General features: G+C 41.5%; 1 protein-coding gene across 1 annotated transcript; it reads left to right on the top strand.

The window, feature by feature from the left end:
- The first annotated feature begins 25,427 nt into the window (after nucleotides 1-25,427).
- pudp (pseudouridine 5'-phosphatase) lies at nucleotides 25,428-61,719 on the top strand. Its single transcript, XM_003454716.5, is given in 5 exon segments — nucleotides 25,428-25,487; nucleotides 25,489-25,513; nucleotides 26,105-26,323; nucleotides 30,128-30,357; nucleotides 60,383-61,719. Coding segments are annotated over 5 exon segments (696 nt in total). The 5' UTR covers nucleotides 25,428-25,442; the 3' UTR covers nucleotides 60,560-61,719.
- Nucleotides 61,720-72,089: the final 10,370 nt, after the last annotated feature.

The following is a 72,089-nucleotide window of genomic DNA, read 5'->3' as shown; positions in this document are numbered from 1 at the left end:
GTGTTGTTGCTTTTCTCTGTTGTATAAGCAACGGGCGACTGTCAGAAACGCTCTGCGCGGGTAGTCGGCTCAACACACATCCAGGCATCCGTGTGAAAGAAAGGTGTCGCTGCAGCTAGGCTCTCAGGATAGTCGGGCTTTTATTCATATTTGCATTCTGGTGCGTTAAAACTAGCAGCCTCTGTGTCCCGCTTGGATCATCATTCCGAAAATTCTGATATTTAAATAAAATGGTGAATTGGCTAGTAATGAGGAAAGAATATGTGTTTTTTTTGTTTGTTTTTTTAGAAGTATCACAGTTTATTTCTAAAGGAATACATGTTATTTGTGACACTCTGTTTGAAACTATTAGCCTCTGTGTGTTTCAAAGCGCTAAAGAAAAGTAAAATGCTCCTAAACTAGTTAAATTAAAAGTAAAATGCTCGTGCTGATGAACGAAGTGTTATGCTCTCAAGGGCCGATGTAAAGTAGTGAGGAAAAATACAGGGTGTCTGATTAGGGTGTTTTTATATAGGTGGGTCTTGTTTCAGTTGACCTCTGAGATGATAAGATAAAAATGCTGCAGGTATATTACTACTCCCGTGTTTTTGTGGTGATGTGTATTTTATACACATGTAAAATTTGTCAAACAAAACATGACAAATGTGGAACAAGTGAAGCACTTATTACTCTTCTAATGCTTTGTAATAAGTCGATAGTGTAAAAATCAAAAAAACAACAATAGATTCAGAAAACCTGAAATAAAAAAAAATCTAATTTAGAATATACTTTTACTGTTTAAAACACTTTTATGTGAATGATCTGAGAGGAGAATTCAAAGCATCAGTATTGCTGCCTAAAAGGAGGGCAACAACAGAAAACAGACAAGTGATGTTGTGGAAGGATGAAGTGAAGCAAAACTTGTCAAGGCTCAGCTTCAAAGAATCCTCAGTAAACAACAAGCCTTTGTGCATACCGTATGTCTCTAAATGGATCTTTGCATCCAGACTTGAGGCTGTTAGAAATTAGGTCCTCTCGGGTTACATTTGCTGGCAACCACAGAGAATCACAATCATTCTGTTCACTGCAGGAGATGATTTCACACAAGCACTGAGTGTAACTCTGAGTGTGATCCAAATCAGAGCAAGCAAAAAAGATCTGCTGCTGATAAAAAAGGATTAAGAAACAACAAGCTAATTGAATACAGGTAGATCACTGGTAGTCTTCTAAGGATCGACTGCAGAAACAAAGATGTGGAGTTTGGTGTCTCTAGCTCTCACAGGATATTTCACAACATACTTAGTATTCCCAAGGCAGAAGTTAATCAATGTTTCAATTAAAGTGCCCAAAATGAAAGGCTGGAATGGAAGCAATACACTGCAAGAACTAATTGTGAAAAGAAATACACACCACATCTCATTGCAGAGTAAGAAAATGTGGGGACTGTGATAAACACTTGTATACACATTTTTGCAGAGTCTGATTGAAGTTTACATAATTATATAATTTGTTCTCACAGATTCTGTTTTGGACACATCTGACCCAAAACACCAGCCTGACTGTCCTGATCCCAGCTCATCTGCTTTTCATGGCATTTCTAGCACAAGAGGAAAAACCAAATCCTCAGATTCTTTTATATAATGATTGTATGTTGCAGGTATGGTGAGGCTCTGTCAGTGGTGACAGCAGAAGATTTGTGTATCTAAAGGTTATACCAACACAGGATTCTTGCAGTTGATTAAAAATTAGTCCTTCTGGACTGACCAATATAAAAGGTTCATCATTTTTACATTTAAATTGTAAATGTAAAAATCAAATTGTAATGTAAAATGAGATTCCAGCAGTCTCTTCAAGAAAATCCATATAGACAACTCAGCGGAGAATGTTGATTAAAATCTTTGTACCCTCCCGATGGTCACACTTCCTGGCCCTTTTACCCCAATCACTCAGACTGGCCAGGTGACCAGCTCTAAGAAGAGTCCTGGTAGTTCCAAACTTCATTTATGGATGCGGGGGAAAGAGTAAACAAAACCTTCCTATAGCTGCCAGCACTGACTAATTTTTAAGATCTCTGTATTACATAAAACAAGCCAATCTATTATATACGAATAGCCATTAAAGAAGTATGGTATATAATCACTCCACCCTGGGAAAACAACACATCAAAGAAATTATTAATCCCAAAAATATACATACTGAGAGTGTGCATAGCTTCTGACCACAAATATTATCTCCACAAGGACAAATATTGACCATTAGTAGCTCAAGGAGTTTGATTCGTTATTAGGTAATTTATCTAACCCTCAAAAATGTTACATGCATACCTGAAGCTCATACATTGTGATAAGGTTACCTGGATGTCAGTCTGGAGTGCACAACCAGATATAGGCCTGCTTTAGCCCAAGCATTATTACATAGCAAAGCATCTCTTCAGCATGCATGAATGCACACTAAAAATAACTTACATCTAATCCATGCATTAATATTTACAGGTAAAACACATTCCTCCACCTTGCATTCATCTGACGTCTCACGTCTCATGTCTTAAAACCGAGAAAACGTCCATTGACTTCTGTTACTTGATGAGTACTATACTGCAGAATACTAATGCACAGGCACTCTGGTGTGTGCTTATTTCACGTGTCTTCCAGCAATTAAAACCAAAATAAAGTCATGTTGGTAATGTTAAAACTTCCTTTTGTTCAGGTGTTTATTCAGGCTTCAGTTCAAAGAAAAAAAGAGTTTTGTTGTTTAGGGCTTTTTTCCCCCAAAATTAAGCTGAGGGGAAAAAAATGAAATAAATGCATAAGTAAAAGTTTTTCATGAATTTAAATCTGTCCAAATCTGTAAACTCACCAAGCTCCAAATATTAAACTCCTTCACATGAACCCCTCTTCCTGTAATCAACCTCGTTACTGAAAATGGAAATGCCTCTAAATGAGCGCCATAATTACTGTTATCATCAGTGAGGGGAAGCCACTTCATAAATACTTCTGTCTCAAGTGCTTACACCCTCCCACTGTGCAGTTCATCACAGTAAAAGGGGGAGGGGAGGGGGGGTAAACATATTTATAACGATGACCATCATTATCATCACCATTCTCATCACAACTGTCATTTCATTCTTTATACCATACATATTCCCATGTATGTCTATTGTTTTGGGCTTTCTTACTCAATTATCCTCAGTTCCCAGTTCTACCCTGATTAGAACAAAAACAACACCTCACTTCACCCTTCCATCAAACTGTTCAAAAGGAGTCTCGAAAAAGTTCAGAATGAAGGCTTCTGTCTTTGAAGCAAATTCCTTTAGGGGAATAAGGAAGACGGAGGAGGTGGGAAATGTGGGCATCATACAGATCCTGTTGCTACAGCCTGCTTTACCGCTGAAGGAAGTTAAAGCAGGCTGTAGGTTCTTTCTGTCATATTGTAGTCAACAGTAGCTTTATCTGCATTGGAAGAATATCTATGTTCATTTTTTCTTAAAAGAACAGCGCCTTATCTTTTGATGTTATGAGGGTCCGGATTGCTATGGGTAAGCCGGGCTATGTGAATCTACTGTCCGAGGAATTAAAGGACTGTGTTACGGCCACAAATCTTACATTAAGACTCTAAAGACCATTACTCTTTGTCAACAGGTTTAATAATGTAGAAAGTGTGAGACTGAATTAAAATATAACACAATTAAAATTAATTCAGTTCAATTCAGTTTTATTTATACAGCGCCAAATCACAACAACAGTCGCCTCAAGGTGCTTTATATTGTAAGGTAGACCCTACAATAATACATACAGAGAAAAACCCAACAATCATATGACCCCCTATGAGCAAGCACTTTGGCGACAGTGGGAAGGAAAAACTCCCTTTTAACAGGAAGAAACCTCCGGCAGAACCAGGCTCAGGGAGGGGCGGGGCCATCTGCTGCGACCGGTTGGGGTGCAAATGTAGCTGAGCTGATCAGTCCCCAAGTTGCACACTCTGCTAATGGGAGGGTGTGTGCTTCTGAGCCTGACATGAGTGTTTCTATACCAGCTCACCAAGACTCGGTACATATTGATGTTAAGTCAGCCTTTTCTTTGTTTGAAGGCAGAGTTTTATTATCTGCTGATAAGGGACTGAAAGACTGTTTAAGTTATGCTTCCAAACTACCTAATTACAAGGCTGAGTTTTGTTTTTCTAAGACTGTTGGGGGGGATGGCCACGCCTGTAATTCTGCACCAGTTGGTGGTAGAACTGTGTCCCTGGGTAATGAAATTTGGACTGGATTTCATAAGCAGGAGACAATCCACACTCCTAGCTCCAACACTGTTCATTGTGCTATCTGTTCAAAACCTATTCCATGTGCATTCCACCCAAAGACGTCCAATAATACCCATCAGTCAGTGTGTGGGAAAGAGCTAGCTGACTTTAGGAATGCTAATAGCTCTCCTTGTGCTCCTGGTCCTGTTCCTAGGGCGGCTGCAGTCCAGCCTCCCCCTGCACCTGTACCAGTTCCCTGGGTGAGGGTGGCTAGGGCCCGGCTGTTCCCTGTTTGTGCTCCCAGGGCAGCAGTGCTTTGGTCTTCCCCTGCACCTGTACTTACTCCTCGTGTAGGGAGAGCAGACACCCAGCTGTTGACTGTCTCAGCTCCAAGGGAGAGGGCGGCCGTGTCCCAGCTTACTCCTCCACCCGTACCAACTCCTAAAACCTTTTTACTGTAATATGATTGTTGGGTGGGAGTGGCTGGTGTCCGGTCTCCCCCGGCATCCATGCTGGTCCCCAGGGTGAAGCCAGCCAGGACGCAGTCGACCTCCTACTTCTCGTGTGGGAGTGGCACCTGTTCCTGTCTCTGCTTAGGGCTCAGGAGAGCCTGTCCAGCAACTTTCCTCACCAGCTGGGGGCTCAGGAGAGTCACCCAGCCGCCACCTGTCTCCTCTGGGGACTCAGGACAGTCCACAATGCCACCTGCCCCGCCTTTGCCTGAGTACCTTGCATCGTCTGGGCCTGCCTTGTCTGGTCTTGCCTCTGCCAAGCCTGCCAATACACCTTCTCCAGCACCTGCCAAGCCAAGCTGATTGAGGGCCTTTCGTCACGCTCACACCACCGCTAGCCCCGCAGTCAGCCTCCTGAACGGCTCTTGCTGTGCCGCCCCTTTAAGCTGTTTTGCCCGTTCTATCAGCCTCCGGTTGACACCCAAGACTGCTTTTTCTATCACCAGTCAATCAGCCAGCCTCCCAGACTTTGTTTGTTTTGAACTCTGGTGCTCCAGTTTTTCTTTTTCTTGTGGGTCTTTGGCATCTTCAGGTTTTTGTCATGTGTAAGGGGCTACTAGCCCCGCTATGTAGGGGTGAAGAGGCGCACAGGCTGCCCTGAACGACTAAAGGGTGGTAGGATCTGAGTCCGTGACCCCCCCTAGTACAGTTGACCCTGGTACTTACTTCTGTAAGAATGATTTTAGCTGTCTGGCTGCTACAGGCACAGAAGAGGGGCTCCAGGGTGAAATCTTGAGAAACGATGCCTGCCTGGAGTATACTGTACTATCAGACATAAACACAGCCTAGTCTACCTTCCCTCTGATTTTCTGTAACCCGACCAGATAGCCAGGGTGCCCCTACTCCAAGGCAACTTGGGTTAGACAAAAACAAGAAACAGTCTCTTCCAAGCAATGTTAAACTTTAATTTGCTCAGATGGCCCTTTGAACTTTACCATCCGTCAGTTAAGATGGGCCCTGAAACTCATGGATGGCAAGAAACAAAAATGCAAAAGAAATAAAAAGAAATCAGGTTCAACGAATGAAACAGGCAATTGTGACCCCACTGTTGTAAAACCCTGGGTTTACACTAGCCACAGACGGGGATCCAAAAATCACAAAACAAATAAAACAATGAAATTAAACAAAGAAATTCTCTTCTCTAGAATGATTAACACTGTATCCCAAACATAACACAATTTACAATGTTCACAGAGTAATAGTCCCAGCTCCTGCGAGTCAGTCCCAACAAAATGTCCTTTCAACATGCACTATATACAGTCTTTTTTGAAGGTGTAACTGTAGTGAACAGGAGTTGACTGTAGGGTCCCAGTCCGTTAAGCTGACCAAAGCTACAGCAGCCGGAGTGAGCAATCCTGTCTCAGGTTCACAAAAGCAAGGAAAATAGAAACCATACCTTTGTCTCTCGGCGACAGTGCGTGGAAAAAGCACTGGGCTACGAAAAGGCGACACTTTCACATACAGCGTAACCAGGAGGATGAACAACCAGGACGTCGTCTAGATGGCAGGGTAACCTATTCCTTGATGATCCACTTTGTCCTCGATGTCGGGTCCATGGAGTGCATCCGACCTCAGGCTAGCAACGGGCAACATTAAGTGTCGTGGCTAAAGTCCTCCTATCGGCTCGTCAGCTCCCAGCGAGACGGCTATCTATACTCTCTCGCTCCGAACATTCACTTAACGGCCAAACCCAGCCTAATCCAACTGGAAACGGTGGAGGGTCTTAAAGAAAAGCGCAGCTGGAGTTAGCTCTCGCTCCAACTCCCTGTCCCCACGCTATCTACCTCGACGGTGGCCTGCAGCAACACCAGTTGCGGCTCGCGGCTACACAAGCCAAGCTTCGCACACAGAGCGAAACTCCATCTAAGCTTGCTGCAGTTACGACTTCTGATTCACTGACCCCACGGATACCCCTTTTGGGCTCAGTCGAACCGTGAGGCTTTCTTAATGTGGCTGGCCGTGGCAACACGTGGGAGACACCTACTTCTCCTCTCCTCGGCTCCACACATCCACACCAGAGCGCGCGCACGGCTTCTCTGACTTCTATTTGATTTTCTCTCATCTTACCCAGACAGGCCACTTGAGGCACTATATGGCAGCTACAACCATCTACATTTCCCCCCAGCTAAACCCTGCCATACCAGCGACGTCTCCAGCAGTGCATCACTCTAACAAAACACAGAATAACATATATCAAGTCATTTGTCCAAAAACATTCAGTGACATTCACATATGAATTACTTATACAACAGAAAATAAACACAGTAGGGATTCCAATATACCTTATGTCATAACATAATTGCTCTACCTTACAGGGGGTATTCCTCTATTTCGTCTTAGTCGGCGCCTAGACTGCAAAACTTTGCCCCCCTCTTCTTGTACCTCATCTTGTAACTCATTTCTGAGGTCTCATCACTCTCCTCCCATTCACTGGGAGTCATAGCTACTTGCGCTTCCCCCGCTAAATCTGGCTCCAACCCCTGGGAAACACAATTACCAATATCGTCGACCCCTGGGGCAATCTGAGCGTTCGGATTTGACACACACAGGGGTGGCGGAACACAAACAACCTCCATGCAGTCTGTATCAGACTCCACTTCTGCTGTTAACCTATTAACATGCCTTAACCGCCGTATCGACGCTTGAAAAGCGCACAACTTGAGCTGATCTCTATGTACGACCTTAACTGAGCCACCTCTCTCTGGTTTGATTGTGAACACAGGAATGCTGGGGTGGTTCTGCTTCACCACCAAATAAGGGTTTGGTTCCCATTTATCCTGTATCTTATTCCTACCCCTGGGCTTGTGGTTGTGCAACAGCACCCGGTCACCTGACCAGAGCGGAGCGCCGTGGCACTTTCGATCATAGATTCTCCTCCCTGTCTTGGAGGCACCCTGTGCAGCTGAGTCTGCTACCTCTACAGCTGGCCTTAGGTTCTTGTGGTGATTCCTGACCCAGCCCCGCACATCTTTGCTCATTGTGGGCCAGTAATAGCTCCTCCTCATCATTCTGAGGGTACTCTTTGCACTGAAATGTTCCCCATGCTCATGTTGGCTTTCATATACTTTATGTTGCAAGGTCTCTGGGACAATGAGCTGCCTGATCTCTTCCCTATCACGGGGGTCTCTAACATGCCTATACAGCACACCTTTATAAAGCCTAGGGCGGTAAAGCTGATGGTGAAGTCGCCTTGTACCAGGTGTTGACATGCACGGTTCAGCATGGCTCATCCCAGTGCCCTTCTCAACCACTTGGTAAACCGGCCTAACATTGGGTCATTTTTCTGTGCTGCCTCCAACTGATCCCAGCTCTGCCCCCTACAAGCTTTCCTACTTGTATTCATCACTCTGAGGGGAATTTTTCCACCAACGGTCTTTGCGAGTATGTTGGCGACTAATGGTCCCCTTGGCATCCCCATTTCTCTCATCGCCTCAGCCGGTGCTTGGCACCCGCCTCTGGGCTGGACCCTAGATCGGCCATCTACCACTTTCTCACTCCTCGGAGGAATGATAATGGGTTGTCTGCCAGCCAATCTGACAAACCCAATTTTGCCATGGGGGCCCACACACTGGGTCTCTTCTCCAACTCTGGCTATCAATCCATGAATAGTGGCTTCTGCCTCCCCAAGACTGTAAGGATCCATTCGGATACAATCCCCATCCGCAGTAAAACTCGCTTCAAGATCTTCTATAACATTCATCCCCACAATGCCTGGGAGCCCATTAGCTTCGTCTAGCTGAGGGTGAGTGTCAGTGAGTACAAAAATACATTTCCTGCCGACCACTCTCTCGGCACATTCAATCTTGGCCTCCAAACAGCCTAAGACAGGAATGTCAAGCCCATTTGCTGCTGTGAGCTCAATCCAGTCTGCAGCCCTCAGCTCTTGTGACCCAAAGCACTTGCGAAAATGGGACTCTGTTATGGCAGTCACATTTGACCCTGTGTCCCAGAGGCAAATTGTGTCCACTCCACCTACCTTAAGGTGGACAGTGCGACACGTTCCAAGAGCACTCCTTTTGACGCTCTCCTCCACCTCTGTCATGCAACACTCGGCTGCTTGGCGTCCAATGATTGGTGTGGTGGGGTGTTTCTTAACCCCATCCTTGGGGTTTAGATCATCAGGCCCTACCGCCTGGGTCGTGTCCATGTGGAGAGGAGCCAAAGCCCCTTCGTCTACTCTTCTGGTACAGCGCTGGCTAGTGTGGCCGGGTTCACCACAATTGTAGCAAATGTATCGCCCTTCACTGTCCTTTAGGGGTGTTCGCCTGCGCTGTGCACTCTGCTGGCTGCTCCCTCCTTCCCTGCTCTGTAGTACTATGTATAACTCTTCCTGACGAGCAGCTAGTTTCTTAATCTCCTCATGGAGCATCTCCATGGTGAGGGGGGATGGTCTATCCTCAGCCGGTGCTGCAGCATTCACCGCACCTCTAGCCTTGGGCCTACTTTGGGAGGCGAGAGAGAACTGGGCTTCTTCTTCTTCGGACCAGTCAACTGCGGCTTGCAGCAGCCCAATAAAGGTTAGGCCTTTCTCTTCCTTAACCCTCTTTTTCATCTCCCGTCTCAAAAGGTCATTCCGCAAGCCCAATACTAGCTGTTCCTTCAACACTGTCTCTGAGTCAGGAACGCGGTTAGGTTCCCGCCTCCTAATCAAAGCCAGCTTCTCCTGTAAGTCATAGGCATAAGTTCTCACAGTCTCACCTGACATCTGCCTTCTCTCATAGAACTCCTTTAACCTGGTACCTATTGGGATTTTGTCTCCATAGGTTTGGAGGAGAACATCAAATATCTCCTCAACAGACTCTCCTGCCCCGCCCAGCATGAACTTAACAGTTGCCCTAGCCCTCATCTTTTCAGTGTTGCTTAACTAACTCTACACGGTCCTCCTCTGGCACCTTCATGACTTGGAATGCAGACCTCATTGCAGCAATCCAACCTTCTACACAATCATCTCCACTTTTCCCAGGGCAACCACTAAAATCTGTCAGTTTGCGGTCTCGGTGGACATAGATTGCTGTCGGGGCTTTTAAAGCTTGGGCCTGTTGATCAATCACTGCCTTTGCGAGAGAAAGAGCCTCCCTCTGCTCTTCTCGTGCCTGCTGTAAGGCACCTGCCTGCTCTGCAAGCCTCACCTGTAGTTCATCAAAGCTCTTTTTAAAATCTTCTAGTTCAGACATGTTTACCTTAGCTCTATTCTTTTTCACACTGTAACAACCCCAAGCCAATAAGTTGATCCTGTTCGTGACGCCACTTGTAAGGGGCTACTAGCCCCGCTATGTAGGGGTGAAAAGGCGCACAGGCTGCCCTGAACGACTAAAGGGTGGTAGGATCTGAGTCCGTGACACCCCCTAGTACAGTTGACCCTGGTACTTACTTCTGTAAGAATGATTTTAGCTGTCTGGCTGCTACAGGCACAGAAGAGGGGCTCCAGGGTGAAATCTTGAGAAACGATGCCTGCCTGGAGTATACTGTACTATCAGACATAAACACAGCCTAGTCTACCTTCCCTCTGATTTTCTGTAACCCGACCAGATAGCCAGGGTGCCCCTACTCCAAGGCAACTTGGGTTAGACAAAAACAAGAAACAGTCTCTTCCAAGCAATGTTAAACTTTAATTTGCTCAGATGGCCCTTTGAACTTTACCATCCGTCAGTTAAGATGGGCCTTGAAACTCATGGATGGCAAGAAACAAAAATGCAAAAGAAATAAAAAGAAATCAGGTTCAACGAATGAAACAGGCAATTGTGACCCCACTGTTGTAAAACCCTGGGTTTACACTAGCCACAGACGGGGATCCAAAAATCACAAAACAAATAAAACAATGAAATTAAACAAAGAAATTCTCTTCTCTAGAATGATTAACACTGTATCCCAAACATAACACAATTTACAATGTTCACAGAGTAATAGTCCCAGCTCCTGCGAGTCAGTCCCAACAAAATGTCCTTTCAACATGCACTATATACAGTCTTTTTTGAAGGTGTAACTGTAGTGAACAGGAGTTGACTGTAGGGTCCCAGTCCGTTAAGCTGACCAAAGCTACAGCAGCCGGAGTGAGCAATCCTGTCTCAGGTTCACAAAAGCAAGGAAAATAGAAACCATACCTTTGTCTCTCGGCGACAGTGCGTGGAAAAAGCACTGGGCTACGAAAAGGCGACACTTTCACATACAGCGTAACCAGGAGGATGAACAACCAGGACGTCGTCTAGATGGCAGGGTAACCTATTCCTTGATGATCCACTTTGTCCTCGACGTCCGGTCCATGGAGTGCATCCGACCTCAGGCTAGCAACGGGCAACATTAAGTGTCATGGCTAAAGTCCTCCTATCGGCTCGTCAGCTCCCAGCGAGACGGCTATCTATACTCTCTCGCTCCGAACATTCACTTAACGGCCAAACCCAGCCTAATCCAACTGGAAACGGTGGAGGGTCTTAAAGAAAAGCGCAGCTGGAGTTAGCTCTCGCTCCAACTCCCTGTCCCCACGCTATCTACCTCGACGGTGGCCTGGAGCAACACCAGTTGCGGCTTGCGGCTTGCGGCTACACAAGCCAAGCTTCGCACACAGAGCGAAACTCCGTCTAAGCTTGCTGCAGTTGCGACTTCTGCTTCACTGACCCCACGGATACCCCTTTTGGGTTCAGTCGAACCGTGAGGCTTTCTTAATGTGGCTGGCCGTGGCAACACGTGGGAGACAGCTACTTCTCCTCTCCTCGGCTCCACACATCCACACCAGAGTAGTGATGTGCGAATCGTGAACGAATCGTTCAATACTCGAGAATCACTTTACTGACTCATGAATCATAATTCACAAGCCCAACTGACTCACTGACTCATCCCTGTTGCTGTTAGCAAACTAATTCCATTAGCAGAAATATATCTAGCTTATAATTAAAATTGTGGGGAAAAAAACAACATCCAGTTTCTTAACAAAAGCATTTCTGCTCTGAACTGGAAGAAAAAACACTGAGTAGAAACCTCACATCAAGAAAATAGCTCCTCGGTTCACTGTAGCATCGCTCCGCTAACATGCTAACAGCACATTTGAGTTACTCACCCCCTCCCTTGCTGTGCTGAATCGCAGAGTAAGCGAATCACTCACTCACTCACTCACTCACCCCCTCCCTTTTCTGTGCTGAATCGTAGAGTAAGCGAATCACTCACTCACTCACTCACTCACTCACCCCCTCCCTTCCTGTGCTGAATCGTAGCATAGAGGAATCACTCACTGGTCGTGTCCAAATTCATGGGCTGCATCCTCCTGAGGACGCATTTGTAGACCGATTACGTCACAGCGACGCACCGAAGGCTGTCCAAATTCGTAGACTCCTCCGAATGCAGCCGATAAATGGGTCCTCCTTTTCCCCGAATTTGAAGGATGGGTCAGTTGTGTCCTTCGTGGCCCACCATATCCCAGAATTCATAGCGCGGCCCAGCCAAACTCCAGTTTCCGTCAATGGCGGCTGCTACTAAGTTTTAAAATTACTGTTATTAATCTTTCTGGGTCACAAAATAAACTTTTAACATATTTTCATTTACATTTCAGAAAGTAGCTGTGTAAACTTCAAATATCTGCTCGGTTTATCAAGATATCGCATATTTGCAAAAGTGGTTCGACGTTTTCGGAGACGTCTGTTACCCACCAGCTTGATAGCTAACTGAAAGCTCGAGGGTCACTGAAGCCGCCGAGAACGGCACAACTCCCGGCACATCATTTTCAGATCACCGCGGACTTTCGCTACTCAGGTTAAACGTAATATATAAGTCACTTAGACAACCTAAAAATGTTATTGTTTGGCTTTTTTCAGTGTTTTATTTGTTCGTGAGTAAATCGGTTTGGCTGAGATTAAAGATATTAGATTAGATAAAATAAAACTTTATTAATCCCCCGGGTGGTTTTCACACAGCTGAATAAACGTCAAACAGAAAACTGATTAAACAGAAGTGTGAGATGGTCGAGAATTTATGCCAGTGTCCTGTTATATTTTAGATAGCAAGGAGCAGTTGGCCGAGTTCATTAAACTCCACCGAGACAGCGGTGACGTTAATCAGAAGGCTAGACCGTCCAATTTCACAGCCGTTTACTTCCGGCCTACCCGACCTTCTGAGGACCCGGCCCACGTAGACCGCAAAGGCCGGGTCCTCAGGAGGATGCAGCCCATGAATTTGGACACGACCACTCACTCACCCCCTCCCTCCCGATTCACAGCTTCTTCTTCTTCTTCTTGGTTAGCAACCAACGTTAAGGTGCATTAGCGCCCCCTGGCACACAGCTCAGTGGATCCTCGTGCTTCATACGACACACTCACCCCTCCCTCTCGGTTCTCAGCTGTTGAAACTCAGAGCGTGTTACCGTGGAAGAGTCGCTCCTTCACCTAAGATGAAGTCCGATAGTCTGACTGACGCAGTATAACATTCAGTCTACACTTTGGTTTTTTGCAAAGATTATAAGCAGACTAAAGGAAAAAATATATGAACTCAGTTCCACCACTATTAAAAAAATAAAAATACTCAGACTTGCATTCTGCTCCTGCAATAATGTAAGTTAAAAAAATTAGAAATTCGCTATTTCACTAAATTATTTAGATAAGAAAATATATATGTGACACATTTGAGGAAAATACTAATAATTAAAAAAACCCAGAAAATTCTAAAGGTGTTTGTGTTTTTTTTCCACGTGTATGGGGCAAGGGGGGCGGTACTACGGTGTTGTTTGCAGGCAGTGCGACTTAATGATATGAGGAAAAATGGATAGTCGTCGAAGAAGTGATATTTGGATGCATTTTGAAATGAAAAGTGCAACACATGCACAATGCAACATTTGCAAGGCAGTTTTGTCTTTTCGAGGGGGAAGCACATCAAATATGAGAAGACATCTCAGTAGCAAGCACCCCACAGTCATGCTACAACAACAGCACAGTCAGAACCCAGCTACTACCATTGGACAACCTAGTGGCCAGCAGCAGGAGCAACAATCTTCAACAGCAGCATTATCAACAGCAGTCACATCACCTGTTTATTCTAGCAGCACATCAACGAGTACACACACACAGCAGGGCAAGGACAACAATCAGCAAAAAGAAGACAGAGGCAGTCTTACATGGGAGCATTTGTGTCGAGGCCCATGATGCCACTTCAGCAGAGCAAGGTTGACCAGGCTCTGGTTAAAATGATTGCCCAAGATTTTCAGCCCTTTTCAATCGTTGATGACAGAAGATTTAGGGAATTCACCAAGGCACTTGATCCTTCATATGTTCTTCCCAGTAGAAGTACAGTATCCAGACAGCTGATGCCCGATTTGTTTCAGAAGATAAGAGCTGATGTTCAGGAAAAAATCAAGACAGCACCTGCTGTGTGCTTAACAACTGACTGCTGGACCTCCAGCACATCAACAAGTTACATGTCTGTTACATGCCACTATGTGACCGAGTTTAAGCTGCAGTCAAACTTGTTGGACTGTTTTGAATTAACAGACAACCATACATCTGAAAACCTGGCTAGAGAGCTGGAATGGATTGCCACTGAATGGGCCATTATGGAAAAGATAGTTGCATGTGTAAGTGATAGTGCAGCCAATGTCAAGAAGGCGGTGGGTGACATTCTGCACTGGAACCATCTAAATTGTTTTGCACACATTTTGAATTTAATTGTCAGAAAGGGAATCCAGCAGTCTCAAATTCAAGAAATTATCAGAAAGGTAAAAGCAATAATTCCATATACACGCCGCAGCACAGTGGCTTCTGCTAAACTGAGAGAGACGCAGCAGCAGATGGGACAGCCCCAACTACGACTGAAGCAAGATGTGCCAACCAGGTGGAATTCCACTTATTACATGCTGAAGCGGATTGCAGAAGTGAAGGATCCCCTCATTTCCACCGTGGCCTTGGTAAATCCACAGCTGCAAACCCTGTCACTTGAAGAGTGGGAGATGGTCAAGGAAACCTGTGAGGTCCTGCAGCCTTTTGAGGAAGTGACTGTGGAACTGTGCCGAAAGGTATGTTAAAATAGTGTCATAATACATGTATATATTTCATGTTGTGTCATTACATTTGCCTAAACACATTTTTCAGTTCTTTCCCAGATAATAGCATTTAAGATGTTTCTTACAACAGCTTACAATTAAATGTAAACTGTAAAATGGTTTTATATGACAATGTATGCTTAATGCACTGCACTGCAGGGGCTGTAACTGCATTAAAAAGCATGGAACTATAGTCTTTCCTTTATTTCTCCTCAACAGGTTTGTTACTGGATCAAAAGCCATTTTAATGGCAAGAGGGCTGCAGAGGGTTACTGCACACAGACAGAGAAGTCCTTCCATCTATCAGCCAATCCGCAACATGGTAGACATCCTCATGGCAGAAATTGTCAAACGGCTGGGGGGGATCGAACAAGTGAGCCTGCTTGCAGATGCTACACTTTTGGATCCCAGGTTCAAGAAGCATGCATTTTTGCATGATAGACATGCAGAAGATGCTGTTACAAGAGTTGTGGGAGCTGCATCGAGGTCCTTAAGACCACTGCCACTGGCAACATCCAGCACAGAGGAAGGAGAGGGTGTCCCACAGGCCAATCCTTCCACTGAGACAGTGCCTGTGATTTGGGCCGATTTTGAGGAGCGGGTTGCATCACTGAGGCCAGGAGTCCAAAACCCCTTCACAGAGGCAATGCTGGAGATTAAAGGATTCCTGTCAGAGCCACTCTTACCCCGAACATCTGACCCCCTGGAGTGGTGGAAGTCCCGTGCCACTGTCTTCAAAAAAACCTGCGATGTTATGAAGACGAGACTCTGCATAGTGGCAACTTCCGTTCCATCAGAGCGGAGTTCGGGAGCTTATTTTCCTCAATGCCAATCTGTAAGGGACAATTAATTTTGAAGTGGACTAGTACTTTTGAACGCATTAATCTGTGAATTTTTTTTTTTATTTATATTTTTGATTTTGATTTTGTTGATTCACATTTCATTTTCTATCTGTCAGAAATTTCATTGATATTCTATTGAAATAAAAATAAATGTTCCCTTTACAAATCTTTATTTTTTTGCTCTTTTTTGCTCTATAAAAGAGTTGTTTTTCGTTTTCAATCACTCATCTTAGCAATAGGGTTTACATGAAAAGAGAAACAAATTAAGTTTGCATGAAAATGTACATTTTTTGCACTCTCCTAGCAACTGACTCAGTGACTCAAATGACTCAAAACACCCGATTCATTTTGGTGAGTGACTCATTCAAACTCGATTCACTAAAAGGAATCGAATTTACCATCACTACACCAGAGCGCGCGCACGGCTTCTCTGACTTCTATTTGATTTTCTCTCACCTTACCCAGACAGGCCACTTGAGGCACTATATGGCAGCTACAACCATCTACATGCATGTGCCCTTACACATGTTATGTTTCTAGGCTCATGGTCCACCTTGTTTAACAATGTAGTTTTCCCAGTTTAGGTTTTTGTTGTTACCTTTGTAGTGTCTTCCTGCCTTTGTTTTGTGTAACCACCAGCCTGCAGCTGTTCAGCGGTAATGAACACATAGTGTTAGAGGGGACTGTCACGCTGTTGCTAGTAGTTTGTTGACTCCTTAACAATGAGCTTCCACAACGATGGATTGGCAGCGAGTGCCTGGAATTGGCATTTGGCATTTCACCACTGGCCACCCAGGTTGCCCAACCTCACTGTTTGTAATTTTTTCTTGTCATGGGTTTGTAAAAGACTCAATTTATGTGACTCCCCTTCCAGCAACTCTGGATGAACTGCAAAATCACATAAAAACATCAGTGACTCCAGACATGCTCACAAATATGCCATATGTCTGGAGGAGCATTCACTCAGCTGAACATTGTAAGATTTTTATGCAATGCTTTATATTCAGCCATGTGTTTTAACTTTACCTCAAACTTCAAAATTGTGGCAATAACATCCAAAACAGTTTTTCTGGCTTATTTGTGCACTTTAATGATCCTGTATGAAGACTGTGGCTCAAAGATGGGGCTGGACTGTAATGCACTGCCAATTTTCAGATAAATAAACTCTCCACAGTTTTTAAATTTAATTTAAAAAATGTATCCAACAATACTCACCCTTGGAGTAAATTCTGTCGTATCAGAGACACGCCTCTTGTAAGTTAAGAACTCTGCCACTTTTCCTTTTCAGTCACACAGCTGCAAGTTATTGTGACACACTTACCTTATTAAACATTACACATCCTTTACTGTGACGCATGAGCACATTGCAATTATGATGCTGAAATAACAGACACAGCCCTAATTATAACACAATATGTAGTTTGTGTCAGAAAACAAAGAACAGTACAGGGTCTTTGAGATAAACATGAAAGTGAATAAGAAAATCTCTGTTCAGCAATGTTAGCATCTCTGTGTTTTGCAAAAAATGCCATGTCTTTCACTGAGTGCTCAAGGACATCAGTTTGTACCAGGTACTCTGCTTTACTTTATTCCCCTTGGTGAACAGTATTGATCTTAGCTGCTGAATTAGCATTTCATATCACCTTTCCTCATTTAAAATGGTGATTGCTGATATCTCACCCAGGACAAATGGTTGGCTGGGGAATTGCAGCTGAAGGCGATACCGATCAGCCACAGAGAGTTAACGAGCTTATCATCACAATGTAAATAGCTGTGTGTGCGCAAGTGTTGTGTTGATTGCTTTAGGGCCCGTCCCTTCTGTCGAAGTGTCATGGTTAGTAATCACAGAATAAACTGGAGGAGAATTCCAAATGACTGTATCATAGTGGATGTGAAAGTGTCTGCTTTAAAGGATGATCGTCCTTGGCTGTCTGTCACACTGTAAGATGATCAGATTTATCAGCTGGCTTGCTGCTGGAGTCGTAATAACTCAGAATGCACTTATTGATTTCTGTCCACCAAATCAAAGTGAATTCATTTACCAAGCAAATGTGCTGGCTGATGAGTCTATCGCTGTGTAACAGAGAATGGCAATAAAACTTCAATAAACTGTAATTATTAATGTCTCACCAATAAAGGTTTTTAATAAGAAAAAGATACTCTTGAAGGTTTTGGAAAGAAGCTGTGAATTGTTGATATTTTGTCCTGATAACCATCATCCTTGCGGAAACTAATTCTACTAATCTGCACTTTTATACCCATTAAAATCCAGTGAGATGAAATCCAGTGTAGGTGTGCCTATGTGTCTGTCAGCTCTGATAGGGTAAACTGGAAGAGACTTCATGTTTATGGAAACTGGTGGAGACGGAGTGGGAAAAGATCCCCTACCCTAAAACTGTAAAATGGAGCATTGGCTTTGGTGGAGGACCTCACTCCCTGAGTGCCTTTCAAATTTAGTTTATTCATGTACTATTTCCTCCTTTTAATGGTTAGAATTGTTCATTTTAGTTGTTGCAAATGATCCAATATTATCAACAGTGTTTAATTTATTTAATAATTCTGCTGCTATCCTAATTTTAAATAAGAGGTTCAAAAGGTGGACCCCCCACTGTGTGCAGAGGTTGTGATAAAAATAATACAACTTGGAGCATGTCAGGATGAATGCTCAGCTGAATGGTTGCACAGCATGCTGCATTAAAAAGCAATGTGCTCTGGTTTGGTTGCAACCAATTAGGTGCCTGTGCATGTCACACTACCCTCTCACCCCATCTTTCCTGTCAGCAAAGAAAACAGTTTAATAATATATTCTTTGTACAAATGCCATACACATTAGAGATAAATTATCTTGACCACCAACTATAGTCCAGTCCATACTGCAAACACAACACAATGTATGTACAGTGCAGTGAGTATATGGAAGAGCAACCCACTGAAGCTGAGCCTGGTTAAGTGGAATATACTGGGAGTTTGTGTATTTGCAGTCGTGTTGTTATGGTTTGCCTGTGCAGACTTTTTATTCTCATAATGACATAATCATCTGTCTGCGTGGGTTCTCTCTACGGTCCAAACACGTGCAGTTATTGGGATTAACTGGTTAACTAGGTTAACTCGTGAATCTAAATTGTTCATAGGAGTGAAAGTGAATGCAAAAGGTTGTCTGCCTCTCCGGACAGCCTGGCGGGGTACACCTTTGACAGACTAGCGACCTGTCCAGGGCAGACCCGTCTCATGTCCTATGGCAGCTGGGATAGGCTCCAGCCAGCTTTGTGTGACCGTTGATCCTCAGTGTTAGGTATCCTGGGTATGTTGAACGAGCTTCATAGGGCCCTGATGATTACTCCTGTTCATGCCTTGTGGATATAAATAACATCCATTCAGGGTATTGATTTAGTACATTCAAAACAACTATCATCATTAACAGCTATCATGTTACACTAAAAAGGCTTAAGGATAAAAGCATGACCTGTCCTGGGTCTTTCACTCCATGTCAGTTTGATTCACGTGTCTGCATTTCCTTCTCAGTGCTTCCTGTTTGAGTTTGGTCGTTATTTGTCTCCTGTGTCTTGTGTTTAGTTTTACTTAGCTCCTCTTCTCTCATTGTCTTGATTGTCTACAGATGTGTATCATTGTACTTCTGTTCCCACTTCACTTCTTACCTCCCTGTGAATAAATATCCCATATTTCCCTTAAATCTTTGTCTTAGTGTTATTCATCTTGGGTTTTCCAGTCAGCTTTGGATTCTGTTTATTGTCCTGTTGAACTTCCTATTGTGGACTTTCTATTGGGTGAAATGAAGGCTTCATTCAGTCAGTTTTCTGTGTCTGCATTCGGGTCATCATCTTAATTTTCATCAGAGGACTGCTTTCAAATTTTAACCAAAAATAGAAAAATCGTATCCATTTTAACTGCTGATTTTGTGTACCAGAAGAAAGATTTCATTGTGCTAATTAGATGTCACGTTATAGAAAAGAATTGATTCTGTTTTTTAATGTGACAAAAAAGGCTGATAAGATCAAACTAAAAACAAACATGAAATAAACTCAGTTTTGCACAGTTCTACCTATACTGTTAATGAATGTTGTCACTTAGCTTTAAGTGACAACATTTTCCTTAACAATGAGCTGCCACAACGTTGGATTGGCAGCAGGAGACCTGAGGGCATTTCAACACTGGCTACCAAGGTCACCAGATACACTGTTTGTAATTTTTCCTTTTCATGTCTGTGAAGGTTCTCAGTCATCCAGGTCATCGTAGTCTAAGGAGCTTGGAAAGAAAGGGCCACCAGGCCCTCTGACCACCACCAGTAGGCAACGGGTGAAGTGTCTTGCCCAAGGACACAACGACCGAGACTGTCCGAGCCGGGGCTCGAACCGGTAACCTTCCGATTACAAGGCGAACTCCCAATCTTGGAAGAAAACCTCTTGGAGTCTGCAAAAGACTTGAGACTGGGGCGGAGGTTCACCTTCCAGCAGGACAACGACCCTAAACATAAAGCCAGGGCAACAATGGAATGGTTTAAAACAAAACATATCCATGTGTTAGAATGGCCCAGTCAAAGTCCAGATCTAAATCCAATCCAGAATCTGTGGCAAGATCTGAAAACTGCTGTTCACAAACGCTGTCCATCTAATCTGACTGAGCTGGAGCTGTTTTGCAAAGAAGAATGGGCAAGGATTTCAGTCTGTAGATGTGCAAAGCTGGTAGAGACATACCCTAAAAGACTGGCAGCTGTAACTGCAGCAAAAGGTGGTTCTACAAAGTATTGACTCAGGGGGCTGAATAATTACGCACACCCCACTTTGCAGTTATTTATTTGTAAAAAATGTTTGGAATCATGTATGATTTCCGTTCCACTTCTCACGTGTACACCACTTTGTATTGGGCTTTCACCTGGAATTCCAATAACATTGATTCATGTTTGTGGCTGTAATGTGACAAAATGTGGAAAAGTTCAAGGGGGCCGAATACTTTTGCAAGCCACTGTATATCCACAAATGACCAGGATGCAACCCTTTCAACCACTGGGGAAAACCCCCAGTGTACAGGCACCAAACCTGGGGGATACAAGTATAATCGCTTCATTTAAATGTCCCATTTTTACATGGTTGCACACAGTGAATCCAGGGTCACACTTTCAGTTCTGGGGTCTACTATGGTGTTTTGGGGCATCTAGAAAAGAAGGTGGGCACTATTTGAACTGTGGAATGGGTTTATTGTATGCTTGCTTACGTTAGATTTTTTTTGTTCTTTTCTGGACTTTGTAATTTCATGACAGTAAGTATCTTTCCTCAGTAACTGGAATTGATTAGTTTCTTTTTTCATAGAACCTAAATGCTCTTAGGTCACAGAAACCAAAAGACTGGTTTGGCGTTGCTGAGCAGTTGTTGGCTGCCACTGGATGAAAAGAGAACCTCCTCGTGATTGCTGCTGTCACCCATAGTTTGCATGGAAACACTAACTAACCACCAAGTGGAAGTGGAACCAACATGTTTCAAAAGGTACAACTTTTACTTTGAAAGTAAACTCAAATTATCACCTCTATCACTTTGTCTCTTCAAATGTGGAATTCTGTTTAAAAAATTAAAAAAAAAATCTAAGAGGTATTTCCTTGGATGGAAGATACTTCCAAACTATGATGAGAATTACAGCATGATGATGTACTTGTATTTGTATATGTAGTTGAATATGAAACAATTTTTAGAGGACGGGGCTATTGCATCATGCACATCCATAGAATATCTAGTGTATATGATAGTGTGAGAACAATAGAAATGATGCTTTACAGTCGTAGAGATCAGACAATCATGATCCGTTTTAATTTAATCGAGTAAACAGTGTATCATCCATCATATAACAGCTGGGCAGTCCAGAGTGCTAATGTCTAAATTATAATTAAAAGCCAGAACGACGGTTTTCTCTTTAATCATAAAACAGTGGATACAAGCATCTCTCAGTCTAATTGTAGCAGAGTCTCTGCAGCAGTCTCACTCCAGAGGGAGATGAGAAAACTAAGTAACTGTGTTTCTGGCTGTGATTTTACCACTCCACTATTTATATCTACAGACACAGTGTTTCAGTCAGACAGCAAAGTGTCGCTCCAGGCTAGCTTCATAGCAATCTTCCGCTACTTCTCTCAGACTGTCATCTTTTTGTTGTTGGATTGATTTGTGGGATTGGAAGCATCATCAGGCTTATCCTGTTTTTCTGTGCTGTTTTCTCTGCTCACGCTCTTGCTGGAAGAAAATAAAAATACTCAACTTCTTTGTTTTGCTGCTGTCGTTATATTTACATTTGAAAAAAAAAGTTTTATCATGAAATTGTACTTCTCTTGAGTGCTCCTCCAAATAAACACATGGGTCGTGCTCCTACGCAACATTCCAAGCTCTGGGTCATTTTGACCAATTCCCTTAACTGTGCAATTTGGCACAAAGCACACTCAACAAGACCCCGATTCTCATTTCACTCTCACCATCCCCCAATTAGACCTGAAATCCATAGGCTCATTAGATCATCCAGGTTACAGAGTTATCTCATTTCCCTGCCATCTCTTTCACACTAACAAGACAAACTCTGTTAATGCAGAGCTTCCAATTATTCAGAATGTGGCAGTGCTGGTAACAATGCAGCCAACAGCCTTTTCTCAGTAATTTGCAGCAGTCCTTCTTTGTGAAACGCTGACATGTAAGGCTGAATTCTTACTTAATAGAAACAGTTGTTATTCATCATGTTAAAGAGCATCATATCTGGTGTAAGTGAGGGTATTCAAGCGATGCCATTAATCCCTGCAATGGACCTTTAGTGATTTTTACACATTTACCTATGACAGAGCACTACTCTGTGAAAGAAGCTGTTGGTCACATGATCACTGGGGGAGTATTTTCAGCTATTGAACAGCTATTGATGTTCAACTACTGTTGTGAACCTCTAATGTTGAATTGAATATCTTCCGAGGCCCTGAGGTGTCATGTCTACAGAGGCCTTGCTGCCTAAAGTGGCTTAAGGACTTGTTGGGAGGTACCACTCCATGTGGGGGAACTTAAACAGTTAAGTTGGCAGTGACAGTGAAACCTGGGGAAGCAGGTAATGGCCTTCTCAATCTGCACCTGCAGCAGTTGGATTTCTGTACTAGACAGAGTTCATAACAAACACTGTGCTTGAGCGTCAGGGGCTCCAAAGTACACTTGGCCCAATGGCAACTTTGGGCCACAGGTAAATGATTGAAGAACTAGCTGAGATGTACTGTCGCGCAAAGCGGAGTGCAGATGTGACAGGAGCTGAAGCAAAAACCTGGAGTTTAAGAGGAGTTCTGTTACCATAAAGTAAGGACCTTAAAGGTTCTGGAAAACCAGGCAAGGAACTTGGAAAGGGATAGTAATGTTGTTTACATACTCATATGGACAATGACAGCTTGTACTTACATTGTGCATATGACTCTATCAATCTCAACTGGGGATATAGTTGGAGCATGGAAGGAATACTGAGCAGTACTGAGCATTTCCTGAATCCCACTGACACGCCCTTTTTTAGGTGAAGCCGAGTCTGTGGATGAGGTGGCTCAGTGAGTAAAGCTGGGCAGACACTGTGCAATTTTTTTTCAGTCGCGTTATTCCGCTCCTGCTCAAACTGTACAATTAAATCGCAGAGGTTAGAAGTTCATAGGTCACGATGCAGGGTCTCACACTATACGGCCCGATGCTCTGATGCAACCTGAGTGCTCACACTGTGCGTCCATAAAATGAAGGTTATAACAGAAATTCTGTCGCTCGCTCTCTCTCTCTGTCTCTCACTCACACAGACTCACACCACCACCATCAACTTTGCTAAATTGCTAATGAAAAACATTGATCAGGCAGCTGTGATTGAGCAGCAGTGTAAATCCAACTACTTTCACGGTTGTTGTGGTCGTGATAATTTTGTGATGCCACATCGAAAAGGCTCGGATGAGCTTTCCAAAGTTCTACAAGTGCCTCCATCGCTTGTGTCCAGATCACACGCTGCACTGCTGTGCTACTCCGTCTCTTTCACCGACATTTATGTGTTTGCGCATGCGCAGTGTGAGCGGTTGCGGTGACACCCTCACGACGGTCGGGAGGATTTCAAACAGGTTTGAAATCTTCCCGATGATCGGGAGCTGGTCGTGAGGTGTTAATCGCTTCTGGTTACCCCATGTATACTACACGATGCACGACACACGATGAAGGCCAAACTCGGGCCGATCAACAAAACGGTCGCACGACTGAAAAATCGGCTCAAAATGGGCCAAAAATCGCACAGTGTAAGCCCAGCATTAACTGAGGTAGGAGAGTCTGTCTGTCAAACCTCTGATTCAGAAGGAGCCTCCACCACTAGCAGTAATAAAATCTTATTATTTCTGTTGTTTTCTTAGTCATAGTTATTTTTTATGCCTTATACAAAAAGAACTGAGCATGAACCTCACAATCAGTGAGGAAATCTGTTGCATTCCAGAATAAGTTGAAAGTCGGCATTTTCAACTGGAATGTCCATTCAACTCAAACTCCAAGTTAACAATCTAAGAAGGCAGGAAGTAAACAGTAGTAAAACTGTACAACATTTAATCTGTGCTGTCTCTGTGGTGTATGGTGACATACTAAATAAACTATGCACAGACCATGGATCAGGCTCTTTCTATGAATGGGCTGCAGCCATGTTTTTAAGCACAAAAAGCAAGTACTGTGCTGTATTGCTTGGTATTGCTAGTGATGCATGAATGACTCCACCTTGCAAGGAAGCAAAATAAATCCCGTTTTCCTTACATTCCTTACTATTGGAACGCGCTCAACTCAGAAGTGAAGTCAGTTCCGACACCTGACTTCTGAGGGAACAGGAACACTATAGAACAGCGATGTCAAACTCATTTTACCTGGTGGGCCACATCAACCCAGTATCACAGCAAAATGTGACACTGGTCCACTGTGTCCATTTCACACTTCACCAAAACGTGAAATGAACACGCACGCAGAAGTTGCGTTACCAGCAGGAGGAAATAATATAATTAAAGCCACGAAGTCGGTATTGAGCAAAAAACATATTAGTACATTCCAGGGTCAGATTACTGTAACAAACTGCAACTTCTACATTTCATGTTTTCAAGAGGCAAAGCGTGAAACGGACACTGTGGACCGGCGTGTCTATTACACACTGTGTCGTGATATTGGGTTGACCACATACTTTGATTCTGAGTGGGCTGGATAAGTGAAACTCCACTTTCGTGTCTGCGACAAGAATAAAAGGAAGTGCAATCCCAACAGCAATTATCAGTTTTTCTGCATAACTAAGAAGCGCTCGTCTGCTAAATGAGAGGACTCTGTTACCATGCTGTTTTGAGCTTAAATTGAAAAGAACAAACAAACTGATGAAAAGTGAAAAACAGAAAGATCTCTGTCACTGGTTATCTATTATCTGTTACTTTTGGTACAGCATGAGTTGTGGGCAGGTCTATATCAGTGAGAAAAGCTGTAAATCTCATATATGGTCGATATTAGTTAAAAGTCCCTCACTTTTAACACAGTGTCCCCGGCCGATTTTTGGTGCCCGGGCCCTATGTTTCACATCCCTGCTGTAAAAGGTTCGTGTGGACTTCATTTCCCACAAGCCATTGCTCTGGGTTGTCTAAAAAGCATTCATGAGAAGACCGAATGTTTTATTTAAAGAGAAATGCAGAAAGGCTTGTTAATTATAACCAGATGTTTAAAATAAGAGAGCGTGTGGCAGCTGTCTTTGAGGGAACATTGGTGGAAACGCGTATTTGGTCGCTATTTGTTTCGTGACACGAACATCTGGGTTAGTTTTGGTTGTCCTGCTGCGGCCACGCGGAACTACAGTCACAAGTGAAATATGTCTGTGTCCCACGGCAGCTACAAACCTGTGGACCGTGTCATTTTTTGACATGGATGGATTGTTATTAGGTCCTGAAACGCATTTTTATCTTCTTCTGGTGGTGTTGTGTTTTTAGCGAGTGCTGCGCTGAAATCCATTCATTCACTCCGAGTCGTGTTCGAGTATGGTGAAGACCTGGTCCACCGCAGCCCGTGGAAAAAACATTACTGATATGTTGTGTCGTGTAGAGTTTTTATATATATATGAAGTTGAATTCGGCACAAATCTCAACCATCAGTCTGTGCTATCAGCTTATTTACCATAAAAACAAACAAACCAGTCTTTACACGACTGTAAGTAAACTTGAGTTATCACTAAACTCAGACTCGCATTTAGATTCCACATGTGCTGAATCAGAGATTATTATTCACCTCTGTAACTAAGTTACTTATACCTGGCGATTATTCACCTACCGACACGGATACCTGGCGTTTGGCCCTGTTTTAAATGGGTGGTCAAAAGCGACTTGTCATTAATTAATGTTAAACATTGATAATGTCATTTCACGTCAGGTGTGCTTGTTTGTTGGTGTACCTGTAGGTTTGTGATGAACCACGTGGTTCAGTTATACACAATGTTCAATGACATTTAAATAAAAGCTGTTTATTTCCTCATTATAGACACCGAGCGACTTTACACGGTGTCCTTCCAGGAAATATGTGACCGGTTTGGAAAGCAGTACACATGGGATGTGAAGACATCAGTGATGGGGAAGAAGGCTCTGGATGCTGCCCAGATTATCCGTGATAGGCTGGAGCTCCCCATGACAGCTGAGCAACTGCTGGTTGAAAGCAGACAAATACAAGAAAAGATCTTTCCCTCTGCTAAACTCATGCCAGGTAAATCTGACTTACCCTGACATTTGATTTCAGTTACTGTGTTTAAGACCTCTCTCTGAAGAATGCAGACATACAACAGTAAAATGCAGCGGTTTGTGCTAAGCTAAGGTTACTTTATTGTCTCCTATAGGAGGAAACTGAGCATCCAAACGGGACAATAGCAAACAATAAAAACACACGTAATAGAGACAATGTTTAAACTGCCTTTCATTGGGTATTGTGTAGGCTGTGGATCTTCACGTAGGAGTGTGTGAATCATACCAGTGTGTGGAAGTGTTGTATCTGACTGAAGGCTCCTCTCATCCAGTGTGCTGCTGTAACCTCGGATAGCTGCTCGAACACCTGTAAACACCTGCTGTCTGTATCAATATTAGAAGTCAGAAACAGACACGCATCCATCACATGTCCATTTGTGTTACATTATACTGGCAGGTCATAATCACATACACCAACAATTACCTGGATTTCATCCAGAATGCCATGTCATCATTGAATTATTGCAGAAAGAATTTCATTTGTGCTGCTAATGCAAAGACAGCTGTTTGTTAGGCTTAGTGAAACCTTTCACAGACGCTCTTTGTCTGCTCCTTCTTACAGGCTTGTGCTGCTGATGTTCATTGTTAAACAGTAATACATCGTTTTAGTGGGCAGAGCTTAGTCCAACTGCAGGTCAACACTGACAACCGAGATGTTCATGAGTGGATGAACAGCAGGGACTGTGCTAATCTTATTTATACATGTCAATAAGTAGTTTAGTTTTAGTGGACTCTAGTTTAGGATCTTCTGCCCACTGTATATGTGACGCCCACAGTGACACAAGAAGAACTTTGATCACATGTTTTCTGCTTTGTGTGGATTAAACATGATATCCATCACTGGGCAGGTGAGGCTTGAATCACAGCCAAACTGATTCAGATTTTGCTCAGTGAGTCTGACCAATGGATGACTTCTCTTGTGTTTTCTTAGACCAGAGCATGCCTGTCATACTGCCCGTGTTACACAAGAGCTTTAATGCATTTTTGTTTCACAGCAAAAAGCCCAGTGTTGAATTAACTCTCACAGAGTTGATTTCAACACTTTTTCAGGGTTTATAGAGTTCCAACCTGTCCAGATGTAAATGGACACGTTCAAAATAGTTAAATATTTAACACAATGGCAGAGTTTGTTATTTAACTCACCAAACATTGTTAAAATAACACTAAAAGATTAGACAAATAACCACGCTCAGAGCTACTTTCTTGCTATTTTCAGCCCCCCAAGTGTCAACACTGAAAACTGTCAAAACTAATAAGAATAATTCCAATAAACAAATTAATTTTCAAATAAAAGTGTATGTTTGGCTGTCCCTGCAGTCATTAATACAGCTGAATCAAAACATTGTAAATGAAGGTATAAAATACAAAGTTTCACTGGAACCATTGGACGAGCTTTGAATATCAAATGGTTTGTGAAATGTAAAATATTTTCAATCATACGGCCTTCCTCACTTTGCACTATCCTGAATGCATGACCATGGTCAGCAAAATTTTCTCTGAGTAGTTTGTCAAAAGAAAAAAGAAAAAAAGAGACAAGACTGCAAACAACAAGTCCAGCTTTAAATTCTAAACGATCAACTTTAACTCGACTAGTCGAGAGAAGCTCTTTCGATTGGCCGCATTCATTTTGTTTGACGGTGAAAGTTTCCCAGTGATAAGCTTTGGCCGTCTGATGCTTTTTAGCACGTGATTTGTTTCTGTTTTTCAAATGTTTAAAAGAATCTTTATGTTTGGCTTCAGACCTCACATACTCCACATGTGTAATCAGGGCCAACAGGACATGGGTAATGGATCATAAAATGATGCTTCGGTATCAAGTTTCTATGTGGTTACAAGTGTTTAAATAGTTTTTGGTGCTCAACAATCAAACGCTATAAATATGTTGTCATACCTACAGTCAGAGACGGTGAGAAAACTATGTTCATTATTTGAGGTAACAACAACAACAAATTCCAGTTTTCGTCTCCTGCAGGAATAATGTCAGCAGACACACTGGGATGTTCCTCACATGACACAGTGTCTGGATAGAGTTCAAACCGTTACCAGCATCTCCAAACTAATCCTCAGTCCTGTTCTGACACAAAGTGTTGTGTGAGATATTCAAAAAGCAATGTGATCATGCATTATATCAAATGAGTAGTTATTACAAATATGGAAATACTTAGGGGAATTTAGTGTGGAATTTCTTTTTAAACAATATAAAGACTTGAATTGTTTCTTGGAGAAATGCATTTCAAACGAACGATCATCTTAGGCTCATTCTGCCGTTTGAGAATCACTGTTCTCAATCAAGCAAAGGCGACATAAATGATGTCTGCTGAATGACTCATTAAAACCAGGAATTACATCCATTCCTAGATGATCTCCAGTGAGCTGTGAGATTGTACCATAGACCTTAGCCCTTGGCTCTGTGCAGATCTTGCCTGTGAAAAAGTGATACCAGATGAATGTTATTCAAAATGAAATTATGGGGCAAGTTTCTTACAACAAAATAAAGACAATATTGTGATTTCCACGTCTGGAGCCAAGGGGATTGGCTGTTTCTCAGTCATCATAGTGTAGCCGAGTTTGTAATGTTTGTCTTTTGACTGAAAACTAAAGCTGAGTTTTAAAAAATCTTCCATCAGAGAAGTCAGTGTCAGGCTCTGATCTACACTCCTTCTTTAAAAACATACAAATGTCTGGATTTCTGCACATGAACCGCAGTCTTTCTGAAATCAGTACATATATAAAAGTATATATTAAAGTGGCCTTACAGGTACTTGATCATAAGTAGTGGATTTCTGCTTTCGCCTGTTGTCATTTCTCACCCCCAGTGTTATTTCAACTGGGTCTGAGAGGAGATATTGAAGTAGTATTGAATTAGTAATCCAAATTTATGCAGTTAAATTGGCACAAATATGAAAAACTGAAACGTATATACCCGTGATTATCAACCATGTGAGCCACCAGGATGTTAACCATTTGTCTTCTTGTGCCATGTGTTAGTGTTTGTGCTGTTTGGTACTCCTGTAGTACTCCTGTAGTACTTCTACACCACCAGACTTGCCTCTTAACTCAGATTCAACTAGCTACAAAAAACATGGTGTTAAAAAGTTTCCAGTCCAAATTTCAAATTTAAAAAAATCTGACTGTTATGCTTTACAGGGGAATGCATGTCAGGAATATTTCTTAATTTACAAAACAGTTTGCTAAAGGCAAGTTAAATTCATCAGTTAATGGGGCTTTAAAACGATGCACATCTGTTTCTAAACCTTTTCCCTTTGCAAAGCTAAAATAAAACTCAACTCCTTTTTTGTGGAATTGGAGAAAATCAAACTGTCCTTCAAAGGCATCCAGCTGCTTCTGCTGCTGGATGTACTTCACCTGCATCAGCATTTTTCTTAAAACTTAAAGTGAATTAAGATTTAAAGGGAAAACAGCTGAGAAACCCTGATGAATAAAGCCTGAAACTATACAAGCTGGAAGAAGAGAGAAGTGTAGTTGGAAGAACAACTCATCAGCCCTTTGTGACATGCTTAGTTCAGAAAACATACAAAAAAGTGATGAAGTGCACAATTTACTGCGTCTGTCTTCTTGTCGCATAACCAAAGTCAGGTGAACAGAACAGCCCAGGTAAAGCAGAGTGTTCCTGAAGGGAGTTCCTCTGAGCTGCTCTGCTCAGCGCTCTGCTCACAGTGCTGGAAATGTTTTAATATCATCCTGTAAATTGGTGAACCAGTATATTAGTCCTGCATTAAGACTAATTCTGCAACGCATGTACCACCAGGTGTGGAGAAACTTGTGCGTCATTTGCAGAAGCACAAAATCCCCACTGCAGTGGCAACCAGCTCAGCCGGCGTGACGTTCAAATTGAAGACGAGTCAACACAAAGAGTTCTTTGCGCTCTTTGATCACATTGTCCTGGGTGACGATCCAGACGTGAAGAATGGCAAACCTCAGCCGGACTCCTTCCTGGTGTGTGCCGGCCGATTCAATCCCCCAGCTCCTCCGGAGAAGGTGAGGAGGACACGGTCTGTTTGCTGCTGTTCGTCATTCGCAACATTCGAAGTCAAAGTAACAAAAATCTGTTTTGTAATATTTGTTTTTGTTTTTTTGAAAAACTCTTCAAAAAAAGGAACCAAAAGTTCTATCTACCAACGTCTTTACTTTTATAATTAGATTGTGAAATATTATTACAAAAAATTAATATTGAAACAGTGGTTCAAAAAATAAAGAGTTTTTGTCCTCTTACTATAATTTTTAGTTGTCTTAGATTTTCATGTAATAGATAATAGCAAAATGATTTTCTATTAATAAGATGATTTTTGTATGCAGGTGACCGATTTTTATTATCAGCAGGTGGAAAAAAATCTTTACAGTTAAAAAAACATTGATGTCGACCATACTTCTCTTTGCCTCGAAGTATTTGGTCCAGTGCACTTCTGTAGAGTGTGTGTGTGTGTGTGTGTCTGCAGTGCTGCTAATACACTGCAAACACACAGACAGGCACTGATACTCACTAACTTGCTATTCTTCTCTTTGTGTCTTTAATGATGTGTTTGTGTGTCTAATAAAGACTTATTTCAGTATGTAGAACACAGTAACAAGCGAGATCAATCCACTGAAATGTTGTCACATCACAGTATTTCCTATACTGTAAGTTCTCAAATTCAAACTGATAGACAAACTAAATAATTCAATGAATAGAGTGGTCATCAATAGAAAACACTGCTGGGCTGCTTTGTAAAAAGAATTTAGTACAAAGGAACACATCAAATGCTGAAACAGGGTAAACTGATATTTTGAAGCCTCCTTCCTGCAACACCTTTCAGAGCAGCACATTAACTGTTGGATAACTGCATCTCATGCTGCAGCATTGAAGGGCTGATGAGAGCATTGGCTGTACTTTAGAAAAAGGACCGTTTGTTTTCAGTGGCTGACAGGTGTGGAGTGCAGGCAGTCACTTAGCATCTGAACTCTGTCTGTGAAGGTTCTCAGTCATCCAGGTCATCGTAGTCATAGGAATTTGCAAAGAAAAGCGTCTGGACTTCTTTGAGTTGCTTGAAGACGTTTCACCTCTCATCCGAGAAGCTTCTTCAGTTCTAAGGTCAAATGGCCGAGAGTCCCAGATTTAAACCCAGTGGGAGTATCCCCCCAAGGAGGGACAAAGGACCCCCTGGTGATCCTCTAATCACATGCGCCAAGGTGTGAAAGCGGGTGTGGGACCTAATCAGCCAGGGTTTTGGGTGAGCCCATTGTGAAACCTGGCCCCACCCTATCATGTGATTTCCTGAGGTCAGATGGCCCAGGATGTGAGTGGGCGTTAAGGCGTCTGGGGAGGGAACTCAAAACTGGATTATAGATGGCAGACAGTTGGTGTCGTAAACCACCGCCTCTGTTCAAAGATGGTCGCTCACAGTGGACATAGATGGCCTCTTTCACTCCTCTTTCAAACCATCTGTCCTCTCTGTCCAATATGTGAACATTGGCATCCTCAAAAGAGTGACCTTTATCCTTAAGATGCAGGTGGACTGCTGAGTCTTGTCCCGTGGAGGTGGCTCTTCTATGTTGTGCCATGCGCTTGTGAAGTGGCTGTTTGGTCTCTCCAATGTAGAGGTCTGGGCATTCCTCACTGCACTGTACAGCATACACCACGTTGTTCAGTCTGTGTTTTGGAGTTTTGTCTTTCGGGTGAACCAGTTTGTGTCTGAGTGTGTTGCTGGGTCTGAAGTACACTGGGAAGTACACTGGGATGTCGTGCTTGGAGAAAACTCTCCTGAGTTTCTCTGATACACCGGCTACATAGGGGATGACAACGTTGTTGCGTCTGTCTTTCTTATCCTCCCTCGCTGGTGTCTGATCTTCTTTTCTTTGACTCTTTGCTGACTTTATGAACGCCCAGTTAGGATAACCACATGTTTTCAGTGCTTCCTTTACGTGTGTGTGTTCCTTCTTTTTCCCTTCAGGCTTAGAGGGAACAAGTTCTGCCCGGTGGTGTAGGGTCCTAATTACTCCAAGTTTGTGTTCCAGAGGGTGATGGGAGTCAAAGAGGAGGTACTGGTCCGTGTGTGTGGGCTTCCGGTAAACTTCAATGTTGAGGTTGCCATTCTCTTCAATGTGCACAGCGCAGTCCAGGAAAGGCAAACAGTTATCCTTAGTGTCTTCCCTGGTGAACTTGATGTTTTTATCCACGGCGTTAATGTGCGCAGTGAAGGATTCCACTTCTTGTGTCTTGATTTTGACCCAGGTGTCGTCTACATATCTGTACCAGTGGCTGGGTACTCCTCCTTTGAAAGAGCCAAGAGCCTTTCTTTCCACTTCCTCCATGTAAAGGTTGGCTACAATAGGTGACACAGGGGAGCCCATGGCACAGCCATGTTTTTGTCTGTAGAAGCCTTCGTTGTATTTGAAGTATGTTGTGGTGAGGCAGAGGTCTAACAGTGTGCAAATCTGATCGGGTGTGAAGTTGGTCCTGTCTTCCAAGGAGCTGTCTTCTTGTAGTCGTTTTCTGACAGTCTCCACTGCTTCCGTGGTGGGTATGCAAGTGAAGAGAGAGACTACATCAAAGGACACCATGGTTTCATCTGGATCCAGGGTAAGTTTCTGGACCTTGTCGGTGAAGTCGGTGGAGTTCTTGATGTGGTGTGGGGTGTTCCCCACGAGAGGTGCCAGGATGGTAGCAAGGTGTTTCGCAATGTTATAAGTGGCTGAGTTTATGCTACTGACTATGGGTCTGAGTGGGACCCCTTCCTTGTGGATCTTAGGAAGTCCATAAATGCAGGGTATGGCATCCCCTGGATAAAGGCGGTGATATGTGAGGCGGTCAATGATTTTGCCCTTTTCAAGGTCTTGAAGGCAAGCTATAACTTTCTTTTTGTAGCTGCTTGTGGGGTCTCGTTTTAAAGCTTCGTAGGTGTTGTTGTCACTGAGGAGAGTAGTGATCTTTGTGTGGTAATCTGTTGTGTTTAGGACCACGGTGCACCTTCCCTTATCTGCTGGTAATATAGTGATGTTGTGGTCTTTGCTCAGGGAAGCGACGGCCTTCTTTTCTTGTAGTGTAAGGTTAGACGGAGGGACTTTCGCACTGGAGAGGGTGGCTGAGACTTTCATCCTGATTTGCTCTGCTTCTGTCTGTGATAATTTATTAATCCGTATGGCGGTTTCTGTGGCTGTGATGAGGTCCACTATGGGCAACTGTTGCGGAGAAATGGCGAAATTGAGTCCTTTGGCTAAAACCCTCTTTTCAGGTTCAGTGAGATTCCGGTCTGAAAAGTTCTTTACTCATTTCTTCCGACTGTCTTCAGGTGTGTTTTCTTCTCTGGGTTGTGTGGTTTCAGACTGAGGAGTGTGGGTTTTTGAAAGCAAGGTGTGAAATTTCCTGCGTTGTCTTTCTTTTCCTTGAGAGTGTTGGGCCCGCTGGGCCTTGTCCACAAACTTGTGAACCTCTTCTAAGATTGGAGAGGGTAGAAGGGTTTCCAATTCCTGCAGAGTCTGGCTGATCTTGATCTGGAGCGCATCTATAGTGAAATGGACCTGTCTTATCCTTTCACTTAGAAGGTGATTTTGAGCTCTCTGTAGAATCAAGTCTGCTCTGTGTCCCCTGACAGTGGATCCAAGGCGCAAGCTCTTAGGAACTACTCTGCTTTGTCTGCATCTTAGGTTGAAACGAAGGTGGTTCCTATAATCCGCCAGTTTCCTTGATTCCCTTTCATACTCCCGTACCAGTTGAAGGGTGTTCCTCCCAAAATGTACGGCAATATGGACTGAAGAAGCTTCTCGGATGAGAGGTGAAACGTCTTCAAGCAACTCAAAGAAGTCCAGACGCTTTTCTTTGCAAATTCCTTTGACCATCTGAACTCTGTTACCACAGAGCTGTTACATCTACACTCAGTGTTATTTGGCGTGGTCTTAGGTAGAATCATGACTTGAAAACATGTTGGGTAGTGTCGTTCAGCATTAATGAGGACTTCACAGATATTCAGGTATTATGTATCCCATAGTTATTCAGACACTGTGCTGATAACAACCAGAATGGCCCCTTACCTCTTTATCTCACAAGATGTGGAATCAATTTCCTAAAATACCCTTTCATACTGCTGCACCTGTTGAAGGGTGTTCCTCCCAAAGTGCATGGCTATATACCTCTGAAGGTTCTCAGTCATCCAGGTCATCCTAGTCTAAGGAGCTTAGAAAGAAAAGCTTCTGGACTTCTTTAAGCTTCCTTGAGGAAGTTTCACCTCTCATCTGAGGAACTAGCTAAAGGTCCAGATGTGCCTTTAAGGTCCTCTGTTATTATTATTATTATACAAAATTGTCTTAGATTTTCTTGTGGTTACGTTATGAAGTAGTCCCTTAGTGTTTACTGGGCAGCTGCCCTGATGTTGGAATATAATCAGGGCTCTAGACTAACTTTTTGCCACGGTTGCACTGGTGCGCCTAACTTTTTTTCTTAGCCACACCAGCACAAAAGTTAGGCGCACCCAAATTTTTCTACCGCATCGCTTAACACCGCAGTTTTACATGTGCACTTTTTTGGGGGTGAAATTGCAGTTCATACAGACAATATTCATTTGTAAATGATTAACTAACAATCTTGTGCTTAAAGTGCGTTGGCACTCTTTGGCAATACTGTAGAAAATGTTAAACTTAATCATCATCTCGGCTCCTCTGACGACCTGTTTGCTGCTGCCTGCTGCTAAAAGGCAGTGGGGAGAGGGGACACTTGGGCAGTGCATTTATTGTAGCATATAATGTGTTTTCTGGATACACTGCTGTTTTTTCAGCATTCAAAGATTGATGGCACCGTGTCAGAGCTGGCTATGAATTTCAGACGGATCAGTCCTTAACTTAACACAAAAGTTATCAATAGTTCTTTTAATCTTTTCTTATTACCCACAGCTACATCCACTGCTGTCGGGCCTAGGCTGCTCACTAGGACTGGGCATCATCACTGATTTCTATAATCCATTCGATCCCAATTCACAAGGTCCTGATTCGATTCAATTCAATTTAGCCTCAGACAGTCAGAAATATTATAATTCTGATCATTTATCAGCACTGATACATGTGAGACTTCATCAGAATTATGAACATCACAGCAGATGCCTTTGTGTCAAAGTAACTGAGAATAAAACACAGAAAAACATGAAGCAGATTTTCCTGGTCTGGCGTTTTATAGCAGATAACCTTAAAAATATTCTGCAATTTTGCATAATTTTAAAAAGTTTAAATTTCTTCAGTATTGAACAGCAGAAATTAGGCTTTCTTGTCCGAGGACATTTAAGAAAAAAGACAGCGGCCGACAGCGCTGCAAACAACGGTAGACTGGTGGGTAATAAGCGAATGAAAAATGCTGAAAACAGATTTGAGACGGGAAACTGTTCTTGAAGTACAGAGAGAGAGAGAGAGAGAGCTGTGCATAAAGTGTGATTTTTATCGTGGTGGAAGCAAAACAGCAAAAGTTAGAGGGAATTCATGACGACATTGATCAAATGTGAAGCGTAGTTTGCTGCTTTTTTTTTTTGCTGCTGGTTCAGTGAATTTTGGTTGGAGAGACAAACCCTGCAGCTCAGAATCAGCGAGCTGTCTTTCAGCTTTCAGCTCCGACGGCGTGTCCGTCTACGGGCCGTCGGGTGAGAAAGCCGAGAAAGACAAAGGTGATTCTGATGTGTCGGGTCCGCTCTGTGTTTACATCTTTGTGTGGAATCTGTTTTCCTGCTCTCATTTACTGTTTGGTGGTTGTTGAAATAGTTTTGTGAGCTTTAACCTGAGATTCTGGTGTTTCTGGCAAAATACATTTATATTTAAAAGTCGATTCAGGATTTAATGAATCGATATCGCTTTATTCAAGCTACTCACCTCTTTATCTACCTGCACTTTCAACTGGACCACGGCCAATCAGAGAGGCCCTGCCCCTGACTATCTCTGATTGACCACACGGAGAGTTGCAGAGATTTCTTTTTGTTTTTTTGTTACTTGAACAGTGCGACCAAAGATTTTTTTTAGTTGCACCATTGAAAAATTTGTTCGCATTTGCGACCAAATTGGTCGCGCTCTAGAGCCCTGATAATAATACTACTACTACTAATAATAATGGATTGCATTTATATAGCGCTTTTCGAGACCTTCAGAGCGCTTTACAGTTCCACTATTCATTCACTCTCACATTCACACACTGGTGGAGGCAGCTACAGTTGTAGCCACAGCTGCCCTGGGGCAGACTGACAGAAGCCAGGTAAAAACAGGGTCGCGTTTTCATTTCAATATATATATATATATATTAAATATATATATTAAATGTTGAGCTTGTTGGGTGTGTCAGTAGGCTGGGGTTGATGCAGTCTCAGTCCCAGTGGACCCTCAGTGTCTCGGGTTGTCACACACTGGTTCATGTGCCATATCGTCTTGATGGATGAAGTATAAAGCAGGGGCAAATGTTTGCAGATAGAGTAGTGGTTGGAGAAACGACAGAACTCTTGTTCAGGGTTTGTGCTGACGAGAACTGCGATATTTCGTACTAAAATACCGTAAGAAAAGATTATGATCTGGATTAATGCTGCTGACATCTGTTGAATTTTACTGGATACCCCTGCATACTGAAAGCCCTGTGAGGCCACTGTTTTTGTGATTTGGTGCTGTGTAAATACAGTTAAATTAAATTGAGTTGGAAAAATGTTAAAAAGTCAGTTACACTTAAAATGTGCTTCTGATGGGACTTTAGCACAGGATGTGTGTGCTCGGCACAGTCCTACTAACTCTGAGCTGATTCCACACACTGGATGAAAGTCATATGTAGAAAATATGATCGCAGAGATGAAAGATGCATCTTCAGTACTGCAGTAGAATTGCAGTCAACAGTAAGTCACACAGTGTGAGTCCTAAATCTAGTTGTATTTAACTGCCAGTATGTCAGTCAGGAGCTTTTTATTTGCAGCTAATGTGTTCCATTTGCAGTAATGCAGACAGGACCTAATGTCAGCCGCTCTCTGCACTGACAGGCACACACATCTTCTGCAGCACTTTGATCAAAAGTGGTAAGCTTTCAGGGTTCATGGGCTGTTTAAGATATATTTCCAGACACTCTGGAAGCCATTTGCAGCGTTGAGTCAGTCAAAAATAGCTGCCAAATATCTCCCTAAAAGAACCAAATAACAGTGAGTGCTGACCTACTTTATGATAACACTCTCACTCTAGACCACACGTTAAAAAACGAATCTACTGCTGATTATTATTTGGTACACGGATTCAATATGTGTTCAGGGGATGTTCATGCTTTAGCTATGAACCCTTCATTTTATGTAGGTAAATTATTATGTACATATTCATAAAAATACTACAGTACTCTGCCTGTTAGAAAATGTGTGGTAGCAGAAATGCTGAGATGAAGGAGTGAAAGGAAATGCTGTTTAAACTAATCATTGTTACAGTTAAACTGTATTTATCTTGGAGAGTAAACCTAAGGAGCATTTTTATCTTTCTCAGAAAGGCACATGATAATGATCACTGAGAATATGTGCTCAGCTAAAGCGTGCATTGATTTACAGACACTGCTGGAGTAGCAGATAACCTTGATGTCTGTGAAGCTTCTCAGTCAGCCAGGTCATCGTAGTCTAAGGAGCTTGGAAAGAAAAGCATCTGGACTTCTTTAAGTAGCTTCAGTCTTCAGTTCTGAAGAAGCTTCTCGGATGAGAGGTGAAACGTCTTCAAGCAACTTAAAGAAGTCCAGACGCTTTTCTTTCCAAGCTCCTTAGACCAGATAACCTTGAGGTTACATGAAGGCTTTTGCTGTTTATATTAGCTAACTCGACCAATCAAATGGTTCTGTGTCTCCTCTCTGATTAGCATTGGTTTTGGACACAGAGACTGTTCCTAATGCTTTGGCTGGTCCTGGAGACACAGTCACCTGTGTAAAGTAGAAGAGGTGTTGAAGTACCAGGAACCACCAGAGTTGGCCGTCTACGCTGCATAACTGAGCCAGAACCTTGATCAGAGAGGTGACCACAACCAAAAACAATCACTCCAACACTTTCAGAGATGCAGGAACATGCCAGGCCTTAGACATGGAGTCCATATGGAATAAAAACCATATTGCAAAGACTCACCCAAGAATACTGGACTCTGTAACTGCAGACAAAATACTGGATGGAACACTGGTGGAAGTAATGTGAGCTGAATGTCATCTTTGAACCCTGGAGCTTTCCCCACTGAGGAAATGCTCTTCCAACTTTTAGCTTACTCCAGTTTTTTCTCTGTTTCCATCTGTGATAACAGGAGTCTTGTCTTCTTTGCTGGGTTGAATTTCCAAAGTTAGCACAGCCGCTTCCTGGTTGGGGAGGCTGTGTAATAGCATCTAGGTTTTTGTCACAAGTTTTCATTTGTTATGTTGAAATTATACATCTGCCCTTTGTCAGCATCTGCACGATGCTGTTCTTCACTTGTTTCTTTTAAAATGGCTCTCATGCTGTACCCGAGGATACTCCGTGGTAATTCTGCTGCTACAGGTTAAAGCCGAGTCTAAACTGAGTTGTCCTTTGCTTGTGAATGGATTTTATTCAGATTTTTGTTTCGACAGGAATCAGACCAAGGATGCTGCCCTTTTCTAAGCACTGGCTTCACTTAGCACATTTACTGTATTCACTTTTGTTCAGGACAGCCAGGAACAAACGTTGAACTGGCAACATATCCTTGGAACATAAAGCCTGTGAAAATGAAGAGGCTACTGCATTTTAATGTGGAAAGGATCTTTTATGTGAAATATTTGTTATTAACAGATGCCCACACGCATTACTCATCACATTCAACACTAATGCAAATAATTCTCCATTTGAATTAGTTAAACTAAAGGCACTGATTTTCCTGGTTTTATATAAATGACCAATAAATGACACTGTGTTGGCTTGGAAACATGAAAAGTGCTAATGAAACGAAAGCCAACAACAAAACAAACATTTTAATACTAGTGAAGTGAAATATGGGTGCACTCTATGCATTTGTTGGTTGGCTACTGTAACCTGTAGCCACTTGTAACCACTCACTTCTGCTACATATTCTACTAATGCAGTTTGCTGTGATAAACTGTGAAAACCTGAACTGTATGCATAAATGTCCTGTAGTTTATATATAAAGATTTTGCAACTGTGTGCAATGAACTTGTGATGTTGTTGCTCCCTGCTTTGAAGAATGAACCAGGTCTGCAACTGTTTGCAGTCAGTTGCCAAATTGCAATAACCCAGCAATGAGTGTCAGTCTGCTATCAGTTTGAGATTAAATGGGGTCAAGTTGAAATTACATGCAGTGTTTTTATCATGCTCGTATTGTTGATTTGTCTATAAGGGATGAACAGTGTATGCAAATCGATAATAAACGTCATTCTACTGTCAACAAGAGCTTTGCTATGAACATTTAGTTTGTGTTATGTTTGCAGCAACGTTGGCAGCAGGTAGGAGTAAAATGGAGAGTAAATAACAAACTTCTCACAGTGAGTCAGTGACATTGTTATTCAACCAGTTCTAAAAATAGCCAGCTGAAACTTTGAGATGGAATAGGCAACATCTAAAATGAGCGTGCCACACTCCTTTGAGTAATTGTACCAGAGCACTATGGTCACAGTGTAGACGCCTCCAGGATGGAGGGGATTAAACCCCTGAATCATCTCAAAGGCACACGACTCTCATTTTGACACATGTAGCCTCTGTCAGCGATTACATGTGAGATCCAGACGTGACTGCTGGAGGATGCACATTGGCTGCTGTTGCCTGGTTGGATTTTCAAATGTATTTTGATGCAGTCACTTTTGTGTTACAGTTTATTACTTGACGTCACCATTTCTGATATGATTTATATTAAAAATAAAACAGAATTACTTTAGATTAATGTGGCAGCTTTATTGCCTTCATCAAAAGTTTTTATCTTATGTTGTCAGACAGAATTTCAAACCCACAGCTGTTTCTGGCACAAGTGTTAACAGTGTTTGTGTTGTTTCACTCTGTGAATCATATCATTTCCTGGTTTTATTTAATCAGCATTTCTCTTCATGACCCAGTTGTTACTGAACAGTGATATCTGGTTGCACTGCTTTTGTCTTTGCTTTATTAAAATAGGAGCCTTAGCCATTACCGCAGTAAGGCGTAAACAGTTTCCATACGTTGCTGCAGAAGATGCTTAAAAGAAATGATACAGTAAATTAATGAAATGTACTTATTCCATAAATTATATAATATTTATTAAGGAAATGTGTAGTTTGCCAGTCTAGTTAGCTATTCACGTGCTGAAGTAAGACACTCATTTATCAAGACTGATAAACAGAGGTTGTAAACTAGTTTTCCACATCACACATTAGCATCAGATGTTCACGTTCTGCAGATGGATCATCCATAAAGGTATAACTCTTAGCTTTAATTAAAAAGTCACAGCCATTTTAACAATACACCTTACATTGATAATTAGGCTGTGGATAATATGAAAACTACAGTGTAGACAAAACAGAAACCTTTCAGAAAGGTAGCAATAATGGGATTTTACTCCTACAGCATTTTGGAATTTATGGTCTAATTTTAAAGGGAAATTTGAGGCATCCAATAGAAGCATTGCTAACTCTTCTCCCTTTAAAGCGTTTTTGCTGCAAATAGGCCTGCCTGTGGCACGGTGCACCTGATTTTTTTTTAATCTGGAGCCAGCCACTGTTAGGGCTGGCATTTTTCTTGATGAGATATGAAACTGCGGCTCAGAGGGGGAATCGACAGAGTGTTCAGTGGAATAACGAATGATGATGCGTCACTCCCTGGCTCCCACTCCGTGACAGAGGAGAGGAGGAGGGGTTAGCGGCAGAGACATGAGACAGGGAGAGAGTAGGAGGTAAACACAAGAAGCAGCGGTATGGTAATAGCACACATCCAATTATCATCTCTTTCTGCCCTCCTCTCAGCTCTGATGGAAAAAACACGTTCCTTTTAGGGCGCTATAAAATGGGAAAATCGGACAAAAAGCAAGATCTCTATCAAACACATGGACAGATATGGACTTGGTAATATAAACATTTAGTTTATCAGCTGTTGTATGTGTTTCTAATCCCCTGAGACACATGCTAGATAAAGGACAACAGTCTAGTTCCTCATATGGACTTTCAGTTTTGCGAATCAGGCATATAATGTTTAGTCAGTAACATGTTGGGTAACTGTTCTCACTGTTTCAACATGGGGGTAAAAAAACCTGTAGTCCTGTTCAGAATGATTTTTAAAAAATGTCCACTGCAGGGAAGTAAATATGTCCTACAATGGAATTTAATGGGATATTCCCAACGCCGGAGGCAGAGCAGAGAAAGGCTCATGTCCCCTCACGGTGAACACTGCAGTTCAGGCGCCTCACAGCTGAGTAATGTGGTGTCGATGGTCCTGTCTGAGGTCGCCAAAGTAAAAGAGAAAGCAGCGCTCTGTTTTCTATGGAAACAGAAACATTTTTCACAGCTCTGAAGTAACACGGCTGATGAAACAGGAGATTTTACCAAAGGTGTGCTCGGCAGCCTGAAGCTGATTAATGAAACATGAACGTGAGCTAGTTTATGCTCACACTGATAGAAAAACGGAGCGCTCGTCCCCCATTATTAATCGTTCAGGGGAGGCTTTATAATCCAGATATTCGGATCAGGTTCAATTAAGACATAAACTTTTTTATCTGGACATGAAGTTGGTTCATTACTACTTTGGCAAAGCTTAGCGTTCACCCGTTATACCAGCACATCATTCTCTGTAGAAGGGTGGTGTGAAAATGTGCTTCAGTAGCTGCGGTCATTTTTAAATTGCTAAGTGCTCATTGTTTCTGCAGTTAGCACGTGCAGTCCCAAAGCATTGTAGATTTTACTGTTGATTCAACTCAACACAAAATTCTTCAAAGAGTGTGTGTGTCATCCAACCTCCTTTTTGGGGGTTGTAGATTCTGGTTGTACTGGTCAGGTAGATTTTTGCATTGGTGAGATTGAAGCGAAACATCATCAGGCGAAGAGAATAATTAACTGATCTGCACCATCTCACAAGGATAAAGAAGGTCTTTGTTACCCTGTAGCAGAAGATTTGGTGGTATATAAAAAAATGTAATTACACTGAACTGAAGTGTCATGGACTTTACCCACTACTTATCCAAGCTTGATTATGACGCTCTTCTTCACCCTTCAGTTAAACTGAGGATGGACAGATTTTCCTGAGGTAACCTTAGATCTTTTGATCAGTGTTCAGGTCCCCAGGTAGAAATATTTATTTACAGGTTATTGCTCAGAAATAAAACTTTTGTTGATTTGACGATATTCTTTCTTTAAGGAGACCGGTTGTTGCTAAGTACACCAGCATAACAGAGCCATCAGATCTGCTCACTGTAGGGCTCAAACATGTAGGTTTTTCCTTGGTCAGCCATCTGTACATCATACATGCACGTTTTGTCTTTTAGTGTCAGTCCTTAGTAGTATTGTCTCATCCCTGGTGTAAAAATCTTTAAAAGAACAATCAGTGAAGAATAAGCGACTAAAAAAATTACTGACTTGTTAAATTTCAAACTTCACTTCCTCCATTCTGAGGCCACTTTATCAGCTTTTGTGTTCACTTTTAATTTTAATTACAAAGATCTTTTCTGAAACCATATAAAAGCAATTATCAAAAACCGTGTACAAGAGGACTCTTTAAGAGAAACACCGACTAGATAATAGGTGTTCTTACTCAGACAGATCCTGAAGACCTTCTCAGTTTGAAAAGGAGTCTTCATAGTTTTTCTCATTTCCATCTTCTCCTCCTCTAGCATTTAAAACACAGGTGTCCAACTCCAGTCCTGGAGAGCTACGGTCCTGCTGCTTTTAGATGCATCCTTGTTCCGACACAGCTGAATAAATGAATGGCTTGTTACCAGGCCTGTGTTGGAGTAGGGATGCATCTAAAAGCTGCAGGACGGTAGCTCTCCAGGGCTGGAGTTGGACACCTGTGTTTTAAAATATTAGGCAGACATTCAAGGATGAAGTATGTTTCAGAGGAATGAAGGCAGCAAATACTGTATTAGCCAAATGGGACATTCTTGCTCAGTACGACATCCCATGTGTTCCATAGTTGTATTACCTGTCAGTGGGTGACAGGTAATACAACTATGCTCCGAGAATTCACTTGTAATGCAGTCTGTGTGTTTCTCACTACAGCTGTCTTTCATCCTGTACTTTAATTCATCTCCCAGTGTGGAATGTGACATGTAAAAACAATATTATCTTTTATTTATTCATGATATGATCTATCAGAGTGTCAGTATATGTAAGAATGTTAGATAAAAGCACTGTATGAATGTATGTGCGATTGGGTGAATGAGTAGAACGTGTGTAGAGTTCTTAAATTGAGTAGAATGGTGCTTATATGAGTACCTGTCTGTTTAGCATCAGGTAAACATCACAGAACATCAAAAATAAATAAATGAAATAAACAGGGAGAATACTTTTGCACATGCAGGTTTAGATAGATTTTCCCTTTAATCAGTTAAACAGCATTTTGTATTTACTCAGATTATCTTTAAAATTCAAAACAAAACAAAACAGAGTATTACAATTTTGATTGATGCTCTTGGAAAATGTGTGAAAACAAAAACAAAATCAGTCAGATACTTTTTCCCAGCACTGTATTTCCCTAGTTGGTCAAGCTGATGGAGTACTGTGGTGGCAACGTTGGGCTAATGGGCGAGTGGCGTGGACACCTAAGTTTGTGAATGTGATAACTCAAGAACGAGGTGACATAGGAACCTCAAATTGATACTCTGGGTGTATCTACTACAAACCTAGGATGAGTTCGCCCTTAAGGTTCTTGAAGTCAGGCTGACACGAGCTTTCATGTTGTGCTGAGGCAGGCTATTGGCTGGTAGTTGGATGGGATTGCTTCATTTAGCCATTCTGGGCTAAATGAAGACCACACTCGGCGACACACCCGCCGGAGATCAAACTCTGGTAATTGGTGATTCTGTTCTCAGAGATGTGAAGCTAGAGACACCGGCAACCATAGTCAATTGTCTTCCAGGGGCCAGAGCAGGCGACATTGAAGGAAATTTAAAACTGCTGGCTAAGGGTAAACGTAAATACAGTAAGATCATAATTCACGTCGGCAGTAATGACACCCGGTTACGCCAATCGGAGGTCACTAAAATCAATATTGAATCGGTGTGTAACTTTGCAAAAACAATGTGGGACTCTGTAGTTTTCTCTGGTCCCCTCCCCAATCAGACCAGGAGTGACATGTTTAGCCGCATGTTCTCCTTAAATTGCTGGCTGTCTGAGTGGTGTCCCAGAAACGATGTGGGCTTCATAGATAATTGGCAAACCTTCTGGAGGAAACCTGGTCTTGTTAGGAGAGACGGCATCCATCCCACTTTGGATGGAGCAGCTCTCATTTCTAGAAATATGGACAAATTTATTAAACCCCCCAAAATATGACTATCCAGAGTTGGGACCAGGAAGCAGAGTTGCAGTCTTACACGCCTCTCTGCAGCTTCTCTCCTCCTGCTACCCCCCCAAAAACCCATCTCCATTGAGACTGTGTCAGCTCCCAAAAAGACAAAAAACAAACCAAAAACCAGCAATAAACAACTTAAACATAAAAAATCACAAAGAAAGAACAATACAGTATCCACATCTGAACCAAAGAGTAAAACAGTGAAATGTGGATTATTAAATATTAGGTCTCTCTCCTCCAAGTCTCTGTTAGTACATGACTTAATAATTGATCAACAAATCGATTTACTCTGTAACCTGGTTACTGCAGGACGATTATGTTAGTTGAAATTTGTGATATTATAACCCTAACCTTAACCCAGCTGTTTCTTTCATGTACCACTCCCTTTTATAACATTTCCTCCCTTCCCAAGGTTTTTGAGACATATTGTTGCCATCAAATTCAAAATGAGCTAATATTTATCATAAAGCATTAAAATGTCTAAATATTAAATATTATTTTTTTTCTATTGCAAATAAAATATGGGACTATGAGATTTGCAAATCATTGCATTGTGGTTTCATTTACATTTCCCATTGGATACCAAATTGTTTGGAATTGGGGTGAATTGTTACTTCTACGAACCAATGCTGATCTGGACGGGCCATTTCTTTTCATCAACGCCGTGTGTTGTGTTAGATATCCATTCATAAATCCCAAACTGAAATTAAAAAGTAATAAAACATAACTAGTACAATTGCATTAAAGTACATTGTAATAATTTTCAAACAACATACATTTTACTGGCTAATGTGATACCACTGTGATACCAAACAGTACAGTGGAGGAGTGATTTTCGGAAGGCTTGGTCTGAGAAATAAGAGAGAGGGTAAGGTACGGTTCTTTGCTGAATTCCCTTTTGGCCAGAGGAGCTTTGGATGTGTAGATAATGATGCTGCAACAACACAGCAACTATGATTGGAGTCTGGTCTCACCTCCATACTTTTATTGGCTTTCATTCCCCAGAAACCATCAGGGCTTTACAGGGATTCACATAAAGAATCAGCACTGTGATCCACAGTGAAGTGTGAAAGATGTACTGTTTCCAAACTCTGTGGATTTCCAGCTGTTCATTCATCACGTAATTTATTTTTCTCTTGTTTGAATTTGACTTGGCCCCATGATCAAGTTCACTTATAAAATAGATGAGTGTGTTTTGATAGAGAAGGTGTGATGTTATAGTGATGCCTTCACTGTCCATAGTAAGCTTCAGTGCTTATGTTTAATAATCAAATTGTAGGTTTTTGGAATAAAATACAAATATTATGGGTCAGCTGTGATGGCCGAGCCCACGCTGCAGCCCTTTGCATTTCTCTTATCTATTAGAATACATGACTTGCTTAACTACACCTGGATACACCAGCCTGCCTCTGCTCCACCTTTGTGTTTTCCTACTTGTTACCACAGACTTCAATTGTTTAGGAGTCTTCTTAGATCTTGAAAAAGCAGGCGCAAAGAGGAAGGGTGGCTTTGACATTTTCAGGCACCCATTTTTGCTTAGTGATGGTTTCTTGAGTTAATCTGTGGACTGTCCAAAGACTTTTCTTTCCCATTTGCAATCTCTTTAAATTCAGCACACTAGTAAGTCATCTCCTTTTAAAATAGTCTTAATTAATGTGTCTTTTTTTGCACACCAGTTTCACAAAGAACCTGTTAAACTGGTACTTTTATGCCCAGTCATGCCCATAATCCTACTCTTTCAGGACTGCAATAAAAACTGTAGTATGGTTCTACACATCCATACTTTTCTGTTAAGTCAAAATACAAAAAGGCCATGACATATTCTCTCTCTACAATAAACTATAAACTAGCAGCCTATAAAAACAAAAGAAGAGAAAACATCAGCAGTTCATTTAAACAATTTAAAGAAAAGATTTCTCTAAAACATTGATTCTGAATATAAAAGTCAACCTATGAAAGTTTTTTACGTGAGATATCTGTACCTCATGGAGACAGCGTCTGTAGTCACTGAGCTCACTGCAGTTACAGTGGTCAGGGAAAGCAAAGGCATTAACAGGTGACACATGCAGGAACGTACACTTGGATCCAAAGGTTTTTATACCACTTTAGAACCACTTGTTAGTGAACAGCATTCAGACACAGGTGAGTCTTTTGAGTTGGCAGTGTTGCTACATTACACACAGCTGCAAACTGTTACAGCACAAATATATGATGACTACTGTGTGAAACATAAAAACAAATAGTTTTGAATGGCAAACAGAAAAACAATGAAATAATATTTTAATATTTTTCTTTGAAATATTGTCTGACCTTGTTTTTAATTTGGATTTTACCTTATCAGCCATGATCTCTTCACAGAAGAATGCAAATCCATGATCATAACTATCTGCATTTTAATAGAAATTCTTCCTAGTTGTTCTCCCCTTGTTGCCATGGGTCTAGTGGATTTTTTCTCTGATGCTTTATTTTCTTAATTTACAGTTTAAATTGATTTGTAACATCTGGCTTTGTGGATAAATGAAGCTACATAGCAATGAAATTTGCATGCTATGTTTTCTAATCATATTGCCTAAAGCAAGCACGAGTATTGCTCGTAACACAGAACCCAGTGGAACTCCATAACTAACTTTTGCGTGAGAAGAATTCCCATTTAGATATACAAACTGGAGTCTATTAAATATGTACACTTCAAAGCACTGCAGCACGATTCCTGTTATTCCCATGGCATGTTCGAATCTCTGTAGTAAAATATTGTGGCCAACAGTATTGACTGCTGTTGCACTGAGGATGACATAGAGATGACTTCACTGTTAAAGGCCATGAGAACGTCATCGGTGACCTTCACTAATGCTGTTTCTGGGCTATAAAGATAGGAGTGCAATTAAAACTTAATCATATTTCAATTGGACAGCTGTGAATATGTTTTTTCAAATTGGTAAAATTTTATTTGTGAAGAAATTCATAAATAAACAGTTTAGGTAGCTGGTTTACGTCGGTGCATGCATTACCTTAGTTGAAAAATGCAAAATGTAAATGAAGTATGCCACATTAGGGCTGGGCCATATCATACCGTTCGCAGTAATAGCGGTATAATGTTGGGCAACGATGAGAAATGAAATATCGCGATAGAATATGTGTAAAACGCACATGCGCAGTGTATGAGGGGCCGTACAAGCCAAAATTCATTCTTTCACTCTCACACACATACATTCTTCTTTCACATACATATACTTTCACTCTCATATAGTTTTTTTTTAATTTTTATATTTAGATATTTTTATTCTCATGTTTACACATATTTAACACACACACTGCAATATTGTGCTCTCTTATACATGTATTTTAATGTACATATTTACAAATTCTCACTAACATACATACATTTTCATTTATGCATTCCTACATTTTGCTCTCATTTACATGCATTCAGTATGCATTTAATCTCACAAATAATATATGTATGTAAGAAGAGAATGCATACATGTCTGAAGAAAATATATGTATGCAAGAGAATCATGTATGTGAATGAAAGAGTATAGTGGAAACGGAAGGAGTTTAATGGAAACGGAAGGCTGGGTGTCTGTACCGCTGTGATTGGCTGAGAAGCACGCGCGGGTCACTTTCAAGTGTCTGACAGCATGGAGGGGGGAGAAGAAACTCGAGTTCTTCAGCAAGCTATCGGGGTGTTAAGAAATATTTTATCATCTCCTGAAACGGTCACATCGTTGTCCTCGTCACTTGATCGAGATGGGACGGGCTCAACTTTTGTTTTTACGTGCGCTCAGAATAGTGGCACAAAAATAACGCCATAGTGACCCACCAGCTGACCGGGTGATCACTCGGGTTAAACATAATATATAAAGCTCAACTGACAAAAAATCACCGACTACACCACCAGGTATTATAGGAAAAACCATAAAGCCTTTGAACTAAAACAAACGCTGTTGTGACAGTGATGTACACTGTCTTGTTGGTATATATGCATGATTTGTATCACCTTCATGTTTCCAAACCGATACCATGAGCAGCAGCTTTTACAGCTCTGGCTCCAGCAAACATCAGCTGATACTAGAAATTAATTTTAAATAAATTCTAACAGCTTATCAAGCTTGAACGTGCTGCTGTTGTTTAGCGCCACATCCGCTGGTTTCCTCTTTCTGGCGCAAAGTGGGAGATAAACAAACAAGAGAGACGATCAGCTGATCATTGATCGGTTTCATGATTGAAGTAGCAACAGGAGAGGGAGGGAGGGGGAGAGAATGAGGGGAGAAGAGGCAGCTGTGCAACGTGAAGACAGAATAACTCCAGCTTTGTCTTTTTTTCATTCTAGCTGAAGTACGGGACTAATCGCGTTGTTTTTCCTCTCAATACGGATGTATTGTAATTGGTCCAGCCCAGAGTTGATCATGACCAATTGGCTAATCCACCACCTTTCATTGTTTATACCGTTACAAAAACTAACAAACATAAGAATGAAAAATCACCATCTGTTATATTGTGGTTTTGTGGCACAATATAACATCGTACACAAAGAGTTGAGCACGCACGGGCAGAACTGTTGAGAGCGTGAGCGCAAATACAAAAACTGAGCGAGAGGGGCTGCTATTGTGTGTGTGTGTGTGTGTGTGTGTATGGATAATAGCAAACACTGAAATACATTTTTTGCACGCGGCAATGAATTTTGTTCACTCAAATTCAGCTTTTCTTCGCTCAAAATAAATTTCTCCTCAAAATGCAACACTTGCACCTGCAAACTTTTTTTACGTGCGCTCAAATTTTTTTTACGTGCGCTCAGAATAGTGGGGCAAAAATAACGCCATAGGTAACAGGCATCTCCGAAAATGTTAGCGCACTTATGGAAATATGTGATGTCTTGATGAATCAAGCAGATATTTGAAGTTTACACAGCACCATTCTCGCATGAAAATATCTTAAAAGTTTATTTTGTGACCTATGGCGTTATTTTTGTCCCACAAAACCAGCCAATCACAGACTTGGATGCAAAAATATCTGATTGGCTGTTCTGGTCTCCAATCGGCTTGAAATGACGAAATGCAATATCCCAGAATCCATTTCGTCCAAAACTCAAACGAGGCAGTGGCAGAGGAGCACAGAGTGGCGGAGTTTGTAATATTACTCTTTCTGGGTCACTATGGCGTTATTTTTGTGCCACTATTCTGAGCGCACGTAAAAAAAAAAAGTTGAGCCCGTCCCATCTCGATCAAGTGACGAGGACAACGATGTGACCGTTTCAGGAGATGATAAAATATTTCTTAACACCCCGATAGCTTGCTGAAGAACTCGAGTTTCTTCTCCCCCCTCCATGCTGTCAGACACTTGAAAGTGACCCGCGCGTGCTTCTCAGCCAATCACAGCGGTACAGACACCCAGCCTTCCGTTTCCATTAAACTCCTTCCGTTTCCACTATACTCTTTCATTCACATACATGATTCTCTTGCATACATATATTTTCTTCAGACATGTATGCATTCTCTTCTTACATACATATATTATTTGTGAGATTAAATGCATATTGAATGCATGTAAATGAGAGCAAAATGTAGGAATGCATAAATGAAAATGTATGTATGTTAGTGAGAATTTGTAAATATGTACATTAAAATACATGTATAAGAGAGCACAATATTGCAGTGTGTGTTAAATATGTGTAAACATGAGAATAAAAACATCTAAATATAAAAATTAAAATAAAACTATATGAGAGTGAAAGTATATGTATGTGAAAGAAGAATGTATGTGTGTGAGAGTGAAAGAATGAATTTTGGCTTGTACGGCCCCTCATAGCAGTGCCTTTGTTTTCATACGCACATGGTGGAAAAAGCATCGTGGCGACGGAGAATGAGAAGGGTGAAAGCGGATTGTTGAATGAAACAGATGAACCAGAACTGGTTTGTAAAAATGGCGCAACTTCAGTGGTGTGGAACTGGTTTGGCTTTTGTCCGTCAGATACACACCAAAGCACATTTTTTGGTAGAGCATGCAAGCGGGCCATCATTATTACCGTTATTACTGAAATGATTTTATGTGCTACACAGCGCTCAAAAATCTGTCAAATGTTTTAGTCCGACTTTGCTAAGCTACGAAGCCGCACCGCTCGTTGGATTGTCGGAGCATCACGGCTACCGTAGTCAGGAGCCTCGCGGAGTGATACGTACTGTGCTTCAACATAATATTACCGTATTGTGTGTGTATAACCTCTTTTTAAGTTTTGTGGATATTATACATGGTTATGCTGAGGATATGTCGGCCAGTTTCCACTGGAAATGCCTTTTGGTTAAACTGTCAGCGAGGAATTTGCACTGTTACATTTTTATATAACTTTAATGCACATAAAAAACAGCTGCTTGTTTAAGTGAAAATACATTGATGGGATTTTTTGCACTAATAAAGTTGTGGAGTTGTAAAGTATTTTGTCTCATGTTAATTATATCGTCAGTTATATCATGATAAATATTTTTGGCCATATTGCCCTGCCCTAGAGCTGGGCGATAGAACGATAACGATATGTATTGCGAAATAACTTTTTCTCGATAGAAAAATTAAACTATTGCAATAGGCCTCATCTCTCTTGTCCTCTTAAAAAAAAAAAAAAAAAAAAAAGAACAGCCAATCCAAATTAAGTAGCGCAGAGCCGAACCAATCACAGCCACAGCCACACGTCACGTGACTTGTTACGTGCAGCACAAGCGCCAAGGCGCACATGTGTATTTGTTTTTGCAGCCGTGCAGCCCGGGTAATGGAGGAAATGAGTTTGCCGACTAGAGAAAAATCAACCGAGAGCGTGAGCGAAGGTTACCGAAGAAAAAACCGATGATGGTTCCAATGCCGGAGAGCTTGTCGAACGGAAGGGCCACAGAAGTTCCGTAGTGTGAAGGTATTTCGGCTATTTCAAGTCTGACAAAAAACAGAGTAGCGCGCACTGTAAATTGTGCCGAAAGCGAGTCTGGAAATACAATAAAGCGGTGCATGCTCAATCTCTGACTGAAAGCGCTAATTCGTCATTCGGCTTTTGTCAGACTAAAGTAACTGTTAAAACTGTTTGAAAAGCTAAGCTATACAACAAGGAGAGATTGAGAATTTCCTTTTAGTTCTCAGTTTATTTGATATTGACAAAAGTTAGTCAATTTTGTCTGTTCTTCTGTAAAACAAACTAAGATTTATTTTCAGAATTAATATTTTGTTTCTAAGTGGAATTGACAATTTAGTCTGTTTGTTTGTTCTATTTTGAAACTTAAACACTTTAGTGGCTGCCTTTTGTGTAGTTTGCAATATTTGCCTTTATTTATCTGAAAAAGTCTCATGTTCCTTAAGTACATCTGCCCTGTTGAACTTATTATGGGAAATAAATATTTAAATCAAAACAAGCTGCTGATTATTTCACATTTTACTTGTGAGCAACGGCACATTTAAATCTTACAAATATAGTTATTTGGCTTATATCGTGATATATATCGTTATCGCCTGAGATGAAAAAAACATATCGTGATATGAAAAAATCTTATATCGCCCAGCTGTACCCTGCCCTATGCCACATTATAACAAATATAAAATATAATTTTTGCACCAAAAGGAGATTCCCAAAGAGACATGCCAACAGTTCTGAATATGTCAATATGGTGTGCAGTCTACCCTAAAACAAACAGGAGAAATGAAGAAATGGCAGAGTTAAAAAAAACTCCACACAAAACTCTAGCTGTATCTGTGAAAAAGTGAAAGCTACAGTTTGACAGATATGAAATAATATTTTTACACCGACATGGAGATCCCTGAAGAGCTATTGGCTGAAAACATGGCACATCTCAGCATAGTGTGTCCTTACAAATTTGTGGAAATTAGAGAGGAAAAGAAAAGGTGCAGGCCTACAAAATATCTCGAGCAGAAAAATAGTGTCTGAGATCATATCTTTAAGACATAGGGAAACGTGTCCAGCAAAGCCCTGACACAAAGGGATGCATTTGGGGCTTTAGTTGGGAGGATGGCTGTGAAGAAGCTTCTCCTTAAGGAAGACATGGAGAAAAGGCTTCCAAATCACTCATGAACTGGACTGAAAATCAGTGGCAACAGGCTTTGTTGAGTGAGGAATCTTTTGTTGATTTTTTTGGTTCATGTTGTTAACGTCTGACCTGCCATCTGAACGTGGCAGCAGAAATCGAGACTCATGAGCTGCTGTTGACTTTAGCTCAAAGACGTCTGGCCATTGTCCTCTGATCGCTGACATCAACAGGGCATTTTGAATACTTTCTCTTTTTCAGACCATTTTCTGCCGACCACAGGAGCTTTTGAACAGGAAAACCCCAGAAAATCTCAGACCAGCCCACCTGGCTCCAACCTTTCAACCTCCTCACCTTTCATTCCCCGTTATGACATTTTGAGCTTCAGCAGGTTGTCTCCATCGTGTCTACATGTTGAAATGCATTGAGTTGCTCTCATGTGCGGACTAGATTTTTGTGTAATTGAGCATCTGTCAAATACAACTTAAAGGGATTTTATAACTCTAATAGCTAAACAATAAATACCATTATTATTTAGTAATTATTCATTTAAGCTTTTTAAACTTTCTGTGACGGGAACTAGTGGACCTGTACATGTCAGCTTAAGAGGAATTTGTCCATCATGAGGTATGGACATTCCTGTTGTTTGGAAGTGATCTATGAATGAACCATTAGGTTTTGTTTGTGAGGGGAAACCATTCAAGTTGTTTAATTTTATTTATACAGCACCAAATCGCAACAACAGTCACCTCAAGGCACTTTGTTTACTTGTGATCTCTTGCTGTGTGTCTTTTGGGTCATGTCCATAGCCACTGCACTGTATTAGGATTATCACGCAGCTTCCTGTATTTTAATAATGTGGTCAGACTGCATAAATGTACATTATGGTTATTTTCCATGGAGGTTGTTTCTGACATCGACGTTGTTGTTTACCCAAACAATCATTCGAACTTGAAGATCCTCTGAACAGACTTTGGACCAATCAGTGACATTTGAGACACAATGCTAAAACATGCATTTGCACTTGGTCTTGTGTGCCATTGCACGTATCTGTCCATCATCAGCACTGGCTTTATTTCTGCTCTCCTTAACAGAAATGATGAAATGGTAAACATCCTTGGCTCATATTGCTCTAGGCTTCATGATCATTTGAAAGATTCAATGGGCAATCTGTCACTGTCACTTATTCACTCGCCACTGCAGGCAGGATACAAACACACACTCGTATAGGTCCTGTATGTTGCTGGAACGCATTCATATATCTATTTGACACACACGTGTGTCAGCTTGTTTCACGTGTTTTTAACACCACTGTCATGTTGTATATGTCTTCCTATCGCACGCCTCTTGAGGAAAACACAACACCTCTCAGTGAAACACATGATCCTTATAAACAGGGACAATTACGACAGAATTAGATTAGGGTTAAAAAAGTCTTTCCATGAGGCATGTTGTATTTCTCATTATGTTTCTAAAAATGTTTAGCTGTAATATGAAAAGAATAACACATACATCATTACACTATGGTAATACTGAGTGGTCTAGATCCCAGAAGCTTTGAAAATTAGAAGGTAATCCTAACGTTTTATCTCTACAGTATGTAGTTTGAAAAGTGATCTACCTGAAAATACTAATGTAGCATGTTATCATGGAAATACATCATATATGCTTAAATCAACATAATAAATTGATTTCCAGCTGGTAGGCTGCAAGCTACAGCTGGAAGACAGGCGACTCACTGGGGACTCCTGACCATCTCTGATCATGTCAGAGTCGTGGCTTCACCCAGCGATACCCGTACGCCTGTTAGCTCCATAGCTAGCCAGAACTTCTGTCTCAGGAAAACCAGGGCCATCACAGGTGACCCCTTGCATTCTGCCCATCACCTGCCCTCCGGAGGCACCTCAGACCAATCGGGTCCCACACGTCCAGACTCAAAAACATTTTCCTCCCCTCGGCCATTTGGACTGTTAACAAACACTGGTTCTTGTAGAAAACCGCTTCCCAGTAGTCCAGTTGCTTGGAATCATTAGTTTGTCACTACAATCAGCTGATTTCAGTTCATGTGTTAGAGGAGGAAAATAGTGACGCAGTCTGCAGCGTGGACATTAGTTTTATTATTTTTGCACAAAAGGATGAGAGCGCGATGGTAAAGTGGAGACTGCTCCAGGACAGAAACAACTGCATCACACTGTTAACACAACTTCAGCTCTTCACAAGCACCTGCACAGACAGCATGCTAACGCTGAGCTAGCCAAGAACCCAGAGTGACGTTAAAGCTGAGTAAATGCTGACCCCAGCACTGTGATAAAGTGAGCCGTCATTTGCTGTGAAGCCAGCCGCTGCTGAACTTCAACAGGTAACAAACTGATGAGCAGTCAGGCTGCAGCCTGTTCATGTTTCTACAGTAGAATCACGATCGCTTTCTTTTTGTGCTGGTTTTCATCTTTGCTTTGTGCTGTCAGCTTTGTGTTCATACCTAAACATTAAGAGGAAGATCACGTGAGTCCTCATTGGAATAGGGATTGGTGTTGGTGTGTGTAGCCATAAATTTGGTTTGATGGTCTCTCTTCAAAGCTGCAAGGCTGGAGGAGTAGACTACATCTGTACTTTCCTACATCTAGCACTGGACAGACACCATAACACTGACAAAAACACCTGGGTGTATGCCAACCAGAAACCCTGGATGACAAAAGAGGTCAGGACCCTGCTTAGGAACAAACACACTGCTTTTACTGTAGGTCGAAGTGACGTGGTACTCTGCAGTGCAGCCAGGATATATCTGGCATCATAAGTTGCATTATAAAAATAAAATAGAGGACAACCACCACCGATGATGTGCTGGTGGAGAAGCTGAACTGCTTCTACAACTGTTTTCAACAAAACCATCAGAAGCAGCCACATCACATAATGTGATTATGTGGAAGTCATAAATCACAAAGACAGGAGCTGTAGAAGGACTTCAGTGCCAAAAGCTACACAAGGTTGGATTGGGTGAGAACGGTTAGTAATGGAAATGGAAGAAATATAAAATGACCATCAGTCGTCCTTGGTCTGGAGCTCCATGCACGATCTTGCCTCATGGAGTGAGGAAGATGGGGATCAGCCCAAAACTACACAGAAGGAGCTTTTTAATGATCTAAAGGCAGTTGGGACCTCAGTCACCAAGAACACGCCTGGTAACACACTGCGGTGTAATGCATTGAAACCTCACAGTACTTACCAGGTCTACATGTACAGGCCTGAAGTCTGAAGTGGTATGGCAACAGCACCGCTTACAACCGCAAAGCTCTCCAGAGAGTAGTGCGGTGTGCTGAACGGATAATTGGAGGTGAGCTTCCCTCCCTCCAAGACATCTACAGGAAGCGGTGCCTGAGGAAAGCGGGGAGGATCATCAAGGACTCCAGTCACCCCAGCCACAAACTGTTCAGACTACTTCCATCAGGAAGGAGGTTCTGCAGCATCCGGTCCCGTACCAGCAGACTGAGAGACAGCTTTTTCCACCAGGCCATCAGACTGCTGAACACGTCATAGACACCTCACCCTCACTACTGGAACTTCAACATTATGCACTCCACACTGTACATTAATGCCACTGTTTTGCACATGTCCAACCTCTGTATATTTTATATATCTTATTTTATTGTTTACTTTATTTCATTTGTAAAACATGTATATACACACTATATACACACTCATGCACACACACGTAGAAAAACATATTTAGTATACACATTCAGTAATGTAGGTACCTTTATATATTGTACATATATTTATTACTTTCAGATTTAGCCATTCTTATATTTTTGCTTGTTTTACGTTATTGTATTTTTGCACAACTCTGTTGCTTGTGAAGCTCGCACACAAGAATTTCACTCGCATGTACTGTACCAGTGTACCTGCACATGTGACGTGACAATAAAAGTGATTTGATTTGATTTGAAGTCTGCCACTGAACAGATGGGAGAAAGTGCTGTGGTCACATGAAACCTAAATCGAGCTCTTTGGCATCAACTCCACCCGAGTGTACTCGAGTACACAGTGAATCCAGATTCTGTTGGTTCTGCTGGTTCTTGCATGTTTGGGAGCAGGCCCCGGGACAGGTTGTAAATCTTACATAGTACCTTTTGAAGAGCAGGACCAGTGGGTGCTATGTCTGCTCATAACTCTGCTCATGGGGATCTTAAGTCAGGAGGAGGCTGGGCGGAGCCAGTTGGAACCTTTGATTTTTGAATTCCCTGAAGATGGCTTTTGTGTATCATTATGTATAATGTACATTGTTTTTCAGTTTTGGGTAACCTTACCTTTTTTTTAACCTCTGGGAGTTCACCACTCACCTTTGTACCATTTGGACTTAATCGACTTGAACTTCAATAAATAACTGGAAACATTGGGGTGTTCTAAAACCTTTGACCAGTAGTGTATATAACATACCTATAATACTTTCAGTGGTTCTTTTTTCTTTGTGTGTTTCTGTTGATCCACAGATTTGTTTTGTGTAGCTCTAGAAATTTTTAGTTCATTTGTTTAGCTTTTGACTTTTGTAATCCACCCAGGCTATCAGTCTACTATGCATCTGTGTCTGTTTTCATCCAGTTCAGCACAATCAGGAAGCAGATTAAAAGGTCATTTCACAAGCTCATTGGATAATTACCCTTTTTAATTGCTCTCAATCAAGGGAATTAGCAAGAGCGCTCTGGACTCTGAGTGTTTCCACCATCATTGTTCAAGATCCTTCAGTTTCAGGCTTAGTGACATCACAGAAGTCAATTATGTTTTAAAGAGGCTTGAGGATGCCGCTTTGTTCTGCCTGAGTATTAGAGTTGAAGTGAACAAGGCTTCAGCAAAGCTTAGCATTTGGTGACTCCTGTAGAGCTTAAGATTCATTATACTGCAACTTCCTTTATTCATACTGAAGTGCTTTTTGGAGCCATAATTAAAAAAAGAAAAAATGGAATTGAAATGGAAATTTGTGATACCATGTGTTAGAATTAAGTGAATACAACCTGAAAAACAACCAATGTTGTATTTCGCTATATTTGTTTATTCATCAAAGACTAAGCCAAAATGAAGAAGCATTGTGTGAATAATTATAACCCCGATTCCAAAAATGTTTGGATGCTGTAAAATATCCATAAAACAGAATGCAATTGATTTCACTCAGGATAAAACAGAAAACATCAAAACAGAAATCAAAGTTCCAAACATGAACTCAGTAATGAGGAGCTCCACTGTTATTGTTGATCACTTCAAAAATTAGTTGTGCATGCTGGATGCAAGCCTTTCCATGAGGTGAGCGGGAACATTTCTCCAAGTGGTGAAGACGGCCGCACGAAGGACATCTACTGTCTGGAACTGTCGTCCATTTTTGTAAACCACTCTTGCCATCTATCCCCAAAGGCTCTCAGTTGGATTTAGATCAGGGGAACGTGCAGGATGGTCCAAAAGAGTGATGTTATTCTCCTGGAAGTCTTCAGCATACCAAGACATTTTGAACTATTTATTGTTCCGAACTTTGTGGGAACAGTTTGGGGATGGCCCCTTCCTGTTCCAACATGACTCAAAAATTCCCATAAACACAGTGACACATCCTAAACCTTGTGGAAAAGCCTTACTTGAAGACTTTACACTGTAATAGCTGCAAAGAGTGGGCCAGCATCATAATAAACCCTGTCACTCAAGTCCATATGTGTGGAGGCAGATGAGCAAACAGTGTCTCTCTGGGTCAAATTGAAAACTTCGCCTGTTGTTGCTGACATTTATTTTGACTAAAGGATGAATTTCTCAGATGTTGTTGGTCAGCGGTCAGTGTCCCTGCGATCAGAATTCCCTTTTTGTGAAGAGTTACACGGAATGTCTTGAGGGAATTTGATTATAAAAATATTCATTTGGATGACTCAAGGACTAACAGATTACAATTTTGTTAACGGTGAAGATCAGTGCACCCTCACACAAAACACTTCTTTTTCTAATTATGACAAAGTTTTAGATAAATCTTGAACAAGATCAATTAACTGTGTTGATTGATTTTCTGTGTTTAGTGTTCACTTCACCGGTCAAGTGTCATGGGCTTAACTTCAGCTGCGTTTAAATAGTTCACCTCCAGTATCACCGTATATTTTGGCATGGCAGGTGATCTATATATTTAAATGCAGGTTATTTGAGGTAGTTTGTTGTGTCTACATCTGCATAGATGTAATTCTGTGTCCGGCGAAATCTCTTTGAATAGTTGGGATTAAATATTCCTCCTAACCCTTACCACTTCTTGCTTCTCTCCTGTGAGCTCAGTGTGGTTATTGAACAGTGAAAACAGAACGACCTCCCAGTGAAGGACGCGGCTGCCACAGTGTCCTTGCATAAACCATTTTTTAAAGGCAGTTAGTCTGCGTGTTTTTAAAAATATTTTTACGTAACATCTTATTTTGTTTGTTATTATTAATATTATTAATAGCTATTATTATTACTATGTTCAGTTCCAGCCTGTTTGAAAAGAAAATGTAAAAAGAAGGCAGTTTCCTAAAGTATATATTTCCTGTGGTAAATTCAGAAGATCTAGTTATATTTATTTGTTTGTATTTTGTCTTTTTTCTATTGCTTAAAAATAAAATATGTCCACAGTAGAGCTAGAAGTTTCAACCTCTAGCTCTATGAGGTGTGATCATAGATGCATTTGCTCCTATGGGCTGTGTGTTGATGGTGTCCAATTCGTTAAAACAAATATACTGACTTACACAGGATTGTCTTGACTCCTGTGCGGCTGTCAGGACCATTTGCATATATGCTCTGCAGTTGCACCATGGACATGCACAAACATCAACTTTACTGTGAAACTGATGAGACTGTCAGAGCAGTTTGGTCATAGTAGATTCAGTGCATTAACTCAGCAGAACCACTGCAGAGCATCACCATGTCATCATGCAGCTGCCCACAGTGCAATGAAAACAGTTTTTGACCCACACCATCACGATCTTTGTTTACCCCTGCCTCTACTGTCCAAACTTGGCTCCCACCTGATTGTGTCGTTTTCCTCACAGTTGGAAGGTGGTCATTTTGACAGACAGACAGTAGTACAGCAGGCAGATTCACTCCAGGTCATGGACCCTGGTACTGTTGTCTAACCATGAGCTTTTCATAAAATAGGAAAAGATGAAGAACTTCTGGGTAATCCTTAGTAACATGAAATAGAAGAAATAAATTATTGTAGAGTCTTTAACTTAAAATCTAAAACACCTTGTGTCTGTTGTGATTTGGCACTATCTAAATAAAACTGAATTTAATTTGAATCTACTGGGAGGCTGAGGGGGAGCACTGGCAGCTGCCAGTAGGTTTTAAGTTTGTCATTTTAGTCTGCATTATGGGTCACCAGGGTCATTATTCTTAAAAATAAATGGATATTCTACCTGACAGGGGTAAGCAGTGTCAAGTCACAAAGGCAAAATGAATTATCCTTTTATATAATTATATAATGTTCTCTCGTGTTTGTGGTATCGGCTCGTGCCATCTGATGAGGTGAAATCCAGTTGACTTTATAGGATAAAATCACTGTTTTTCTTTTCTCCTGTCTTTACCCAGTGCTTGGTGTTTGAAGATGCTCCCAATGGTGTAAAGGCAGCACTGGCAGCAGGAATGCAGGTGGTCATGATTCCCGATGACAACCTGGACCCCAGCCTTATCCAGGAGGCTACGCTGCGACTAAGGAGTGTGGAGGAGTTTGAGCCAGAGCTCTTTGGCCTGCCAGCATATGACTGAAATGGCTCAGACCTCAGCATGTAATTCAGGAAACTAGTAACCATTGTTAATTGATTGGTTGTTAACCAATAACTTGATAGTTTAAATTAGTAAACTATTAGTAAATGGATGGACACTGTAAATCTGCAAATGTAAATCTGTATTACATCTATAAATCTTACTTGGATGAATACTAAAAAGTTGAAGCTGATGGTTATAATCTTTGTTCCAAAGGGCACAGCTCAGCTTGGAGGGTGGTAGTGATGTAAACTACGTCTTATTATCTTACTTCTATTCTGTTATCGAACAAAAATCTAATAAAGAAAACATCATCAGTTTGAGTTGTACCATGTTTAGGTTCTTCACTGTCACCTGTAAAATACCCAGACTAGCAGGGACACTGGGCCTTAGTCACTGATATGCAATACAAACACAAGTAATCGTCTTACATTCGTAAGGTAACTTTTTAATCTGATAATTTAATTTCATAGTGAATGGTTAATATTAGCATCAGTACTGTTATACCCAAGTATATATCCTCATATTATGAACTGTAGCTCCTCAGGGGAGTCACTGGAAAAGCTTCAGACGCAGGTCTGTCATTCTGACATTTCCTAACACAGTATCACATTTTGTGGTCATGTGGATGTGGAGACATAGTGAAGTTGAAGTTGCACTGCTCTTGTCATACACTTGGTCTAAGATGCCTTTTTGAAATGTCAGAGACAATACTCCTCTGCTCAGAGTGATCCAGTAAAGAGGCTGTGAGTTGTCCTCACTCCTGAAATGACTCCAGTTTTCATGCACTCCATCTGCTTGCAGAGCAGGCTTTAATGGGGGAACCCTGGAGCAGGCTGGAGGAGACTGGTGCAGCTCTGCAGTCTGCTCAGAAAGGATTTAACTGCACTCCCATCGACTTTCCCCTCTCCCAGCCTTACATCCTCAAGAACAAGGTCGTCTCAGCTGTTTTTTTCTTCTGTGTTTGTTGCTTACAGAGTCATCACTGCCTCTGGCCCTGAAATGTGAATGTTTCGTTTTCTGTGTGTCTTCATTGCTTGTCTTCAGCAGGGCAAAGGTGTTTTTTTAAATTTTGTTTTCAAAAGAATTATGCCTGAAAAATAATACCTGACTTCATTTTTTCCGTTTGCCTTAAATAAATAAATGAATCCGATGACAAACAATAAGTTTGCATTCATTCCTAATTCATTTTCTTCTTGACCTTGATTTCAGATTTAATTAGGCTAGGTTATTTTCAGACTTGCATACATTTCTCAGCACAGCTTTTCAGCATAGAGTTCATGAACATATAGCAGCTAAATGTTCATGAAACATTTCATATAGAATCAGTTAACATGTGAAATGCTGACTGTAATCATGAGGACCAAGTGCGCACAATCACTGCAGGATTTAGAGCGGTGCTGCTGAAGGGAGGAGATTAAGTACAAGACAAGGCTCCTTACTATTTATGACTTCATATGAACGACCCACATTTATCAAGATGAAAGAAACTACAGAGTATTTGTGCTCTGTAAAAGTAGAGATGAGAGATGCTGCCACCTGCCAATGCTAAACTTCTAACAGTTTTGAGCGGTGATTATAAAGAAGGCCCGTGGTGGTCGTACTATCGTCTACTGTACCGGGCAGCGCGGTCTGTGGGTTCAGCAGTGTTCAGTTGACCCGTCACGCCACATATCATCTCTCGCACACTTACCCACATAATGTAGCACAAGTACTGCATTTGATATGTGTCCCTCTTTGTTTTAGTGTCTCAGGCCTCACATTTAATTTTAAAGAAAACCAATCAACAGAAAGACTAACATAGAGGATACACTTAAATCCATTTTAGGGAACTCTGGATTTTAGGTATAGCAGAAAGAGTCCATGGAAGTGTAATTTATGGATATCAGTGAGGGGATCTGATGGCTCTATGGTGCTGTGGGTGATTTTGTGTGGTTTTATCCCATTAGAAGAAAAGGTGAATGCAAATCAATGGAAAAGCTGATCACATTCATGCTAATGAAACTACTAACAGGTGTATTAATGGGAATGTAAGACTCACCAGACCACACTATAATTAAATGGCTATGGTGTTCTTTCCCTCCTCTGCCAGTGCCATGGACAGTGTGAACGTACTGGCACCATTAGAAAGTGCAGATGGATCCTACAACAGTGCCTTTCTGAGGAACATGCCTTTGTTTGGCATGCTAATACACGTTTCAAGATCATGGTTTTCTGCTCTAGACTGTAATACTTTTTCAGATCCAGCATTTGTCACACAGCTTTCTTTAGGTCTTTTGGCTACAGAGTGCGACTGTTCAATAGGTCAGCAATGCACATGCCCCATCCTCACAGTCAGTCTCAGCATATCTGTTAGAAAATCTGTAAGAGCGCTTGAGGCAGTGCACAAACAAACAAGCAAAAACAGGCAAACAGCAAAGTGAGTTTCTACTATTTCCCATCTCTGCCAGTCACCCTCGCCTTTTTGACTTCATTTCTGCCTGTGAGCGAAGAGGGCAGGAGAGAGACTGGAAGAAGCGCAGAGATAGCTCGCTGACACGTTTCCCAGGCCTGTGTTCTCGTCTGTGCTCAACACTGATAGGCTAGCGTGGCTGTGGGACACATTCATCTTCAGTGTCAGCTTTTATATCCGGATTTTATCAGCACTTAGACAAGCAGCTTCTCCACAGGCAAAGTCAAATCACTGGACACCAGAGAGACGTTGTATAGATAACCTCATTTAAACATTAAACCTTTTTTTCTTCTTAGTGTCTGCCACACAGTAACGCTCTCTGTGACTGAATATGGAAAGTACTGGATAGGCAGGCTCATCAGATAATGCCGGCAAACCGTCCTATATTTTAGGACTTAGTTACTGAATGTCATATCTTTGAAGAGGCAGGGATGCATTTTTCTGGAAGATTTTGAAAGAACTTATATTTTTGTAATGGGATTTGAAGAGAGAAGAAGTTGCCACCTTAGTGGAAGAAATGCTGGCCGTAACCTTTGGGAGCCTTTACATTTGGACATCAACTCAAGGAGCAGTAGTGTAAATATTTTGATTCATTTGTCCCAGAAGTAATCAGAATCCAAAAGGTTTCATCTAAGCACATCTAAGCACTCTGCACTACTTCTGTACATTGCCAAGTCCTTTTGTTAACAGTCCTTGAGAAAGCCTCCTTTTACAGATGTGAACAGAACAAATAGCTCTACTTTGTGCAAGAAAGCAGAACTTCAGATAATTTTTTTCTTTTCTCAACACCCCACGCTAAAGCATATCTCAAGCCTGCCTATCATCAACAAACTGGCTGTGGCTAAGCTGCCAAGAAGGCTAGCGCACATAAGAATGCCAACATCCAGTAACAGTGGCTCTGCTGGATATCGTTTTGTATTCTGTTGTCAAAATATGCAACCTTAACTCAAACCAAAAGGGATTTTATGGAAATGAAGATAGTGAAGGTCTCTGACCGTGAGAAGGACTCTGCCTGGTTATGAGATGGGACGCAGACGCTGCACTCAGTGTTTCCTCAGTGATGCAAATATAGCTCATGTTTCATTCAGCTTCAACTCACGAAAGAATGCAACTGATAACAGGAGCAGGTGATGTTGGGAAGGAGATTTATGAATGCAAAAATGTATTTAATGCACAATTAATAGTAGGCAATTATGGTAATAAGGACTCCTTGGGTACTACTTCTACTTGTACAGAAAACCTACACATGGGCTTTCAAATCATCCTACATCTTTAAAAAAAGTCTTCTGTCTCATTTCCACCACATATGCCACATTTGTAGTTTTAATAGTGACTTTAAAGAGCAAACAGCAGATTTGGAACAAAGATTTTTCAAAAGATGTGACAAATATAAGTGTTAAAACAATCTTTTGACTGAAAATAAAAGCCAATTAGAATTTTAAAAAAAAACACTCGATAGAAGACAAACACAGGTAGTAAGATCAGTTGTGTCATTGAATATTCCACTTTGACTAAAGCTATGGCCACCATCTTCTACTATGTGGCTAATTTGGGGATGATTTCATGTAAACCCAGCACAGTGATATGTATGATTAAATGTCCTTGTGGGTTAGCGTATGTTGGTAAAAACATCCAGGCCTCTGAAAAGCACAATTTCAGAACATAGGTGTCATATTAGAAATCATGATCAGTCAGGTTTAGCTGCCAACCATTTTAACCATATGAATCCCAGTTTGTCTTGTCTTTGTTGTATTGGCATTGAACATGTGCAAAGAGGAGGGGACATCAGTACTCTACTTTTAGAGTACTTCATCAGTCTATGTGGTACATCACCAGATTAACAGACATTTTTTTTCTTTTTTGCTGCATTTTACTGGGATATATTTATGTCCTTAATCACATTTGATAATGGCTCTGGAGGAAGTGGCTGTCAGGGTTAGAGCCGTGGCAGGCAGCATGAAGGACCCAAATGCAGGACTCACGAGATGTAGAGGGATGAATGTAGGAACGCAATTTTATTATGCTGTGGCAAAAACTCAAAGGCACAGAGAGACACACAGCGACATGTGGCGTACAACACGACCATGGACAGAGGAAAAGACAGGGCTTAAATACACAAGGGAGTAATGAGGGGATGGGAAACAGGAGGGAAACACAGCTGGGACTAATCAGACAAAACGAGACAGGGAGGAAGTGAAAGCACTGAGGACAGGACACGAGACTGTCAAAGTAAAACAGGAACCACGAAGCGTTCACAAAGACAACTTGATGCTGAGACATGGGGCGTTTATCAATATGCGTACTTGTGCGTACTTGCGTTCTCGTGTACTCGTGATACGTCATCAGTCGGAGACCAAGTACTGTTCCAATTCGAAGTACGCATCACACCGAGAACGCGAAAAAGTCCCGGATGTGTTCTCGATCCGCCCATTTTATCGAGCATGCATCGGTGTAGACTTGGGACAGCTATATATCCCAGAATGCATTTCGTCCAAAACTCAACAGCGGACTCCCGGCACATCGTCCCCCCCCCCCGCTCGCGGTCCTCTCACTACTCAGGTTAAAGAAACCCCAGCAGCTGTCTATAGTATTGAGTGTCCACTAAAATCTCACCTGCTTGTTTTTATTAAGGTATGTACACGTATGTACATGTACACTACTTTTATTAATAGAGGTTTCACTACTGAGGTTAAAAATGATATATAAGTCACTTAGATCACTTCTAAATGTTAATGTTTGGTTTATTTCAGTGTTTTATTTGTTCCTGAGTAAACCGGTTTGGCTGTGATTAAAGTTAAGCTTCATAACATGTTACTCACAGTTAAATTAGGAGGGGACGGCAGTAAAAACTCCGGACCTGTGACATCATCACGTACGCTGGTGTTCCGACTGTACAAATCACGAGTCCGTGCTCGCGTACTTGAGAATTGAGAAACGGCCCACGAGTCCGTGCTCGCGTTCTCGGCGAGTACGTACTCACCGAGAACGCGAGTACGTACTGGCGTACTTGGGCATTGATAAACGGCCATGGAGTAACATGTTACTGTCACATGTCTGACACATGACTGACTGGGGAGAAAGAGGGAACATGGAGCACAGAGACAAGAGTAACAAAATGCGACATGGAGAATGGGGAATGACCACGGAGACAGAACTAAACACACACGATAACCTATTAAGGGAGCGAAAGATGGAAATAGGCTAAACAAACAAGAACTCACAACCAGAAATACAAATGATTAAAACAGGAAGAACAAGGAAGCTAAACAATACTAAAATGAGAACATAAGAAAACTAGAAACACTGAGTCATAGACCCAGTACCATGATGGTGGCACTCATAGGGATCATTTTCTGGGGAAGAAATCTAAAAAGCGAAACCCTTTTAGATTTATTGGATGCTGCAAAGACCACTTCTTTCATGTGAATGTGCAGGGTAAAAGATTAACTTAGTGAGTTCATAACCATCCTCATGATTGCCCATGTTTATCCTGATCACCCATGTTGGGGACAACGCACAACTTCGTTAGGGGAAGTGGACACTGGAGGATAACAAGACTGCTCACAGTCAAGACAAGAGGACAAGACAAGCCCTATGTGATGGATCTGTGTCATACATGCAGCTCAGTCAAATGGCAGAATAAGCTAATGTTTGTCTTCCAACTAAAACCAGGCTTTGTTATCTTCAAAGCTTCCTTTTTTTGATAATACCAAAGAGTTGCAATCTCATCAGTAGCATGTAGCCACTGTAGCATGCCAGAATCATCACGGTCTTCTAGTCTTGTTTTTGCCACATTGTCCAGGAACCTAATTGTGTTTCTTTGAGTAAATTTGCTCTGTGATACATTAATAATACTGTGTGCTTTTAATTTGATTCTGCACTGCTCTGCTCAGTTATTTATGATAGAGATTGATTCCTGACTTAATTTTTAATTACACATATTCCACCTTCCACTCATTTCCACTTGTACGGCACAGTTACTGTTAAAGTTGCATGGAAAAAGTCATTCTGCTTCAGAATCACATTTTGCTGTATTATTACAGATTACTTCCTGTAGGAGGTTCACTGAGGGTCAATAATGAAATGTAAGAGAGAGCCATGAATGGTTTACATGGGCTTGTCTGTGAAGGAGAACAGTGACAAACAAACTACCCAGAGCATCAGCATCTCATTTCAACAACCCTCAGAGTCTCTTTTTGGGTTCTCTCTCTGTGTGTTAATCTGCTCCTCATTTACGGAGTGAATTATATGCCTTAAAGGTTTTTTTTGTAAAGCTCGTAGAATGTAGGCAAAAGAAGATGCTCCACTTCTTCCATTTTAGTAGAGCTCCATGAGCCCAGCAGCCTTCTGTCTCATAGAGATAGAATAAAATGTAATATAGATGTACCCAGCTGTGAGTAGTTTAAAGGGAAGCAAATGATGCAGTAAAAGTTTCTCTTGGCTCATAAAAAGAGCATCAAGCTTTGAGGCGAGCACATCAGGAGAGCTGGTCACCACTGAATTCCTGAAATAAGTATGTATCCGCTCTGCAGAACTACAATTCGATAGTACTGTACACACACTAAAATGCACAAAATCTCTGTGGACCACAGATCAGTTTTCATCTCCAAAACCATGAGCAAACATCTGTAAACATTTCCTGTTTATTTGAACCAAGAGTCACCTGACACCAGTGTTGGTCAAGGTCACATCAGGCTTGTGAGTGTTGGTGGTAAAGCCCCATATGTGCACTTCCCCCTGTAAGATGTCCTTTCATTAAGGGACTTGATTCCCAGTTTTACACACAGGGGATTAAGTTCATTCAAGGGAATTGTGATGGTTCTGGAAATGGCCTCGTACAGGGAATTCCACCTTGTGGATGTCGGTACCCTTACTCAAATTCGGTAGCACTTTCTGTTACAGCTCAGTAATAAAGCGGTAATAGTAGGGTAATGGGTAGGGATGGGTATCAAAACCCGGTTCTTGTTGAGAACCGGTTCCCACTGTTTCAATTCCTTGGAATCGTTTGCCATTTTTGTAAACGATTCCCTTATCGATTCCAGTTGCTCCGAATGACGTCACCACGTTGCGGAGCGTCATTTACCTGGCAGGGCGCCTAAGCGGCTCAAACACTCAAAAGTTTGGTTATACTTTACGAGAACGGATGACAACAGGGCAACTTGCAATACTTGCAAAGTAGATATTTCATTTAAAGGAGGAAACACTACGAATATGCAAAAGCATTTGCTCACAAAACACGCGATGACCTTAAATGAATGTCGTGTTTTTAATTCCGCTCCGGACTCGTGAATCTCAACCCAGCAGCAGCGGTAACGTTTGCACGTCCTCTCCCGTTAATACGGCAGGTAAATAATCAGCTAACAGTGCATATTATGTTAGCGCGATCTGCCTTATTACAAAACCTGCCATTGCTGTGCATTTAGGTGACCGTGATGAGACAGACAGAGTCTGGCTGGCTCAGATGCTGGCAGTTCTCGCTGCAGTCCACCGGTAGCGTCTCCTTTCAGGCCAGGATAGACGAATGTCACCGAGCAGTGACTAAGTTTGTGGTCAAAGGCTTGCACCCATTTGCCACAGCAGATGCCCCCGATTTTCAGTAAGTGAATGTGTTTAATTGTAGGCAGGGACATTACTGGATATTCTTGTGTAATTGCTACAGAATAATTTATGTTATACTTTGTTATTGCTACAGAAGAATATTTATTTTATTATTTTATATTCACAATTTTTTTTCCTGGGGACCCTGTGACACCCCATTGAAGAGCCGTAGGCTGTGGATCTCTTAAGATCTCACTGTTGGGTTTGTAAGGCCATGTTACTCCTAAATTTCTATCTTGTTCAAAGAGAAGATATAAAACAAAGTTCTAAGCTAATCGACCTTAGTGTTCTCCTTTTTTAAAAAGAATCGATAAAGAATCGAATCGTTAAAATTTTATCAATACCCATCCCTAGTAATGGGGGAAAGAACGTAATAATGTGGTAAGTTCTAAGTTATTACTATGCAATTAGCAAAGTAATAACCACCTAATATCCAAGTAACATCATGGTGGCAACAGTGGTTACAGTTGAGCAATATTACATGGAAATTTATGTAATAGGATAACAGCCCCCAAACTGATGGGTAATAATATGAAATACAGCTCTGTAATAAAGTGGTGAGAGTAGGGGAACAAGGGGGGGACAAGCATGCAGTAATGTGGTAATTTTTAAGTGATTACTACTCAATTACCCACGGTAGTTTCTTTGTAATAAGCAGTAAAGAGGGCTGCAAAATGCAAAACTGCCTGTTTCCATTTAATAACACATTAATAACCAGGTAATAACTTTTTAAAGTTTAAAGAATAGTCATGACTATCAGGAAACACCTGTGGCAGTTTCTGTGTAAAAAGCAGCAATTTAATACGACGGTCATGATAGCTGATTAAAACAAGCATCAGGAAGTCTGTAATGAACTGGAACCACTTATGCAAAATATTAATAATTAAGGTTAAAAGAATAACACATGTGAATACATTAGATTTGCATAGGTGTGTAGAGTACCATACCTCACGGCATAGTTTATACATGGATGGCGACACATATTATAGTAAAAATATTCCAGGTAGGAAAGAGTGTGGTGCACATTTGTAAAATGTTCAGTATACAAAAATAAAATCCCATCCATGTTCTCCTGCTTGTCCAATTCAGGGTTGTGGGGGGTGCAACACCACCGTCCTGCACTGCATTCATCACTGATGAAGACCACTAACCATCCAAAGATCCAAAGATCTCCTGCAGTAAGAAGCACCAAGCTGCTCACTTGCATAATGAAAGTTTTGAAGTTTTAAAAGAAAAACAATGTTAAAGCAAGCGTGATGTAATTGGCAGTTCTTTGAGCAACAACTTTACAGATACAGACTGTCCTATTAAAAAAGTACACCATTACAATTTGTGTATAAAGTAAAATAATAAAAACCTGGAACCCCCTCGCCTAACTACCAAAAATGACCAAATTAATCACCAAAAATGGCAGCAAAAGCTTTCTGACAACACTATGCTAATTGTACTGCTTTGTATACTTAGCAGTGAAGCATATTTTCACTGAAAAAAATGCCATTATCAGTATCAGTTTAAATGTGAGCTTTATTTGAAGTACTCTCAGGGCTAAAGTTACTGTGGGGCAGCTCTTTGTGGGCCTGCTTTAGTATGGTTAATTGCTCTGGCTGGGACTGTTAGTGGTTGGTGTTAATTTGAGTTGAAAGGCTAAAGATGTTCACCTTGATATGGATTTGAAGCTAGGCAGACTCAAATAGAAAGTGTGTGTTGAAGATATTTGTAGCTCATTTTCAGTGTTGGGACTAACGCGTTATTAAGTAACGCGTTACAGTAACTACGTTATTATTGTGGTAACGAGCACGGTAACTAGTTATTATGCCAAAACCAGGAACGCGTTACTCGTTACTGGGATTTAGATAGGCTCGTTACTCGTTACTTCGTGTGGTGGATATCGCGGAGCTTCCACAGATTCAATAACATTAGCAAGTGGTGGAGGCCAGCAGGTGGATGAAGGAAAAGGGAGGCAAGAGGAGAGACCCGAAGCGGCCGCCGGTCCGCGTGTCAGGTGAACTGAACTTCAGGTAAGAAGTTATGACCTGCAGTCTATCTGAGTCAGATATAAACCAAGTTTAGGTGGAGTTTATTTTCGGTATGCTGACATTTTTGTACTGCGTGCTAGCTAGCATGACGGAGTTTCTATACAGCTGGGTGGGTGCTATGTTACTGATGTTGAACTTTATTTTGTTCATACGGTTAATTATTAGAGTTGCCAACCGTGCCATAAAAAACAGAATCGTCTGGTATTCAGAGAAAATATTACGCGTTTCGTACTGAGGTGAAAAGGAACACAGTTTGTCCCGGACTTCAGCTACAATGAAAAAGACACAAAGCTGGAGCTGCACAGCTGCCTCTTCTTCTCTCATTCTCTCCCGTTTCTACTTCAATCACGAAACTGATCAATGATCAGCTGATCGGCTTTTCTCTCTTGTTTATTTATCGCCCACTTTGCACCAGAAAGAGGAAACCAGCGGATGTCGCGTTAAACAACAGCAGCAGGTTTAAGCTTGATCAGCTGTTGTTAGAATTTATTTAATATTAATTTCTAGTATCAGCTGATGTTTGCTGGAGCCACAGCTGTAAAGCTGCTGGTCATGATATCGGTTTGGTTATCTGGTGAGAGGGAAACGTGCAGATGAAACCAGGAGATGTCCTTACTGAATCATCAGAGCTGAACAGGTGATGGAGAAACAGGTTTACCTTTTAGGTGACATGGATGAGTTGAAGGGAAGTTATGAGCTGTTTCTGAGAGACAAATAACACCAGGATCCTTTTCTACATAGCTGACAGCTGGTAACTGTGCAGGGGCGGGTCTAGCAAAGTTTTGCCAGGGGGCCAGGTAGGGCATTAACAGGGAAAGGGGGGCACAAAGAAATACTTTTCTTTCTTATTCTCATTTAAAATGTCTCGCTTTTAAAAAAAAAAATTATCTGAGTCTTACAACAAACAATTGATAGATTGATACATATATACCATCAGAACAGTGTACATCACTGTCACAACAGTGTTTGTTTTCATTCAAAGGCTTTATGATTTTTCCTATAATGGTCAAAAATGCCCGGGACGATTTTTTGTCCCAGTCCAGCTCTGTATGCAGCTCATCTGCAGTCTGGTGTTACCTACATCTTCCTATTCAGAAGGCAGAATTTCCAAGTTCTGAGTACAATCAAAAGCACCACGACTGCAGTTTTTGTGTTGGATGTAAAAAGCAGGCTAGAATCATGGCGGCGGTCAACGACGGTCCAGGCGTGGGATTTCTCTCGTGGAAATGTGCACATTATTTTTTCCTTTCTATTGGTAGGTGGCACAGTGCACTTGTGGCATGTAAGCAAGATAGAAGACTGGCAGTCTGGCTGGGTATCCAGTTACAGAAGCAACACATTAACAAGAGAATTCTGAGTAAAACCAAAGTTACTTTCCCTAGTAACTAGTTACTTTGAAAGTAACGAGTAACTTGAAGTAACTGAGTTACTTTTTTAGAGAAGTAAC

Source organism: Oreochromis niloticus, linkage group LG23, assembly GCF_001858045.2.
Source record: "Oreochromis niloticus isolate F11D_XX linkage group LG23, O_niloticus_UMD_NMBU, whole genome shotgun sequence".
Taxonomy (NCBI): domain Eukaryota; kingdom Metazoa; phylum Chordata; class Actinopteri; order Cichliformes; family Cichlidae; genus Oreochromis; species Oreochromis niloticus.
Note: the sequence above shows the minus strand (reverse complement) of the source record. Positions and strands in the feature narration are given on the sequence as shown.